This window comes from Zea mays, chromosome 7 (assembly GCF_902167145.1).
Source record: "Zea mays cultivar B73 chromosome 7, Zm-B73-REFERENCE-NAM-5.0, whole genome shotgun sequence".
NCBI classification, from domain to species: Eukaryota; Viridiplantae; Streptophyta; class Magnoliopsida; order Poales; family Poaceae; genus Zea; species Zea mays.
Genome location: NC_050102.1, coordinates 74,634,760 through 74,706,848, shown reverse-complemented (window position 1 = coordinate 74,706,848; position 72,089 = coordinate 74,634,760). Strand labels below are relative to the sequence as shown.

The following is a 72,089-nucleotide window of genomic DNA, read 5'->3' as shown; positions in this document are numbered from 1 at the left end:
TTTCTTAGTGGGAATAAAGAATGTTTGTGCATAAAAACATATAACATTTTGATTATGAATCACACTTTATCAGCAAAGATAATCTTATAATTATTTACCTAATGTTTTCATTTACGAAAGGATGGTCTACAATTCTTTTTAATTTCATATTTAGAAATCTATGTATAAAATGATTATAGCAGCATAAATCAATTAATTTACTAAATTATGTGAACTGTTTAAAAATACTATTTAAAATTATTTAACACATAATTATGAAACTAACAAAACCATTCCTATTTCATTTTATATACAATTATTCAGTTAAAGAAAATATAAACGTCGCATGGATCTAAACGATGATAACTATAAAAATCGAAGGGTAGCTAACAAAAAATAGATCTCGTCTTCTACCTTCAGCACGTGGCCACGATACATGGAGCGGATCGACGGTTTTAGCGGTGCGGACGAGCTAGGCGCAGGGACGGATCTTTCTCGTGATGATGACGGTGTTAGGTATGGCGATGGCGCGACGGCAGCAGCAGGCGCGGAGAAGAACGTGTAGGAATGCGACGAGGCTCTTCGGTGGGGAGCACCGGCGACGTCAAGCGATGCAGCAGCAATGACGGCGACGACAGCGAGCAGCGGCAGGCGAGTAGAACAGAGGCGAGGAGATGCTGGGTAAGCTGTTGCTGGCAGCGAGGGAGGCTCGACGGCGTCGAATTGGCCCAGCAACGATGGTTGGCAAGCGACGGTGCATGGATTATGCTAGCAGCAGGAATGGGGCATGGGGAAAGCGAAGAAGGAGGTCGAGCACGGACTCAGGGGTCATGGGCACATTATTTATAGCCTAGAAAGGGGGAAGGGACGTCCGGTGAAGTAGAATCGCGACGGCAGCCATTAATGGCGGAGAAAATACAGATGGGTTAATGGTGAGGAGAAACTGACGGATTAAGGGAGAGAGGAGAGAAACGGACAGGCGTTGGAGACTAGTCCACTCGCGGGGAGATGAACCAGCAGAAGACGAGCCGATGAGGCGACCACGGACCCAGAAGAAACGGCGACAGCTATTAATGGAGGGAGCTATTAATGGAGGGAGAGAGAGGAAACCGTCACATTGCTTGAGTGGGGAAGAAGGAGAAGAGTCGTCGGGAAGGTGGCGTTCCACTGCATAGTGCGAGGCCACGAGAAGGCAGATGATCTAGCATGACGCGAAATGGCAGGCATGGGTGTGGCTCCACGTAGCGCCCGAGCGAACGGTACGGCGAGCGGTGCCAGAACTGAGTACATTCTAAAGATTGAAGAAATACTGTCAAGAGGGCCCCATGCGTAAGTGAGTAAAGAGAGGAGAAGGCAAGGTGCGATTGGGCCAAGGAGATTGGCCGACGGTTCTAATTTCTTGTGTTTTTTTTCTTTTCCAAATTCATTTCTTATCATTTCAGAATATACACTAATATAGTATTTTTATTCCAAAACAAATAGAATAATTCTTCAAACATTATTAACTCAAATAAATATTTATTTGGCCGAAATATTATTTTAAGGAAAAGTCAATTATTTAAATAAAGGATCTTCACATAAGGAAATAAAATCAATTAAAATAGATTTTTTCCAAATACTTGCAAAGTAAAATTGTTAACATATCGACATACATATTATCTAAAAAAAATGATCATTCACAAAAAGAAAATAAAGTTAATAAAAATGGAGTTTTTGCAAGCACTATCATTTGAAAAGTTATTAACATAATAAAATACATATTTTAATAATTCCTTAGTATTTTATAAAATGAGATTTACTTCACAAGATTAAATAAAAAAATTGTATTTGCAAATCAATTCAACCAAAATTTATGCTCCAGCATGAATGCTTCAAACACTAATTAAATTTTATCTATTCAAGAAATTCTTCAAATCAATGCTTCCTTATTTGAAAACATAAATATTTTCCTTTCTACTGAAATTTAATAATTCAAATAGGGTTGTTTGCATTTGCTAGATTTAGGGTGTTACAGTTAGGGAAGAAGAAAGGCTCGCCGCATGACTGGGTGGATCGCTGGAGCTAGTGCGCGACGTAGAACGACGGCGACCGGCGTGGGAGCGGGCACGAGGTGGGGCGAGGGCTCGCTGGCTGGGCTGCGCACAGGGCGTGGTGGCGAAGCAGCGTGTAGAGAAGGAAGCGAAGAGCTACAGGCGTGGCCATGGCTGCGCGCTGGCTGCGGCAAGGCGCTCTAGGGGCCTCTCGGCGCCTCGTCCACGGGGTAGCAGGGCGGGCGCTATGTGGTAGCAGCGGCCATGGCGGCTCACACGGCTGGCGAGGCATGCAGGATGCGAAGCAAGTGAAGTGCGCAGGGGAAACGGCTCCCTAGCCGCGTCCGCCATGGGGCTGCACGAGGAAGAAGATCGCCGAGCGGAGGGGGGGAAAGAAGTGACATGAGGAGGGGAGGAGGACTCACCTGCACACGAAGGATTCCTGGTGACCGCGGGCTCTGGCTGCTGCGTGGGGAGGGACAGAGGAGGGCGCCGACACTTATGCGCATGCACACATGGACGTTAGTTCCATTTTATGCGCACGCACGACACAAAGGTGCGGGCGGGGTCAAGAAGAGAGGCGGTTTTGGAATGGATGATTATGACGTGTGGGGCCGATAGATCAGTGAAACGGTTGAGCAAGGGGGTATGCTTGTGCTGCTGACGGGCTGGACTCAAGTCAGGAACAGTTTCAGGTGATTTGGTGCGCGCGACATGGCACACAACTGAGCTGAACCGGGCGTGAGGAGTTGTCGCGCGAGGATGAAAAGAGAGGTGGTTCGCGATGATAAGGTGTGTGTATATATAGAAAGAAGAGGGCGCGAAAGTCAGTTGCACGATTTCGCCACGGCTCGTGATGGGAGGCAAGACGAGGAGAGGCTGTTGAGGCTTTGTCCAAGTCAGACGCGTGCACGCGAAATAGACAACTTTTAGAGAAGATAAAGCTGACACTTGGGGCCTCAGATGACCGCGAGAAGAACGAGTGAGGGGGAAGGCGGTTGCGTGCACATCGCGTGAGACGTTGCACGACAAGGTGAGAAAAGGTGAAGTTTACGAGTATAGACAAAGGTAGACACATGGGGAGACAGGGGTAGACGGAGGGTAGACAGGGATAGCAGATGTGAGCGACATGTTGTTCGCGAGGAGAAGCAGTTCGGTGATCTCGCGAAAAAGCACACGAGATCTGGAATAGGCTCGACGAGAGGAAGAAATATATATATATATATATATATATATATATATATATATATATATATATATATTATCGCATTTCCAAGATTTTGTAGTTTTCGCAAATACTAAATTTTAGGTGTTTAATTAATATTAGAGAGACTGAAATTCATATTTAATACTTGAATGAACATTTCGAAGGTTCCCGAAAAAATTCCGGAAACATGATCAAGATAATTCGATATAGTTTGAAAACCTTTGCACACATAAACACTATGCAACGACATGAATGCAACAATCAAAGCTTCTTCAGGATTTTATTTTTACTACGCTAAAAACTTATATATATATATAATAAAATTAATGTCCATTATCTAAAAAAACAGAAGAAAAGCAAGTAAAGAAGTGGGTAACACCTGAATTTGGTGAATATTAGAAAAGAAATTTCATACCCTCAAATTCAGGGTATTACAAATCTAACCCCCTTAACAGGAATCTCGCCCTCGAGATTCAAGAAGAAGCTAGCAAGAAAATGAGATTGGTTCATCGGCTTTTCATAGCTTCTTCCGACTCAACTTTGACTCTGGAAACTTTTACTTGCGGGTTGTTGCTTTGACCTTCAGATACTCGAGACCAATTGATGCAATTCTTGAGGATCTCTTGGACCTGTGGGTTAGGACCCATACACGCTTCCGTTGCGCCACTCATATCTTTTGGCTGATGTTGATCGCATTGCCTTCATTGGGGTTAGCGGCTAACCCCCTTAACAGGAGCATTGATACACACTTAGTGAAGATGCAACTGACTTTGATCTTGACTGATTTAGAGATGTTGTAGGATGCCAACCGGACAGGTACAAGAGGAAAGGGTATAGATAGAAAAGGTAAGCATAGATGGATTAAAGAGAGAAAAGGGAGAGCACCCAGCTACCTAACTCTATGGCACTTAGCTAGTGAACTGATGTCATTGCGGACTAAGGGCCACAACACATCAACACTCATCACAAAGAAGCAAATCAGTCATCACACAAAGACAAACAACACAAACACACAACAACAAGCATCTCGTTGCTACATGATTCTTTTAATTTAAATGGTGGGCTTTCTTGAAAAGGGAATAACTACTCTCTAAGGTTGTTGAAGGACAAGGAGAAGAACAAAACGTGTAGGATAGGGACACGAGCACAATAAGGGATGGAGTTGAAGCAAGGACTGTAATTTACAAGGAAGAAAATGCAACCAAGGGTAGGGTAGGTAAACACCATTCTCAAATCGAACTGGGAAAGATGATAAGTCAAAAGGTAGGCATAAGATAAGCATCATGGAAAGATCTAGTGATTACAAAGGTACAGGAGGTAACAGGCAAAAGCACACCAAAAGATCGAGTTAAGACAAGACTTGCAACGTGACGGAGGAATAGTGAACGAACAAGAGCGGGGAGGGGTAAGACAACACTCCTACACTAAAATTAGAGAGGAGGCTTTATAATGCAGATACAGGATAAGCATCAAGGTAAAGATCAAGGGATGACAAGGGTTAAGATGATGACGGACAAACACACAACAAATGATGTATTTTAGACAAAACTTGCAAGGCGTCAAAGAAGGGGAAGCAATCAATGGTGAAGAAGGTGAGGCCTTACTCTCGAACGGGGATGGAAAAGAGGAGGCTTTAAAGGGTAGGTTCAAAGTAAGCATGAAGGTAAGGGTATAGATATTATAAGGGTTGGTGATAACGGACAAGAATGTAAGAGAGGAGGTAAATGAGCATAAGAACAAAGGATATAAGTACCACAGAGGATGGAGTTAAGACAGAACATGCAAGTGGAAATAAGAGGGTACGTCCAAGGGCCAGATAGGTAAACTGTCACTATCAAATTGAGGTGGAAGAGAGGGGATTTTTAAAGAGCTGGAATAGAGATAAATGTCAAGGTAAGATCGATAGATGACAAGGGAATGGTGATAGCAAATAAAAACACATCAAATGATGGAATTAGGACAAAGCATGTAAGGCGACAAGGAGTGAAAATAAATCAAGGGAGACATAGGTAACTCACAGCTCTCAAACTGGGTCGAAAGAAAGGAGAGGCTTTTAAAAGATAAGTTCAAGGTAAACATTTAGGTAGAATGCCTCAATATCGCAAGGGTCAAAGGCGACAACAGACAAGAGTATGAGAGAAAAGATGAAGGCATTGGAGTGCTAGTGGTATGAGTACAACAAAGAATGGAGTTACATCCAAGCTTACATGCGGTAAAGAAGAGGATATAGCCAAGGGTGAGGTAAGTAAAACACCACTCTCAAATTGAGATAGGAGACTGGAGATTTTAGATAACAGACACAATGTAATCACAAGGCAGGATAGAGTGATGACAAGGGTAAAAGAAATAACAAACAAAAAACACAACAAAGGATAGAGTTAAAAACTCGTAGGTGACAAAGAAGAGGATACACCCAAGGGAAAAGTAGGTAAAGTACGATGCTCAGATTGAGATGGAAAAGAGGATATTTTAAAGGCTGGTATAAGATAAACATCAAGGTAAGATATAGGGGTGATAAGGATAAAGGTGATAATGATGAAAAGCATAATCCAAGGACAGAGTTAAGGCAAGACTCGCAAAGTGACGAAATGGAGAAAACAATCAAGGACAAGATAAGTAAGGTTCCATCAGGACGATCGAAGTAAAGAATTTCATTACCGAGGGATGTTATAAGGAACAACGAGATTAGCAGGAATGTGTGAAATAAATTGACCGCTCACGGTTCATCGAGAAACAAGGGTGGTCAAGGGCATGTTAACTGAAATGTCTCAAACAGATATTGGGATATAAAGGTAAGAATATATAAAAATAAGAGTATGCAAGATTCCAATGGTACGAGCATACCAAGACCAAGAGAGTACAAATTGCCATAAAGATAGCGACTTAACAATAGAATAGGAAAGGGTCTCAAAAGACAGTAAGATCATGGACATATCAATATAAATGGTTAAATAGGCAGCAGAGTTTTTATTAGAGGTAGGTATTGAAACAAGAGTATTAAAGAATCCAGGGATACAAGCATGTCAATACTAGGGGAATAAACATTGCCAAATGGTAGCAATTTAATGACGAAAGAGGAAAGGATCCCAAATGACAAGAAGGTTATGGTCAGGCGGCATCTACAAAGATGTCGCGAGCACAATAGTGAGATCAGATCTAATAGATTGAGAGAAGTATAGACCATACTAGAATGAAATACTTTTGTCAAGGAGGCATATAGGAGCACAACATAGAATTAGTCGAGGTGACTAATGTTTTGAAGCAGAATCAAGAATGGGTGATGTAATAGTCAATAAGTCCTTAAAACGACCAATGCTACTCTAGGCTAACGGTCCTACAGTCAGCACGGCTTTGATACCACTTATGTCACACCCGGTTTTGAAGGTTAACTGAATGCGAACCATGTACGTGCCAGGATCAGTAATTCACGTACACAGAGATTACATAAATGACTCATCATAGCACAATGCTTCGAATTACAATAAAGAGTAAGTAATAATATTACAGACTAGAGCCATTTACATAATATAAATCAAAGTATATAGAATCGAAACATAGCCAACGTAAACAACCCACCACAGGCAGCTGACTGGGGGAGGTCGCTAGCCTAATCCTCAAACTCGTCGAAGTCCTAGAACTCCTGGAGATCCACCTCGACACCTTCTTCTCTTTCTTTACCTGAGCATAGATTGCATCAAAGGCAACCTAGTTTTTTGTGAAAGCAAGGGTGAGTACACATCAACGTACTCAGAAAATGTCCCGTTTGGCTGAAGTGGACTAGCTTTATGTGGGGTTAAGGTCAAGCAGTTGCTTTTAGTTGGTCAGGTAATTATTAATAGTAGAGGGCCATGTTTTAACATTAACCCAAGTTGTTAACCCAAAAGTACTCTTTCCAAATGGAAAGAATACCAGAAACCATAAGCATAATAATAATCATAAAAATCATCATTATCCTCATCATCATCTGTAACCAAACATCTCTGATCAATGTGTCTCTAATCAATGGAGCTCCCTTGGCCGCTCATAACCGCGAGCACGGCTGATATATCAGTTTCATAACACTCTGCAGAGGTTGCGCACTTTACCCACAAGTCGTGATTCCCTCTCTAGCCCGGGCTTGCAAGACCCTTATTCACTCCCAAGGTGAATGGCCAGGGAATCACTATGAAGCTTTTACAAAGATTCCCTGAGGCTGTAGCTGCCTGTTAGGTTTCCTAAATGCACCGCACTCCTCCCCAAGGGGCGAACCAACCTTGGCAGAGCGAGCCGCATACACCGAGCCCCATTAACGGCACGACGGTGAAGCGAACTACACCCCAGTTCCTCTAATTATTCAACTAAGGGTGTCCCATTCCACCCTCATGGTTGCACTGTTTTCCCGGGCGGTCATCCAATGAACCAGTCCTTACGGAGAGGCACTCGAGAAACAGCTCGAGTCCCCTTAAATGCCACAAGTATATCATCATATCCAGAATAAAACCATAGTATCATTATTGTATCTCATCATGTTCATTGATTAAAGTAAAGCGCTAGCATGAAGCTAACCATAGTAACCCAAAAGGTAATCAAGGACAAGGTAAATAGAAAGCTAGTCAATCCTTATGTTGTTCATAGTATGCGGGACAGTGAATTATAAAGTAAATGGGACATAATGGGTCAGAGGACACTTGCCTTCACCAAACAGATGCTCAGGGTCTTCGATCTCCTAGAACTTGAAGAGTTTGATCTCGGGACCAATGGTTCACCAAATCTTGATCGTCGATTCCTCGAAGCTCAGGAACAGATCTCAATCTATTCGCGACGCGTAACGAATACAAACAGGCACAAGAAAACATATATTTACATAAGAACATTACACCATACAAGATAAAACATTATAAAAACAAGCAAAGCGGAATAAAGATCGCGGCTACGGTTGCGCGAGAAAAAGAAGTACTGAAATCGAAACTACGGTTGGAAAGATATAACTTTCGGAAGATTTGTATGATTAGCACGTAAAAATATATTTCTAAGTTGATTTTAATTAATATAAATCATTTGCGGAAAAATATTTATGATAAATTGTATTGTAAATTAGTCGACGACTAAGCGAGAATTAATTCAACATTAGTGATTATAGCGAAGCGATTTAATAATGCGCGCAGACAACATGCACGACACGCGCGAAACAGCGCGTGCGACGCACATGAAAAACGGCGCATGCGACACACGAGAACGTCATGTGACGACGCGCGAACAACGCGCACAACACGCACGAATGATGTGCGAACAACGTCATGCGCGAATAACATGTACGACACGCAAGAATCGCTAAATAAATGTCGTGCTTATTATAAATGAGTATTAGCTTAGAACATGCGAGTTGACATTAACCTCATTACTCTGCATTTATAAAAATGCAAATAAAACTATAAATTAGTTTTATTAAAATTGATATTCTAGATATTGGATGAATAAATAATTAACCAGTTAATTAAAACTTACGTCGTGACAAAATAATGTTACTAATATGTAGATATCGTAACTGGAATGGGCATAAAAGATATAGGGGTTTAACAAACTAGGCGATGTGGCTAAGTTTTATTGGCCAGAGACTAGCCACACCCAAGGGCCAAGACCACACGAATCACAGCCGCAGAGAATCATGGGATCCAGATCGTAAGCCACTAGGAGTACGACACGTGGCCAGAATGGGCCCACTCTCCTGAGAGCACCTAGTGGGGGGGGTGAATAGGTGATCCTGTAAAACTTAAACTTATAGCCACCAAAGACTTAGTTAATCGTTAGCACAATAATTGCCAAGTGGCTAGAGAGGAGTCAAAACACAATAACCACAAGAATTCAGTCACAGAGATGACACGGTGGTTATCCCGTGGTTCGGCCAAGTACAAAACTTGCCTACTCCACGTTGTGGCATCCCAACGGACGAGAGTTGCACTCAACTCCTCTCAAGTGATCCAATGATCAACTTGAATACCATGGTGGTTTTCTTTACTTTGATCTTTTCCCGTTTGCGAGGAATCTCCACAACTTGGAGTCTCTCGCCCTTACAATTGAGTTTCACAAAGAAGCACGGAGTAAGGGAGGGAAGCAACACACACAAATCCACAGCAAAATGCGCACACACACGGCCAAGAATCGAGCTCAAAAGCCTATCTCAAAGTTCACACTAGAACGGAGCTCGAATCACTTGAGAATGACAAACGAATGCGCAAAGACTGAGTGTGGATGATCAAGAATGCTCTAAGGTTGCTTGTGTCTCTCCTCCATGCGCCTAGGGGTCCCTTTTATAGCCCCAAGGCAGCTAGGAGCCGTTGAGAGCAAATCTGGAAGGCCATCTTTGCCTTCTATCGTCGGGTGCACCGGACAGTCCGGTGCACACCGGACACTGTCCGGTGCCCGATTTCTTTCCTTAAACAGCGCTGCCGACCGTTGCAGATCTGGGAGCCGTTGGCGCACCGGACATGTCCGGTGCACACCGGACAGTCCGGTGCCCCCTTCCGGCCGTTGGCTCGGCCACGTGTCTCGCGCAGATCGCGCGGCCGACCGTTGGCCCGGCCGACCGTTGGCTCACCGGACAGTCCGGTGCACACCGGACAGTCCGGTGAATTATAGCCGTACGCCGTCGGTGAATTCCCGAGAGCGGCCTCTTCACGCCGAGTCAGCCTAGCGCACCAGACACTGTCCGGTGCACCACCGGACAGTCCGGTGTGCCAGACCGAGCTGAGTCTTGGCTGTACACAGCCAAGTCTTTTGCACCTCTTTTCTTTTCTGTTTCTAACACTTTAGACAAGTATATTAGTACACAAAACCAATGTACTAAGGCTTAGAAACATACCTTTACTTGTGATTTGCACTTTGTTCATCCATGGGCATAGATTCACATTTAAGCACTTGTGTTTGCACTCAATCACCAAAATACTTAGAAATGGCCCAAGGGCACATTTCCCTTTCAATCTCCCCCTTTTTGGTGATTTATGCCAACACAACATAAAGCAACTAGAACAAGTGCAAAATCACTTCAAATAAATTTGAGTTTTATTCAATTTTGGCATATATGGATCATCCTTTGCCACCACTTGGTTTGTTTTTGCAAATCAAACTCAAATCTCTATCTCTAAGTCAAACACACATGTTGAAGCATAAAGAGAGTCATTCCAAAAGAGATTGATCAAAGATTTCAAAAAAAACTCCCCCTTTTTCCCATAATCAACATTTCTCCCCACAAGAAACCATCTTTTGACACGAGAGACAAACAAAAAGCTCTATTCTACTATTTTCAAAATCTCTCAAGTGGTAGCTGATCCATTTATTGCTTTGGCCTTTATTTTCTCCCCCTTTGGCATCAAACACCAAAACGGGATCAATCTTGGCCCTATAACCCCATTGCCTCACCAAAATCTTCAATTAAGAGCAAGTGGCAATAAGAGTTCATGAGATGAACTTGGAATAAGTTACCCTCTCATCGGAGTGCAGTGGAAGTCTTTCATGGTCCAAGTCCACCTTTTCCCTTTCAATTCTCCTTCGAGACTAAAATCAAGCAAACTCAAGCATATGGTTAGTCTCAAAGGGTCGAGTTGTAACACATCTCCCCCTAAACATGTGCATCACTTTGCAACGGACTTGTGAGGTCCAGGGAGTGTTTGTACAACTTGAGCACCATAATGAGCAACAAAATGCAGAATGAACATGATCAAAGGCATAAACACATGTATGCTACAATTCAATCCAAGTTCCGCGAATCTAAGACATTTATCTCACTACGCAACCTGCAAAAGGTCTTCTCATCTAGAGGCTTGGTAAAGATATCGGCTAGCTGGTTCTCGGTGCTAACATGAAACACTTCGATATCTCCCTTTTGCTGGTGGTCTCTCAAAAAGTGATGCCGGATGTCTATGTGCTTTGTGCGGCTGTGTTCAACAGGATTTTCCGCCATGCAGATAGCACTCTCATTATCACATAGGAGTGGGACTTTGCTCAGATTGTAGCCAAAGTCCCGGAGGGTTTGCCTCATCCAAAGTAGTTGCGCGCAACACTGTCCTGCGGCAACATACTCGGCCTCAGCGGTGGATAGGGCAACGGAAGTTTGTTTCTTAGAGTTCCACGACACCAGGGACCTTCCTAAGAATTGGCACGTCCCCGATGTACTCTTCCTATCGACCTTACATCCAGCATAGTCGGAATCTGAGTATCCAACCAAGTCAAAGGTAGACCCCTTTGGATACCAGAGCCCGAAGCAAGGCGTAGCAACCAAATATCTAAGAATTCGCTTCACCGCCACTAAGTGACACTCCTTAGGATCAGATTGAAATCTCACACACATGCATACGCTAAGCATAATATCCGGTCTACTAGCACATAAATAAAGTAAAGACCCTATCATTGACCGGTATGCTTTTTGATCAACGGACTTACCTCCTTTGTTGAGGTCGGTGTGTCCGTCGGTCCCCATCGGAGTCTTTGCGGGCTTGGCGTCCTTCATCCCAAACCGCTTCAGCAAGTCTTGCGTGTACTTTGTTTGGGAGATAAAGGTGCCGTCCTTGAGTTGCTTCACTTGGAACCCAAGAAAGTAGTTCAACTCACCCATCATCGACATCTCGAATTTCTGCGTCATTACCCTGCTGAACTCTTCACAAGACGTTTGGTTAGTAGAACCAAATATTATGTCATCGACATAAATTTGGCACACAAACAAATCACCATCACATGTCTTTGTAAAAAGAGTTGGATCGGCTTTCCCAACCTTGAAAGCATTAACAATTAGAAAGTCTCTAAGGCATTCATACCATGCTCTTGGGGCTTGCTTAAGTCCATAGAGCGCCTTAGAGAGCTTACACACGTGGTCGGGGTACCGTTCATCCTCAAAACCAGGGGGTTGCTCCACGTACACCTCCTCCTTGATCGGCCCATTGAGGAAAGCGCTCTTCACATCCATTTGGTACAACCTGAAAGAATGGTGAGCGGCATATGCTAGCAAGATACGAATTGATTCTAGCCTAGCCACAGGAGCAAAAGTCTCCTCAAAGTCCAAACCTGCGACTTGAGCATAACCTTTTGCCACAAGTCGAGCCTTGTTCCTTGTCACCACTCCGTGCTCGTCTTGTTTGTTGCGGAACACCCACTTGGTTCCCACAACATTTTGCTTGGGACGAGGCACCAGTGTCCAAACTTCATTGCGCTTGAAGTTGTTGAGCTCCTCCTGCATGGCCAATACCCAATCCGGATCTAGCAAGGCCTCCTCTACCCTGAAAGGCTCAATAGAAGAGACAAAAGAGTAATGCTCACAAAAATTAACTAATCGAGATCGAGTAGTTACTCCCTTGCTAATGTCACCCAGAATTTGGTCGACGGGATGATCCCTTTGAATCATCGCTCGAACTTGGGTTGGAGGTGCCGGTTCCGCTTCTTCCTCCATCACATGATCATCTTGTGCTCCCCCTTGAACACACGCCTCCTGTTGATGAACCTATTTATCGTCTTGAGTTGGGGGATGCACCGTAGTTGAGGAAGAAGGTTGATCTCGTTCATCATGTTCCTGTGGCCGAACTTCTCCAATCGCCATGGTTCGTATAGAGGCCGTCGGAACATCTTCTTCATCTACATCATCACAATCGACAACTTGCTCTCTTGGAGAGCCATTAGTCTCATCAAATACAACGTCGCTAGAGACTTCAACCAAACCCGATGATTTGTTGAAGACTCTATACGCCTTTGTATTTGAGTCATAACCTAGCAAAAACCCTTCTACAGCTTTGGGAGCAAACTTAGAATTTCTACCCTTCTTCACTAGAATGTAGCACTTGCTCCCAAATACACGAAAATAAGATACATTGGGTTTGTTACCGGTTAGTAGCTCATACGACGTTTTCTTGAGGAGGCGATGAAGGTAGACCCTGTTGATGGCGTGGCAAGCCGTGTTCACGGCTTCCGTCCAAAAGCACTCGGGGGTCTTGAACTCTCCTAGCATCGTCCTCGCCATATCGATGAGCATCCTGTTCTTCCTCTCTACCACACCATTTTGCTGTGGTGTGTAGGGAGCGGAGAACTCGTGCTTGATCCCTTCCTCTTCAAGGAACTCCTCTACTTGAAGGTTCTTGAATTCGGTCCCGTTGTCGCTCCTTATCTTCTTCACTTTGAGCTCAAACTCATTTTGAGCTCTCCTGAGGAAGCGCTTGAGGGTCCCTTGGGTTTCAGATTTATCCAGCAAAAAGAATACCCAAGTGAAGCGGGAAAAGTCATCAACAATAACTAGACCATACTTACTTCCTCCTATGCTTAGATAGGCGACGGGTCCGAAGAGGTCCATATGCAGCAGCTCCAGAGGTCTTGAAGTGGTCATCACATTCTTGCTGTGATGTGCTCCTCCCACTTGTTTACCTGCTTGACAAGCTGCACAAGGTCTATCTTTTTCGAATTGAACGTTAGTCAAACCTATCACGTGTTCTCCCTTTAGAAGCTTGTGAAGGTTCTTCATCCCCACATGTGCTAAGCGGCGATGCCACAGCCAGCCCATGCTAGTCTTAGCTATTAAGCATGCATCTAGACCGGCCTCTTCTTTTGCAAAATCAACTAAATAAAGTTTGCCGTCTAATACACCCTTAAAAGCTAGTGAACCATCACTTCTTCTAAAGACAGACACATCTACATTTGTAAATAGACAGTTATATCCCATATTGCATAATTGACTAACTGATAGCAAATTATATCCAAGAGACTCTACTAAAAACACATTAGAGATAGAGTGCTCATTAGAAATTGCAATTTTACCTAACCCTTTTACCTTGCCTTGATTCCCATCACCGAATATAATTGAATCTTGGGAATCCTTATTCTTGACGTAAGAGGTGAACATCTTCTTCTCCCCCGTCATATGGTTTGTGCATCCGCTGTCGATAATCCAGCTTGAACCCCCGGATGCATAAACCTGCAAGGCAAATTTAGGCTTGGGTCTTAGGTACCCAACTCATGTTGGGTCCTACAAGGTTAGTCACAATTTCCTTAGGGACCCAAATGCAAGTTTTATCACCCTTGCATTTTGCCCCTAACTTCCTAGCAATTACCTTTCTATCCTTTCTACAAATTGCAAAGGAAGCATTCAAAGCATGATATATTGTATAAGGCTCATTAACTTTCCTAGGAATATTAACAACATTTCTCCTAGGCATATTATGAACAACATCCCTTCTACCAACATTTCTATCATGCACATATGAAGAACTAGAAGCAAACATAGCATGAGAAAAATCATCGTGCGCATTATAACTCCTATAAGCATTTCTAGTTTGTCTCCTATCATGATACAAAAAGGCATGGTTCTTTTTAGCACTAGTAGCCATAGGGGCCTTCCCTTTCTCCTTAGCGGGAATGGGAGCCTTATGGCTTGTTAAGTTCTTGGCTTCCCTCTTGAAGCCAAGTCCATCCTTAATTGAGGGGTGTCTACCGATCGTGTAGGCATCCCTTGCAAATTTTAGTTTATCGAATTCATTCTTGCTAGTCTTAAGTTGGGCATTAAGACTAGCCAACTCCTCAGTTAATTTAGAAACTGAAACTAAATGATCATTACAAGCATCAACATCAAAATCTTTACACCTAGTGCAAATCTCAACATGTTCTACACAAGAATTAGATTTACTAGCTACTTCTAGTTTAGCATTTAAGTCATCATTAACACTCTTTAAAGTAGCAATGGTTTCATGACAAGAAGATAGTTCACTGGAAAGCACTTCATTTCTTTTAACTTCTAAAGCATAAGATTTTTGTGCCTCTACAAATTTGTCATGCTCTTCATACAAAAGGTCCTCTTGTTTTTCTAAGAGTCTATCTTTTTCATTCAAGGCATCAATCAATTCATTAATTTTATCTACTTTAGTTCTATCCAATCCCTTGAACAAACTAGAGTAATCTATTTCATCATCACTAGACTCATCATTACTGGAAGAATCATAAGTGACATTGTTTTGATTACATACCTTCTTCTCCCTTGCCATAAGGCATGTGTGACGCTCGTTGGGGAAGAGGGATGACTTGTTGAAGGCAGTGGCGGCGAGTCCTTCATTGTCGGAGTCGGAGGAGGAGCAATCCGAATCCCACTCCTTTCCGATATGTGCCTCGCCCTTGGCCTTCTTGTAATGCTTCTTCTTTTCCCTCTTGCTCCCGTGTTCCTGGTCACTATCATTGTCGGGACAGTTAGCAATAAAATGACCAAGCTTACCGCATTTGAAGCATGATCGCTTTCCCTTGGTCTTAGTCTTGCTTGGCTGTCCCTTGCGACCCTTTAGTGCCGTCTTGAATCTTTTGATGATGAGGGCCATCTCTTCATCATTAAGACTGGCCGCCTCAATTTGCGCCACCTTGCTGGGTAGCGCCTCCTTGCTCCTCGTTGCCTTGAGAGCAATGGATTGAGGCTCATGAATAGGACCATTCAACGCGTCGTCCACGTATCTTGCCTCCTTGATCATCATTCGTCCGCTTACGAATTTCCCAAGAACTTCTTCGGGCGACATTTTGGTGTACCTGGGATTCTCACGAATATTATTCACCAAATGAGGATCAAGAATGGTAAAGGACCTTAGTAATAGTCGGACGACATCATGGTCCGTCCATCGCGTGCTTCCATAGCTCCTTATTTTGTTGATAAGGGTCTTGAGCCGGTTGTATGTTTGGGTTGGCTCCTCACCCCTTATCATCGCAAATCTTCCAAGCTCGCCCTCTACCAACTCCATTTTAGTGAGCATGGTGATGTCGTTCCCCTCGTGAGCAATCTTGAGGGTTCCCATATCTGCTTGGCATTGTCCAAGCCGCTCACCTTATTGTACTCGTCCCTGCACAAAGAGGCTAGCAACACAGTAGTAGCTTGTGCATTTTTATGAATCTGTTCATTAATAAACATAGGGCTATCCGAGCTATCAAATTTCATTCCATTCTCTACAATCTCCCATATGCTTGGATGGAGAGAGAATAAATGACTACGCATTTTGTGACTCCAAAATCCGTAGTCCTCCCCATCAAAGTGTGGAGGTTTGCCAAGAGGAATGGAAAGCAAATGCGAGTTCGAACTATGTGGAATACGAGAATAATCAAATGAAAAGTTCGAATTGACCGTCTTCCTATAGTCGTTGTCGTCGTCCTTTTGGGAAGAAGTAGACTCATCGCTGTCGTCGTAGTAGACGATCTCCTTGATGCGCCTTGTCTTCTTCTTCTTCCCTTCCTTTCGTCTATGACCCGAGCCGGAGTCGGTAGGCTTGTCATCTTTGGGCTCGTTGACGAAAGACTCCTTCTCCTTGTTGTTGATCATGATTCCCTTCCCCTTAGGATCCATCTCTTCGGGCGGTTAGTCCCTTTCTTGAAGAGAATGGCTCTGATACCAATTGAGAGCACCTAGAGGGGGGGTGAATAGGTGATCCTGTAAAACTTAAACTTATAGCCACCAAAGACTTAGTTAATCGTTAGCACAATAATTGCCAAGTGGCTAGAGAGGAGTCAAAACACAATAACCACAAGAATTCAGTCACAGAGATGACACGGTGGTTATCCCGTGGTTCGGCCAAGTACAAAACTTGCCTACTCCACGTTGTGGCGTCCCAACGGACGAGAGTTGCACTCAACTCCTCTCAAGTGATCCAATGATCAACTTGAATACCATGGTGGTTTTCTTTACTTTGATCTTTTCCCGTTTGCGAGGAATCTCCACAACTTGGAGTCTCTCGCCCTTACAATTGAGTTTCACAAAGAAGCACGGAGTAAGGGAGGGAAGCAACACACACAAATCCACAGCAAAATGCGCACACACACGGCCAAGAATCGAGCTCAAAAGCCTATCTCAAAGTTCACACTAGAACGGAGCTCGAATCACTTGAGAATGACAAACGAATGCGCAAAGACTGAGTGTGGATGATCAAGAATGCTCTAAGGTTGCTTGTGTCTCTCCTCCATGCGCCTAGGGGTCCCTTTTATAGCCCCAAGGCAGCTAGGAGCCGTTGAGAGCAAATCTGGAAGGCCATCTTTGCCTTCTGTCGTCGGGTGCACCGGACAGTCCGGTGCACACCGGACACTGTCCGGTGCCCGATTTCTTTCCTTAAACAGCGCTGCCGACCGTTGCAGATCTGGGAGCCGTTGGCGCACCGGACATGTCCTGTGCACACCGGACAGTCCGGTGCCCCCTTCCGACCGTTGGCTCGGCCACGTGTCTCACGCAGATCGCGCGGCCGACCGTTGGCCCGGCCGACCGTTGGCTCACCGGACAGTCCGGTGCACACCGGACAGTCCGGTGAATTATAGCCGTACGCCGTCGGTGAATTCCCGAGAGCGGCCTCTTCACGCCGAGTCAGCCTGGCGCACCGGACACTGTCCGGTGTGCCAGACCGAGCTGAGTCTTGGCTGTACACAGCCAAGTCTTTTGCACCTCTTTTCTTTTCTGTTTCTAACACTTTAGACAAGTATATTAGTACACAAAACCAATGTACTAAGGCTTAGAAACATACCTTTACTTGTGATTTGCACTTTGTTCATCCATGGGCATAGATTCACATTTAAGCACTTGTGTTTGCACTCAATCACCAAAATACTTAGAAATGGCCCAAGGGCACATTTCCCTTTCATCTCCTTTCCCTGGTTCACATGCACGCAGGGATGAAAGATGTGCTCTAGTGGTACTCGCTTGGTCATGCATGCCTCTATGAGATTTGTGCGTGGGATGAGAAGACCATTTTCTATTTCTCTAGTCTGCTGGGTTGGTGACATGCGTGCATGTGCATGTGAGCTGGGCCCACATGCGGTTTCTTCAATCACACAGATCGTGGGGAAACGACATGCAGATGGGGGCCAGGCAGTTTCCTTTCTGCAGTTTTTGACGGAAGCACAGTCGCATGCGCAGGGAGCAGACTGTGGGCTTCGTCGGCGGGGCTGTTGGCTAAGGACTCGCCACGCCGGAGCATCACCGAAGGTTGGGGACGGGCCACGCTGGCCATGCTCAAGGGACTTGGCCGGTTGGTCGCTGGGGCGCTGGCCAGGGTAGAGCGGTTAGGGAAGAAGAAAGGCTCGCCGCATGACTGGGTGGATCGCCGGAGCTAGTGCGCGACGTAGAACAACGGCGGTCGGCGTGGGAGCGAGCACGAGGTGGGGCGAGGCTCGCTGGCTGGGCTGCGCACAGGGCGTGGTGGTGAAGCAGCGTGCAGAGAAGGAAGCGAAGAGCTACAGGCGTGGCCATGGTTGCGCGCTGGCTGCGGCAAGGCGCTCTAGGGCCCTCTCGGCGCCTCGTCCATGGGGTAGCAGGGCGGGCGCTATGTGGTAGCAGCGGCCATGGCGGCTCACACGGCTGGCGAGGCATGCGGGATGCGAAGCAAGTGAAGTGCGCAGGGGAAACGGCTCCCTAGCCGCGTCCGCCATGGGGCTGCACGAGGAATAAGATCGCCGAGGGGAGGGGAGGAAAGAAGTGACATGAGGAGGGGAGGAGGGCTCACCTGCACACGAAGGATTCCAAGTGACGGCGGGCTCTGGCTGCTGCGTGGGGAGGGACAGAGGAGGGCGCCGGCACTTATGCGCATGCACACATGGACATTAGTTCCATTTTATGCGCACGCACGACACAAAGGTGCGGGCAGGGTCAAGAGGAGAGGCGGTTTTGGAAAGGATGATTATGACGTGTGGGGCCGATAGATCAATGAAACGGTTGAGCAAGGGGGTATGCTTGTGCTGCTGACGGGCGGGACTCAAGTCAGGAACAGTTTCAGGTGATTTCGTGCGCGCGACATGGCACACAACCGAGCTGAACCGGGAGTGAGGAGTTGTCGCGCGAGGATGAAAAGAGAGGTGGTTCACGATGATAAGGTGTGTGTATATATATAGAAAGAAGAGGGCGCGAAAGTCAGTTGCACGATTTCACCACGGCTCGCGATGGGAGGCAAGACGAGGAGAGGCTGTTGAGGCTTTGTCCAAGTCAGACGCGTGCACGCGAAATAGACAACTTTTAGAGTAGATAAAGCTGACACTTGGGTCCTCAGATGACCGCGAGAAAAACGAGTGAGGGGGAAGGCGGTTGCGTGCACATCGCGTGAGACTTTGCACGACAAGGTGAGAAAAGGTGAAGTTGACGAGTATAGACAAAGGTAGACACATGGGGAGATAGGGGTAGACGAATGGTAGACAAGGATAGCAGATGTGAGCGACATGTTGTTCGCGAGGAGAAGCAGTTCGGTGATCTCGCGAAAAAGGACACAAGATCTGGAATAGGCTCGACGAGAGGAAGAAATATATATATATATATTATCGCGTTTCCAAGATTTTGTAGTTTTTGCAAATACTAAATTTTAGGTGTTTAATTAATATTAGAGAGACTGAAATTCATATTTAATACTTGAATGAACGTTTCGAAGGTTCCCGAAAAGATTCCCTGAGGCTGTAGCTGCCTGTTAGGTTTCCTAAATGCACCGCACTCCTCCCCAAGGGGCGAACCAACCTTGGCAGAGCGAGCCACATACACCGAGCCCCATTAACGACACGACGGTGAAGCGAACTACACCCCAGTTCCTCTAATTATTCAACTAAGGGTGTCCCATTCCACCCTCATGGTTGCACTGTTTTCCCGGGCGGTCATCCAATGAACCAGTCCTTACGGAGAGGCATTCGAGAAACGGCTCAAGTCCCCTTAAATGCCACAAGTATATCATCATATCCAGAATAAAACCATAGTATCATTATTGTATCTCATCATGTTCATTGACTAAAGTAAAGCGCTAGCATGAAGCTAACCATAGTAACCCAAAAGGTAATCAAGGACAAGATAAATAGAAAGCTAGTCAATCCTTATGTTGTTCATAGTATGCGGGACAGTGAATTATAAAGTAAATGGGACATAATGGGTCAGAGGACACTTGCCTTCACCAAACAGATGCTCAGGGTCTTCGATCTCCTAGAACTTGAAGAGTTTGATCTCGGGACCAATGGTTCACCAAATCTTGATCGTCGATTCCTCGAAGCTCAGGAACAGATCGCAATCTATTCGCGACGCGCAACGAATACAAACAGGCACAAGAAAACATATATTTACATAAGAACATTACACCATACAAGATAAAACATTATAAAAACAAGCAAAGCGGAATAAAGATCGCGGCTACGGTTGCGCGAGAAAAAGAAGTACTGAAATCGAAACTACGGTTGGAAAGATATAACTTTCGGAAGATTTGTATGATTAGCACGTAAAAATATATTTCTAAGTTGATTTTAATTAATATAAATCATTTGCGGAAAAATATTTATGATAAATTGTATTGTAAATTAGTCGACGACTAAGCGAGAATTAATTCAACATTAGTGATTATAGCGAAGCGATTTAATAATGCGCGCAGACAACATGCACGACACGCGTGAAACAGCGCGTGCGACGCACATGAAAAACGGCGCATGCGACACACGAGAACGTCATGTGACGACGCGCGAACAACGCGCACAACACGCACGAATGAAGTGCGAACAACGTCATGCGCGAATAACATGTACGACACGCAAGAATCGCTAAATAAATGTCGTGCTTATTATAAATGAGTATTAGCTTAGAACATGCGAGTTGACATTAACCTCATTACTCTGCATTTATAAAAACGCAAATAAAACTATAAATTAGTTTTATTTAAATTGATATTCTAGATATTGGATGAATAAATAATTAACCAGTTAATTAAAACTTACGTCGTGACAAAATAATGTTACTAATATGTAGATATCGTAACTGGAATGGGCATAAAAGATATAGGGGTTTAACAAACTAGGCGATGTGGCTAAGTTTTATTGGCCAGAGACTAGCCACACCCAAGGGCCAAGACCACACGAATCACAGCCGCAGAGAATCATGGGATCCAGATCGTAAGCCACTAGGAGTACGACACGTGGCCAGAATGGGCCCACTCTCCTTTCCCTGGTTCACATGCACGCAGGGATGAAAGATGTGCTCTAGTGGTACTCGCTTGGTCATGCATGCCTCTATGAGATTTGTGCGTGGGATGAGAAGACCATTTTCTATTTCTCTAGTCTGCTGGGTTGGTGACATGCGTGCATGTGCATGTGTGCTGGGCCCACATGCGGTTTCTTCAATCACACGGATCGTGGGGAAACGACATGCAGATGGGGGCCAGGCAGTTTCCTTTCTGCAGTTTTTGACGGAAGCACAGTCGCATGCGCAGGGAGCAGACTGTGGGCTTCGTCGGCGGGGCTGTTGGCTAAGGACTCGCCACGCCGGAGCATCACCAAAGGTTGGGGACGGGCCACGCTGGCCATGCTCAAGGGACTTGGCCGGTTGGTCGCTGGGGCGCTGGCCAGGGTAGAGCGGTTAGGGAAGAAGAAAGGCTCGCCGCATGACTGGGTGGATCGCCGGAGCTAGTGCGCGACGTAGAACGACGGCGGTCGGCGTGGGAGCGGGCACGAGGTGGGGCGAGGGCTCGCTGGCTGGGCTGCGCACAGGGCGTGGTGGTGAAGCAGTGTGCAGAGAAGGAAGCGAAGAGCTACAGGCGTGGCCATGGCTGCGCGCTGGCTGCGGCAAGGCGCTCTAGGGCCCTCTCGGTGCCTCGTCCATGGGGTAGCAGGGCGGGCGCTATGTGGTAGCAGCGGCCATGGCGGCTCACACGGCTGGCGAGGCATGTGGGATGCGAAGCAAGTGAAGTGCGCAGGGGAAACGGCTCCCTAGCCGCGTCCGCCATGGGGCTGCACGAGGAAGAAGATCGCCGAGGGGAGGGGAGGAAAGAAGTGACATGACGAGGGGAGGAGGGCTCACCTGCACACGAAGGATTCCTGGTGACGGCGGGCTCTGGCTGCTGCGTGGGGAGGGACAGAGGAGGGCGCCGGCACTTATGCGCATGCACACATGGACATTAGTTCCATTTTATGCGCACGCATGACACAAAGGTGCGGGCAGGGTCAAGAGGAGAGGCAGTTTTGGAAAGGATGATTATGACGTGTGGGGCCGATAGATCAATGAAACGGTTGAGCAAGGGGGTATGCTTGTGCTGCTGACGGGCGGGACTCAAGTCAGGAACAGTTTCAGGTGATTTCGTGCGCGCGACATGGCACACAACCGAGCTGAACCGGGCGTGAGGAGTTGTCGCGCGAGGATGAAAAGAGAGGTGGTTCACGATGATAAGGTGTGTGTATATATATAGAAAGAAGAGGGCGCGAAAGTCAGTTGCACGATTTCGCCACGGCTCGTGATGGGAGGCAAGACGAGGAGAGGCTGTTGAGGCTTTGTCCAAGTCAGACGCGTGCACGCGAAATAGACAACTTTTAGAGTAGATAAAGCTGACACTTGGGGCCTTAGATGACCGCGAGAAGAACGAGTGAGGGGGAAGGCGGTTGCGTGCACATCGCGTGAGACTTTGCACGACAAGGTGAGAAAAGGTGAAGTTGACGAGTATAGACAAAGGTAGACACATGGGGAGATAGGGGTAGACGAAGGGTAGACAGGGATAGCAGATGTGAGCGACATGTTGTTCGCGAGGAGAAGCAGTTCGGTGATCTCGCGAAAAAGGACACGAGATCTGGAATAGGCTCGACGAGAGGAAGAAATATATATATATATATATATATATATATATATATATATATATATATATATATATATATATATATATATATATATATATATATATATATATATATATATATATTATCGCGTTTCCAAGATTTTGTAGTTTTCGCAAATACTAAATTTTAGGTGTTTAATTAATATTAGAGAGACTGAAATTCATATTTAATACTTGAATGAACGTTTCGAAGGTTCCCAAAAAGATTCCCTGAGGCTGTAGCTGCCTGTTAGGTTTCCTAAATGCACCGCACTCCTCCCCAAGGGGCGAACCAACCTTGGCAGAGCGATCCACATACACCGAGCCCCATTAACGACACGACGGTGAAGCGAACTACACCCCAGTTCCTCTAATTATTCAACTAAGGGTGTCCCATTCCACCCTCATGGTTGCACTGTTTTCCCGGGCGGTCATCCAATGAACCAGTCCTTACGGAGAGGCACTCGAGAAACGGCTCAAGTCCCCTTAAATGCCACAAGTATATCATCATATCTAGAATAAAACCATATTATCATTATTGTAACTCATCATGTTCATTGACTAAAGTAAAGCGCTAGCATGAAGCTAACCATAGTAACCCAAAAGTTAATCAAGGACAAGGTAAATAGAAAGCTAGTCAATCCTTATGTTGTTCATAGTATGCGGGACAGTGAATTATAAAGTAAATGGGACATAATGGGTCAGAGGACACTTGCCTTCACCAAACAGATGCTCAGGGTCTTCGATCTCCTAGAACTTGAAGAGTTTGATCTCGGGACCAATGGTTCACCAAATCTTGATCGTCGATTCCTCGAAGCTCAGGAACAGATCGCAATCTATTCGCGACGCGCAACGAATACAAACAGGCACAAGAAAACATATATTTACATAAGAACATTACACCATACAAGATAAAACATTATAAAAACAAGCAAAGCGGAATAAAGATCGCGGCTACAGTTGCGCGAGAAAAAGAAGTACTGAAATCGAAACTACGGTTGGAAAGATATAACTTTCGGAAGATTTGTATGATTAGCACGTAAAAATATATTTCTAAGTTGATTTTAATTAATATAAATCATTTGCGGAAAAATATTTATGATAAATTGTATTGTAAATTAGTCGACGACTAAGCGAGAATTAATTCAACATTAGTGATTATAGCGAAGCGATTTAATAATGCGCGCAGACAACATGCACGACACGCGCGAAACAGCGCGTGCGACGCACATGAAAAACAGCGCATGCGACACACGAGAACGTCGTGTGACGACGCGCGAACAACGCGCACAACACGCACGAATGACGCGCGAACAACGTCGTGCGCGAATAACATGTACGACACGCAAGAATCGCTAAATAAATGTCGTGCTTATTATAAATGAGTATTAGCTTAGAACATGCGAGTTGACATTAACCTCATTACTCTGCATTTATAAAAACGCAAATAAAACTATAAATTAGTTTTATTTAAATTGATATTCTAGATATTGGATGAATAAATAATTAACTAGTTAATTAAAAATTACGTCGTGACAAAATAATGTTACTAATATGTAGATATCGTAACTGGAATGGGCATAAAAGATATAGGGGTTTAACAAACTAGGCGATGTGGCTAAGTTTTATTGGCCAGAGACTAGCCACACCCAAGGGCCAAGACCACACGAATCACAGCCGCAGAGAATCATGGGATCCAGATCATAAGCCACTAGGAGTACGACACGTGGCCAGAATGGGCCCACTCTCCTTTCCCTGGTTCACATGCACGCAGGGATGAAAGATGTGCTCTAGTGGTGCTGGCTTGGTCATGCATGCCTCTATGAGATTTGTGCGTGGGATGAGAAGACCATTTCTATTTCTCTAGTCTGCTGGGTTGGTGACATGCGTGCATGTGCATGTGAGCTGGGCCCACATGCGGTTTCTTCAATCACACGGATCGTGGGGAAACGGCATGCAGATGGGGGCCAGGCAGTTTCCTTTCTGCAGTTTTTGACGGAAGCACAGTCGCATGCGCAGGGAGCAGACTGTGGGCTTCGTCGGCGGGGCTGTTGGCTAAGGACTCGCCACGCCGGAGCATCACCGAAGGTTGGGGACGGGTCGCGCTGGCCATGCTCAATGGACTTGGCCGGTTGGTCGCTGGGGCGCTGGCCAGGGTAGAGCGGTTAGGGAAGAAGAAAGGCTCGCCGCATGACTGGGTGGATCGTCGGAGCTAGTGCGCGACGTAGAACGACGGCGGCCGGCGTGGGAGCGGGCACGAGGTGGGGTGAGGGCTCGCTGGCTGGGCTGCGCACAGGGCGTGGTGGTGAAGCAACGTGCAGAGAAGGAAGCGAAGAGCTACAGGCGTCGCCATGGCTACGCGTTGGCTGTGGCAAGGCGCTCTAGGGGCCTCTCGGCGCCTCGTCCATGGGGTAGCAGGGCGGGCGCTATGTGGTAGCAGCGGCCATGCCGGCTCACACGGCTGGCGAGGCATGCGGGATGCGAAGCAAGTGAAGTGCGTAGGGGAAACGGCTCCCTAGCCGCGTTCGCCATGGGGCTGCACGAGGAAGAAGATCGTCGAGGGGAGGGGAGGAAAGAAGTGACATGAGGAGGGGAGGAGGGCTCACCTGCACACGAAGGATTCCTGGTGACGGCGGGCTCTGGCTGCTGCGTGGGGAGGGACAGAGGAGGGCGCCGGCACTTATGCGCATGCACACATGGACGTTAGTTCCATTTTATGCGCACGCACGACACAAAGGTGCGGGCGGGGTCAAGAGGAGAGGCGGTTTTGGGAAGGATGATTATGACGTGTGGGGCCGATAGATCAGTGAAACGGTTGAGCAAGGGGGTATGCTTGTGCTGCTGACGGGCGGGACTCAAGTCAGGAACAGTTTCAGGTGATTTCGTGCGCGCGACATGGCACACAACCGAGCTGAACCGGGCGTGAGGAGTTGTCGCGCGAGGATGAAAAGAGAGGTGGTTCGCGATGATAAGGTGTGTGTATATATATAGAAAGAAGAGGGCGCGAAAGTCAGTTGCACGATTTCGCCACGGCTCGTGATGGGAGGCAAGACGAGGAGAGGTTGTTGAGGCTTTGTCCAAGTAAGACGCGTGCACGCGAAATAGACAACTTTTAGAGTAGATAAAGCTGACACTTGGGGCCTCAAATGACCGCGAGAAGAACGAGTGAGGGGGAAGGCGGTTGCGTGCACATCGCGTGAGACGTTGCACGACAAGGTGAGAAAAGGTGAAGTTGACGAGTATAGACAAAGGTAGACACATGGGGAGATAGGGGTAGACGAAGGGTAGACAGGGATAGCAGATGTGAGCGACATGTTGTTCGCGAGGAGAAGCAGTTCGGTGATCTCGCGAAAAAGGACACGAGATCTGGAATAGGCTCGACGAGAGGAAGATATATATATATATATATATATATTATCGCGTTTCCAAGATTTTGTAGTTTTCGCAAATACTAAATTTTAGGTGTTTAATTAATATTAGAGAGACTGAAATTCATATTTAATACTTGAATGAACGTTTCGAAGGTTCCCGAAAAAATTCCAGAAACATGATCAAGATAATTCGATATAGTTTGAAAACCTTTGCACACATAAACACTATGCAATGACATGAATGCAACAATCAAAGCTTCTTCAGGATTTTATTTTTACTACGCTAAAAACTTATATATAATAAAATTAATGTCCATTATCTAAAAAACAGAAGAAAAGTAAGTAAAGAAGAGGGTAACACCTGAATTTGGTGAATATTAGAAAAGAAATTTCATACCCTCAAATTCAGGGTGTTACAGGATGCCTGACTGATGCAAAATGAATCTTCGTGCCAATTTGATCACAGAATTTCTTGAAAGTTTCGGCATCAAACTGTGTTCCATTGTCCATAGTTATAGCCTTCGGCACGCCGAAGCGACAAACAATGTTTTGCTAGAAGAATTTCTGGACTGTGACCGAAGTTATTGTGGCCAAAGGCTTCGCTTCAATCCACTTAGAAAAATATTCTACAGCCACCACAACATATCTTAAATTGCCTTGTGCTGGTGGAAGTGGGCCTAGCAAATCGAGGCCCCATCTTTGCAACGGCCAGGTGGGCTGTATTAGCTGAGTGAGAGATGAAGGTTGTTTCTGGTCTCTTGCACATTTTTGACAATTTTCACATTTTTGGACTAGCTCTGTTGCATCCGAAGCTGCCTTCGGCCAGTAAAATCCTTGTCGAAACACTTTTCCCAGCAAGGGCCTAGACCCAATGTGAGATCCACACAGACCTGCGTGTATCTCTTTCATCAATTCAATACCTTCAGCTCTTGATAAACACTTGAGAAGTGGAGAACAGACTCCATGTTTATACAATTCCCTTTCTATTATCACATATGGTCTTGTCCTTGCCTTCATTCTCTTATTATAAGCTTCGTCATCTGAAAGACAATTACCTTGGAGGAAAGATATAATTTCAGTCCTCCAATCTTCACTATGTACTGGAGAAATAGTAAGCACTGCTCTCTCCATGAGTTCAACCAAAGGTGCCTTTATTGTTTCAAAAAATACTTACGAAGGTAGAGGGAGCCCCTGAGCCGCCGATTTGGCTAGCAAATCTGCATGCTCATTTTCACCTCTTGGAATATTCTTGACAGAAAAACCTTCGAAAGAAGCCTCCAACCTTCGAACTGTATCCAGATATTTTTCAAGCTTCGGATCTCTTGCCTTGCTACTTTTGTCTACGTGGCCAGAAATGACTTGAGAATCAGTTTTCAGGATGGCCCTTCTTATTCCCATTGCCCTTAACTTCTGAAGCCCCAACAGAAGTGCTTCGTACTCAGCAATATTATTTGTGCAACTGAAGTCAAGCTTGGTTGCATAACATGTTCTAACTTTTGAAGGTGCCACTAGGACAGCAGCCGCTCCTGCACCGAAGGTTCCCCAGGATCCATCACAGAACACCGTCCAAGCTTCGGCGTCTTTGTTTATTTCTTCTTCCTGAGCCCCTGGCGTCCAATCAGCGATGAAGTCTGCCAACGCCTAGGACTGAATTGAGGATCTATGCACATAGTCAATGGTGAATTCATTAAGTTCTGCAGCCCATTTCCCAATCCTTCTTGTAGCTTCTCTATTCCTCATAATGTCCTTCAGAGGCTGTGATGAAGGAACAATTATGCGATATGCTTGAAAGTAATGCCGAAGCTTTCTGGAAGCCATTAACACAGCATATAGCACCTTCTCCAATTCTGTATAATTTTTCTTTGACAGACTTAAAACTTCGAAGACAAAGTACACTGGAGCTTGCTTTTTGACTTGGCCATCTAGCTTCTCTTGTACTAGTGCCGCACTCAATGCAGAATGCGAAGCTGCAACATATAAGAGCAATGGAGCCCCTGGCGAAGGTGGAGTTAATGTTGTTAAATCAATCAAATACTGCTTCAACTCTTCGAAGGCCTTTTGCTGAGCTGGGCCCCATTGAAAGACTTCGGCTGACTTTATTATTTCAAAGAATGTGAGATTTCTTTCTACTGATCTGGATATGAATCTGTTTAATGATGCTAATCTACCTGTCAGCCGTTGAGCTCCTTTCTTTGTGCTTGGCGGTTCCATCCGAAGGATAGCTTCAATCTTGCTTGGGTTGGCTTTAATTCCCTTCGTTGATACTAGACAGCCAAGGAACTTACCCTTCTTTACCCCAAAAACACATTTTTCTGGATTTAACTTCAAACCAGCTTGCCAGAAGTTGGCAAATGTCTCTTGCAAATCAGTAATGTGATTTTCTTGCTTTGTGCTTTTAACTATAATATCATCAACATAGGTCAGCACATTCCTGCCTATTTGAGAATGAAGGACTCTGGCTGTCATTCAGCTGAAGCTTCCTTGAGCATTTTTAAGCCCCTCAGGCATCCGAAGATAGTAATATGTGCCACTGGGGGTTATGAATCTAGTCTTCGACTCATCTTTCTTCTTCATCCAGATTTGGTGGTAGCCTGAGTAACAATCTAGTAGACTCATGAGCTCTGATGAAGCTACTACATCTACTAGAGAAACTATTCTTGGCAATGGGAACTCGTCCTTTGGACAAGTCTTGTTAAGATCTGTAAAATCAATGCACATTCTCCATTTACCGTTGGCCTTCTTCACCATAACAGTGTTGGCTAGCCACTCTAGGTATTTCACCTCTCTGATAACCCAGCACTAAGAAGCCTCTTCGCTTCGTTCCGAGCACGTTCAGCCTTGTCATCAGACATTTTCTGAAGCCTTTGTTTTCTTGGCCTGAAAGATGGATCCACATTGAGTGAATGCTCAATGACATCTCTGTTGACACCGCAAAGATCATATGCTGACCAAGCAAAGACATCTTTATTGTTGAATAGAAATCTTAGCAAATTCTTTTCCTGCTCTTCAGATAACTGAGACCCCAGCAGTACCTTTTGTTCTGCTATATCTTCACATAGAAGCATAGGCTTCGGCTGATCCACCGAAGCAGCCTTCTCTCTTTTGTATCGATACTGCTCACAGGCTTCGGCTCCATCTATGTTCTGGATTGCCTTTGAATCTGTCCAGTTTCCTTCGGCCTTTCTGGCAGCTTCTTGACTCCCATGAACAGCAATTGGCCCTTGTTCCGAAGGTATCTTCATGCATAGATATGCTGGATGAAGTATCGCTTCAAAAGCATTAAGTGTCCCACGACCAATGATTGCATTATAGGGATACTCCATGTCAAAAATGTCAAAGACTACCTGTTCAGTCCTTGTGTTATGAACAAAGCCGAAGGTCACTGGCATTGTGATTTTGCCGAGTGCTACAATCTGCCTTCCTCCGAAGCCACATAGAGGATGTGTAGCATCATGGATCTTATCCTCTGGTTCTTGCATCTGTTTGAAGGCCTTAGCATATATGATATCCGCTGCACTGCCTGTATCAACCATAACATTATGGACCAGAAATCCCTTAATGACACAAGATATGACCATAGCATCATTATGAGGGTAGTCTTTGAGCTGAAGGTCCTCCTAGGAGAAGGTGATTGGGATGTGGGACCATTTTGACTTGATGAAGGGTCCCTGCACCCCAACATGCTTCACCCTTCTCTATGCTTCCTTCTTCTGCTTTTTGTTAGCCGGCTCTAAACCTGAGCCGCCTGTTATCGGAAACACCAGCTTCGTAGTCGAAGATGCTTCGGCTTGGTTGCTGAACGAAGCCATGAGCTCAAAAGTGGAAGTGAGTTCACCGGAGGTGGGCGCAAATGTTGGGGATTTATTCTCAAATGCTATGAATTAAGAACAAGGCAACATAAAATGTTAAAGGTTAATGCCCTTCGTCCTTTGAAGCATTATTTCCCTTAGGATATAATGATCTTCAGACGAAGGTCATGAAGGACGTACCTTCATCATCGCAGTATACGTTAACGAAAGAAGAAGCATGTGAAATATAAGAGACAACGTGAATAACATTATTAATTCAACTTTATTATATTATCATGGATAAACAGAAATTATATAGAGTTACATTTGTACCTTCTGCTTGACAGAAGGAGAAAGTACAAGCGTGACGCACGAGTGAGCACAAGTCAGCGTGAACAGTATGGGGATACTGTTCATCTATTTATAGGCATAGGGCACAGCCTGTGTGAAATTACATTTATACCCTTTACAATCGATTACAATCATGACACAAATTATCATGGGTCAATCTGTCTTTTCATCTTTAAGTCGGTGCAACCCTTCGTCTCAAGGCATGTTGTCATGCCGATGTTCCCTGGAAGGTAGCTTCGTTGTTATTTCTATGTTGATCTTCCGAAGGTGTTTTTTCTTACAGGACCTTTGGCTACGAAGCAGACCCCCAACACTAGCTTATATGAATGTAATATCTCTATAAACTTTGGTGTTGTTTGAATCGTGTTTAGTTAGTTAACTAATTTTTACTTAGTTAAACAATATTTTACCATAAGAAAATAAACAACTTAAGGGAGTAGGGTCCATTAATTTTGCCAAGTGAATATTTTGGCTTTGCATAAAGTCTAGAGATTGCTAACCTCTAAGTAATTTATGTGGACTTTAAAATGATGTTAGGATTCTTTTAATTCCCATACTCTGGGTGGGTCTTGTTGACTTACAACTTCAACGTGAAGGAAGTTGTATCCAAGGATTGGTTTTGTTCTCTTCTGTTCGAGTTTGCATATCATATCATTACATAAGCATTCATGTATTGGTAATTGACTCGTAGAACACCTAGAAGAAGTAGTGTTTGAAGAAGAAGCCTGCTCCAAGTACTGTTGATCCAGTGGTGGAGTCCCATCTAACTGTAGAAAAGTTTTGTATCTTCTCTGCAACAAGGCAAGCCCCGGTGCATTTGCCACCTTCCTTGTATTTACAAAATTTTATCACTTATATGTTGCATTAGGTGATAGGAGTGATTGATTAAACACTTGATGCATTACCATTCCTTGAAAGAATTGATTACCATACCTTGTCACCTATTTTATAAAAGCTAGAGATGCTTAATCATGCAGATAGATTAAAAAAGTTTTTGATCTATGATTCATAATTTCCAAAAGAAAATCGACTTGGGATAATGAAGGCATCATCTACAGTGAGAAATTCATTATCCAAGCATGGCCCCTCTGTCACGTGCCAAATGTTTTGAGAAATAGCATAAGTAAACTTGAGGCTGGGCGGTTGACTTGCACCAGAACGGAGTCTGGTTGTAGTGTCTCTGTCTGTGTCGATTAAGGATCGTACCGATTGTAGGCCTGTTAATCTAGTACCTTTTAGCTGGCCACATACCTCGTCATGGGTAAGCCTGAACCCGGCTATCCCATACGTGAAAAGACAACTGCGCACTGGGTGTGGGAGATGGTGGGAGTAGCAGTTATCCTCCTGGCAAGAGGCTGGATGGTAGGGTAATGTGCTCCCGGGTAGCGCGGACTAGTTCATGTAGTGGAGAGTCTGAGGGAAGGGTTGACATATGCAAGGGTTAAGTGCTACATATGTCGTGTGGTTGGAGATCCCCAGCTAGGTATTAATCGATTCGGATCGCCGTTACTTCTCGGTTATGAAGACTAGATCACTGCTCTGCATCGTAGTTAACAAGTATAACAAAGATTTATTTAAAAACGATCTAGTGTAGGCCAAGTGTATGATCTAGATTAGGCAAATCTAGATTCAGGTTAGTAGATTCAAGTAACAACCTAACCTGTGAAATAAAACTTGGCTTAAGGATCTACTTAGTAAGCTTGTTTTTCTGTAAAAAGGAGTCTTTGATAATTGAATAGCTTTTCCCTTGACTCCCAAAAGCTAGCATGCCCTTGAGAGTCTTTTTCTTAGTCGGGTAAGTCTTGCTGATTAATTGCCTACTCAGGGTTTTATTCCCTTTGTTGTTGCAGGAAAGGTTTTGATGTCTTTGGTTTCATTAGTTGCTTCATGTGGAGGTCTTCAAGGTTAGTTGCTTTTATGTATTCCTTATGGAAAGGCTTCACCTTTCCAAGTATTGTAATTAAGTTATGCACTTTAAAGACTATCAGGACTTGTAAATATTATAACTCTTTCTAGCATATAAAACTTGAGTTTTGGAAATGTAAAGAATGTTTTGTAAGTCTTCCGCTCTATCTCCGAAGTGTGTGTATATCAAATGTGATTACTGTAATATACATGTTTTGTGGGAGATCCTTGGGATGATGAGTTCAAGTTAATGAACTCGATAGCCTTGTTAAGTTACCCGATACATATGCATAGCAATTTGAGGCCATTATGGCAAGCATTGGTGCATGTGGGCCTGATAACTTGGGAGGCTGTCACAACAGGTATCTGCACGTTAATCCTTATTCCAATTTTATCTCGTAGACAACGCATCCCCATGGATGCGTGTCCACATACCATCATCATTCTGTATCAAAAATGGATACAACCAATTCCTAACCTCGCACGAGTGCTAGAAAAATCACTCGACTTCTACCGAGATCCTGATTTAGCATAGCAGCTACTCGACCTGGCATACTAGTATCCATCTCAAAAGGAATCCTGAGTTCATGCAACTAGGGTTTCAGGCAACTCCTACACTTAAGTGCATGGTACAAGCCTACAAACATTAAGTGTAGTAAAATAGCATATATAACGGTTATGCATAAAACCGGGGCTTGCCTCGAATTCAACACTAGATATTGTTTGCTGGGGGATACTCGCTTGGCGAGCATCTCCTATCCTAGCCTTTGTTCTGTTTGTCCATATTCAAGGCGTCTGCCAACATCGTCTTGGAGCCATCTGTTGGGACTTGCTTTTCTGGGCAAGTAGATCCAACAGAGAAGTGGAGAGTGTGTTTGCAAAGTTCAACGGGGAATGGCAATAGCTCTATTAATCTGGCCTCTCAAGGGCACTGTACGGGGGTATTTATAGGCACCCGAGTGACCATCGTCCTTTGGCAAGGACATTTATGCCCTCAGGTACCCGGACTATCCCCAGAATATTCCCACAAGAGGAGGTTACAGACCGTCATTAAAGAAAAGGCTATTACAGACGCGGCCCATAACATGCTTATCCGCGCGGGGCCCGTTACTGTGGGTCGAATCCCACTTGGGCCTCCCGATGTGATGAGGACGTGGGACTAGCAGACTTTGACGGAGCCTTGCCTTCGTCTTGCAACGGAGAGGACGAAGGGCGACCGTGCTGGTCCTCATCCGACCAGCGCCCTCGGCTCGCTCGGGCGTGGTCTTCGTTGGTGTAGCGAGGCGACGAAGACTTCGAGCGAAGGGTAGCGTCTTCGCCTTCGCCCCAACATTTGCCCTCCGAGGGACCAGTTGGACTAAGTCATCTGGTGCCGAAGACGTCGCTAGATGGTGGAGACGCTGCCCTTGCTTGAAGTGGTCCCGCGGGGGTTTTTGAGGTGACTGTTGATGGACGTGGCATTGTTGGACTACGTGTTTCCCGAAGCGCCGGGTCCTATCTATAAAAAGGCGGGTGCGGCCAGGGCTGTTTCTTACCCTTGCGTGTGCCAGAAAACCCTAACTTTTTCAAACCGCTCACCCACTCGCCTGCCCTCCATGTTCTTCTGCTTCAGAGATCTGGCCCGCGTCAAGCAGACCACGCGCCGCCGCCGATGGTACGTAGCAATGTCTTCTTCCTCATCTGCTGTGAGTGCGTCATCGACCGATCCGTCGTCCGAGGATACCCTGAGTGATTTGGTGGTGACAGAGTTGTAGCCGGGCCACACGGTGGAGTTCGGCACCTCGAGGATTTCCTCGGTTCGCGTGCATGAGATGCAGCAGCTTGGGTACTTTGGTGACGGTGTTGGGCGCGTTCCGGGCGCTGAGGAGATTCCTGAGCCTGAGGGCGAATTGGTTGTGTTCAAGGCATTCTTCATTGCCAGCCTTTGCCTACCGGCGCATCGTTTCGTGGCGGAGGTCCTGCAAAGGTTCGACATCCAGGTCCACCAGTTGACACCTAATGTTGTGGTTGCCTTGGCGAAGTATGTCTGGGCGGTGACTTCGTACGACGGTCAGCTGTCCGTGGAGGTCTTCGCCAAGAACTATTATCTGCACTGGCAAAAGAGGAAAATTGGAAATAAGATTGCACAATTTGGATCGTGCACCTTCACGCCGAGGACCGGGAAGACTTCGCCGGAAGTCGTGGAAATAGTCCCCTGCGCTCGGAACAAGTGGGGCAACTGGTGGGACTTTTGGTTTTATGTCTCAGGTGGGGAAGTCGAAGATCTCACTGGACTCCCTACGGCCGTTATGTGCTCCCACTGTTACGTGGTGTTCCCACCGTTTGAGGTGGCGGAGGATGATGAGGACGAAGGGACCCTCCGGTATGCTGCTCGCATGAGTAGCGGGCGTGATCTAGTTGAGGAGTTCATTGGACATGGAGTATGGCCCTTGGCGCACGGCTGGGTACTTGGCGAAGTGTGCCCTCGCCAGATGCCGACCTTGGGCGAGCAGTTGGTGCGAAGTCCTGCCTTCGCCTTGGATTTGCGCAGCCAGAACCCAGCCACGTTTGTGCGTGAAGTAGAGGATGGAGCAGTGAGAATTGTGGGGCGATACGTGCCGAGGATGGAGACTTTGCAGAGTTGGGATATTCGCGGTTCCAATGTTCATTTGGACCGCGTTTTCGAGTTGAACCGTCTACCATATGGCGGTTACCCGGGAGACGATGCTGCTACTACTGTCGATCGCCGGGGAAAAAGGGCGGTGGCTGCGGTTGAGGAAAGCCCTTCGCGGGGAGCTGAGAGCACCTAGAGGGGGGTGAATAGGTGATCCTGTAAAAACTTGAAACTTAAAGCCACAAACTTGATTAAGTATTAGCACAATGAAATCAAGTGACTAAGGAGAGCTCTTGTGAACCACAATTGACACAGTAAGAACAAGCACAAGAGACACAAGGATTTATCTCGTGGTTCGGCCAAGTACAATACTTGCCTAGTCCACGTTGTGGCGTCCCAATGGACGAGAGTTGCACTCAACTCCTTTCAAGTGATCCAATGATCAACTTGAATACCGACAGTCCAGTGCACCCAGACTGAGCAGAGTCTTGGCTGCTCGAGCCAAGTCTTTTCCATTTGTTTTTTCTATGATTTTAGCACTTAGACAAATATGTTAGTACACAAAAACCAAAGTACTAAGTCTAGAATCATACCTTTGTATTGATTTGCACTTTGTCCACCATTTGTCATAGTTTAACACATAACCATTTTTGTTGGACACTTAATCACCAAAATACTTAGAAATGGCCCAAGGGCACATTTCCCTTTCAGGAGCCATGCCGACTGCGACCACTAAAAAGAGAAAACTAGGTACTATAATTGAGGGGTTGGGAGTCTCCGATCATTTTGCTGTGGATTTAATGGGAACTTGTGCTGCCCCCGGGGGAAGGATATCTTCGCCCGAGCTCAAGGAATCTTCGGCGCGAATGCTGGAGATTACCGGGGGTCGCTGGCCTAGGAATGTTACGATCCCCCGTGCGGCCGGCGAGGACATGTTTACGTCTCGCTTAGCCCATGAGATGAAGATTTTTCCTTATGGACGGAATATTGCTGTTGTTGTATCGGCAGTGATGGATAAGGATCGCCAACATGCGATGCGGAAGCGCCGGGCGTTTACTAGGGTCGGGGACCCTAGTCGCGAGGTCAAGAAGGCACGTGGAATCGCGAAGTCTGCCGCCCCGGCAGCAGCAAGCCACCGCTGGCTGCGAAGCCTGCCGTCCACAGCCCTAGCAAACCTTCATCAGGTGCGAAGGTCGTCGCGCCCGGCTCGAGCAAGCCACCTTTTGCTGAGCCCACGCAGGAGCGAGGGCCACTGTCTCCGCTGCGCACTGCTGAGGCGGTGGCGGGTGGGGCCGAACTCTCCATGGACATCTGGGTGGACGACTACCGTGTGGGTGGTGTCATGATGTTCGATGCCCGCACGGGGCGTGGACTTGTCGGTGAGTTTTTATTATTATATATATATATTTTCACGGGGTCTAGGTCTTGGACAAGATTGTGATGTAGGGTCGGATGCTGGGCAACTGCCTGTTGTCCCGGCTCCGGTGGCGGCCGCATCGGCCGTGACGACGGCCGAGGCAAAGGGTGCTTCGCAGGACCCATGGTCCAAGTTTTGCGCTAGCGACGAGATTACTTCGGCCGCCGCCTCTAAAGACGTGGCGGGCTCAGTTGCGCAGCAGCTGAAGCATGTAAGTCCTCTTGGACTTCATCAGTTTGTTGTGTTTATGTGATTGCGAATTTGATGGACTTTTCATGGCAGGCGGATGCCTTCGCCCATCATGTTGCGTCGGGCGCTCTGACCTTGGAGTTCGCTGCCGAGAGGCAACGACACGAGGGGAGGATTCAGTGCCTCCGGACGCAGCATACGGAAGCTGTGCGGGACAAGTCAGCTGCGGAAAACAAGAGCCGCAGGCTGATGGAGAAGTTGGCGGCTGCGGAGGCCAAGAAGGACCTCAGTCATCGGCTGGTGGAGGAAAAGAAGGATGTAGACAGGGCCTGTGCTGAGGCGCAGGCCGCCCGTGCCGAGGCCAAGCTTGCGCGTGCTGAGGCCAATCTCGCTCGCCAACACACTGAGGAGGCGGAAGCGAGCCACAGCAGCCTGCGTGGCTGTCTGGACAAAGAGGAGGCCTCCACTCTCGCAGAGGTCGACCAGACGCATGCACAGCTCGCGGACGCGTACCGGCATCTTGGTGCGCGGATCGCTCCCTTTCATGCATCCGGTAAGGAGGTGGGCCTCTGCTTCCTTGGATGGCTGCAAGAGGAGTTGGAGGTGCTCCCAACGATTGTGACGGGCCTCATGTCCTTCGCCTCTCTCATCACCTGCGAAGGGGCCGTGAATGCCTTGTCCCGCGAGGGATGCAGGCACTTCGAAGTCTTTGACCGATCAGACGAAGACTTCAAACGCGGAATCTTCCAGGTTGAGGACCCGGTGCTGAAGCAATCTGCTGGGGCACTTTATGATAGGATGTGGGGCCCTCACGGTTATGATACTGTTCGGGAGAGGTCCGACCGGGTGATGGAGCAGGTGTGGACTTGTTTTGTGATCGTATATATGGGTATATATATTGATATGTGGTTTTTGTTGAATGAGTATGCTATTTCTGTAGATGGCGCAAGATGAGGAGGTCGAAGACCTCGAGGACCTGGAGAGCACGCTGCCCGAGTCGTCGGGTGCGAAGGAACGGATTGGAGGGCAGTTGGCGCCGCCGTCCGATACTAGCGAAGGCCCCGTGATGACCCCCGCGTCGACCAATGTCGGCGAGGACCCTGTGCTGGCTGCTGCGCCAACTGGTGAGGACACTTCGGTGGTGGCGGGCGAACCAACTGCCGAAGACCCTGTAGCGTCGGTCGACCCTTTGCAGGTGGCGGGGTAGGGGTTAGGTCTATCGGATGTAGGACTTTGTTTCTGAGATACTGAAACTCGGTTGCTGCCTAGGTTCTGACGTGTGGGCCTGCGCAAGCAACCGCTGCTGACGATACTAATTTTATGGTGGCCGCAACCGCAGTGCCTCCTAATGACAATTTATCTGGTTCTGAATCTGGTTCTTTTTCGTCTGATGGTGAGTTTGGGAGTCCGTTTTCCTAGACCGAAGAGTCTTCATATGAAGACTTGGATTATTTTGATGCATTAGATGTGGCCACGGCGGAGTCCTTGCTGCGCGTGGAGGTTAGCGAGGTGTCTGATCCTCCTAGTGCGAGGACCAAGTGCCGGCGACGAAGGGTGGTGTCGAAGCATAGCGTTGGTGAGGTTTCGCGAAGTGGTAGGCACCGTCGGATGGGGATGGAGTGGGACCGTCTTCGAGTAGATCGGTTTGGTAAACGAGAGTTGATGTCTTCGCCGATTGGGACGAGCATTGGTGAGGGGGATCTACGGAATCTTTTTGAGGGTGAGGAATTGAAAATAATGTTGTTCAATTATAGGGAGGCAGGCATCATCCCGAAGGTTGAGCCGATGTAGTATGTGGTGCCCTCGCGTTGTCCGGCGGTAATGGAGGGCGTAGTTGTCTTTATTTGTGCGGTGGGTCTAGTGACCATTCGCTGAGTGTATGTAACTGCAACTTGTATTATAATGTGGCCTGATGGCCTTCTTTGAGTGAGATACTTCGTATCACACACTTGTTGTGCTAATTCGGCTGCACCCTTAGGCGACTTTTGCACGAGGTGTCCTTTTAGTAAAAAACTTCGTATCGCGCACTTGTTGTGCTAATCCGGCTGCACCCTTAGGCGACTTTTGCACGGAGTGTCCTTTTAGTAAAAGACTTCAATTGACGCACTTGTTGTGCTTATACGGCTGCACCCTTGGGCGACTTTTGCACGGAGTGAGACTTCGTATCGCGCACTTGTTGTGCTAATCCGGCTGCACCCTTAGGCGACTTTTGCATGGAGTGTCCTTTTAGTGAAAGACTTCGTTTGACGCACTTGTTGTGCTAATCTGGCTGCACCCTTAGGCGATTTTTGCGCGGAGAGTGTCGCACGCGACGGTAGTCTATGCTACCTATCGCGGTGACTTCAATTGGTCGAATGCCGAAGACCATCGAAGCGGTCTTTTTCGACATGTTGCACTTGAGTTTTTGTTTTTGCGGGGGCTTTTACTTGTATATTACATGGCTCTGCCTCGTTTAAAACCTCACCCATAGAAGGAAAAGAGTGTGGGCCGGAACAACATTGTTTGCTGAATTACAAGGGTGCGTGGGCCCTAAGGGTTAAACAAAAAAAATTTGAAGATTGTCAATGTTCTAGGAGTGCTCTAAATCTTCACCAGAAGGTGTTACCAACCTGTATGCGCTGGGGGATGCCTTCGTCTTGACAATGAATGGACCTTCCCATTTCGGCTCCAGCTTGCCCCGTGACTCTGTCCGGGTGGTCCGGACGAGTACGAGGTCTTCTTTGTTGAATTCCTTTGGGACGACTGTGTTGTCGCGCCAGGCCTTGGTTTGGGCCTGATATCTGTCGAGAGTCTGCAGGGCAAGGACGCAGTCTCCGTCGATGAGAACTTTGGAAGTTGGTTCGTCGACATTGGGGACTGTTGATGTGTTTGTCCTGGGTGATCCATGCTTTATCTCCAGCGGCGTCATGGCTTTGGATCCATACAATAGACGAAAAGGTGTGAACCCGGTTGCCCGGCATTCTGTAGTGTTTAGGGCCCATACCACTTCAAGTAGTTGGTCGGCCCATTTGCCCTTTTTATCGTCGAGAAGTCTTTTCTTGATAGCAGTAAAATTTTTGCCATTGGCACGCTCGACGACGCCGTTGGACTGTGGGTGGTATACCGAGGCGAAGACGGGCTTGGTGTCGATGGAAAAACAGAAATCCCTGAAGTCTTGGCTGTCGAATTGTTTGCCATTGTCGACTGTGAGTTCGGATGGGACTCCGAAGCGGCAGACAATGTTTTGCCAGAAGAATTTCTGTCCGGTCTTAGACGTTATGGTGGATACTGCCCTAGCCTCGATCCACTTTGTGAAATATTCGACGGCGACGAAGGCAAACTTGAGGTTCCCTTGAGCTGTAGGCAGTGGTCTGATGATGTCCAGCCCCTAGTGCTGAAGTGGCCATGTGTGGGCGATAAGTTTGGTGAATTGCGAGGGGCTGTCGAGCGAGGGGAGAATTTTTAGCATGCTTCGCATGACCTTGTGACTCGATTGGCAGTGCAAATTATTGCGGGCTAGTAGAATCCATGTCGAATCACCTTGGCAGCGAGGGCCCTTGGTCCTGAGTGGGAGCCACAAGTTCCGCTATGGACTTCGCAGAGGATTTCCATGCCTTCAATTTCAGTTATGCACTTTAGCATAGGCTGGCTGATCCCCTTTTTGTATAGTTGTCCCTCGACCAGTGCGAAGTCCTGGCTTCTGTGTTTCAGTCGTTTGGCCTCGTTGTGGTCATTGGGGTGATAGTGACCTTGCAGGTACAGGGTTATTGGGGCCCACCAGTCTTCGGCCATGATGAGATTGACGATGCAGTGGCCTTCTGTGTCCTGCATTATTTGTAGGCCTTCAGGGTTGCGGACAGCTGGTGTGCCGATGACGTGGTAAAACACATCAGAGGGTAGGGCATCGCCCTTGGCTGCTGTTTTGGCCAACGTGTCGGCCTCTTCGTTCTTGGCACGGTCGACGTGCTACAGGGTAAAACCCTTGAATTGCTTCTCGAGGCTACTGACGGCTATGAGGTATTGCATGAGCGCAGGTCTTTGGCTGAATATTCTTTCTCGGCCTGGCCCGCGACTACTTTGGAGTCTGTTCTAATTATGCAGGTGGTGACACCGAGTGCTCGTAATTTGCGGAGTCCCAAGATGACGGCTTCATACTCTGCTATGTTGTTGGTACATCTGTCGGACTCCAAAGCGAAGCTTAAGCGGGCGGCGTATCGGTATTTGACGCCTGTGGGCGAAGTGATGATTGCTGCAGTACCTGCCCCCGCGTGGCACCACGCGCCGTCGCAGTGAGTGGTCCATATTTTCTCTGGGGACTCTTCTTGTTGTTGTGTTGGTCTCGTCCAGTCAACGATGAAGTCTACCAGGACCAGTGACTTGATCGCTGTTCTGGGTTCAAAGGTGATGTGGTACCCAGAAAGTTCTGCTGCCCACTTAGCGATTTGGGCGAATGCCTCCGGGTCCCAGAATAGTTCTCCTAGGCCTCTGTCAGAGGTGACCCATACTTTGAATGCTTCGAAGTAGTGGCGCAGCTTGCGAGATGCCATGACAACTGCGTATGTAATTTTTCCAGCTCGGTCATGTTGCACTTGGAAGCCGTGAGGACTTCGGAGACATAGTACACTAGGCACTGTCGGGTCGTGCCCTCCTTGTCCTGCTCTTGGACCAACGCTGCGCTGACTGCACATGGTGAGGCCGCTATGTATAGCAGTAAGGGTAGTGAAGGGTCGGGACTAGCGAGGGTTGCCAGATCGGACAAGTGTTGCTTGAGTGACTCGAAGGTTGCCGCCTGCTCTGGTCCCCAAGCGAAGTCTTTTGCGCCGTGCAATGTCTTGAGGAAAGGTAGACTGTGTTCTGTGGATTTTGAAATGAACCTGTTCAAGGCGGTCAATCTGCTTGTCAGTCGCTGGACGTCCCTGACGGACTACGGAGGTGTCATGTTGATGATTGCTTGGATTTTTGTTGGGTTGGCCTCGATCCCTCTGTGTGACACCAGGTAGCCGAGTATCTTCCCCCGGCGGACTCCGAAGACACACTTTTCAGGGTTGAGCCGAAGTCGTGCCTCCCGCATATTGGCGAAGGTTTTGGCGAGGTCGACCAGGTGATCCTCTTTGTTTTTGCTCGCGATGACAATGTCGTCCACGTAGGTGAAAATGTTGCTGCCTACTTGACTTTCGAAGACCTTTTTTGTGAGGTGGGAGAAGGTTGACCCGGCGTTTTTGAGTCCTTCCGGCATTCTGATGATGCAGTATGTGCCGAAGGGTGTGATGAAGCTTGTGCTGGCCTTGTCTTCCTCTTTCATGTAGATTTGGTGGTAACCGGAGAAGCAATCGAGGAGAGACATGACTTCGCATCCTGCTGCACTATCGACTATTTTGTCGATCCGTGGCAGGGGGAAATTGTCCTTGGGACTGGCCTTATTGAGACTAGTGAAGTCGATACACATGCGCCACTTACCGCTTTTCTTTTGCACCATGACCATGTTGGAAAGCCATGTAGGGTAAGCAATTGGCTCGATGAAGTTGGCTTCCAACAGGCGGTGCACCTCGGCTTTGGCGGCTTCAATCTTCTCGTCGGACATTTTGCGCAGTCGTTGCTTTCTTGGGCGCACCGAGGGGTCAATGCCCAGGCCGTGCTCTATGATGGTGCGACTGACTCCGACCAGGTCGTGGGCGGACCAAGCAAAGACGTCCTTGTTGCGAGAGAGGCAGGAGATGAGTTTTTCCTCGTCTTGCGAGGCTAGGTCTTTGCTAATTATGGTCGTTTGCTTAGGGGTGGCCGGGTCGAGGGGTACCGCCTTCGTTCCGTCGTTGCTTTGCACGGGTATACCATGTCGACGATGCACGGGACCAAGCGAAGACGTCCTTCGGCCCATTATGGCGTTGTACGGGTATACCATGTCGACGATGTCGAAGGTGACCTGCTCACTTCGTGCATTGGATGCTACACCGAAGCACAGGGGTAGCTCGATCTTGCCGATGGGAAAAGTGCCCTTCCCACCGAAGCCATAAAGGGGGTTGTCTGAAGGTTTGAGCAAACTGTGGCTGATGCCCATGCGATCGAAGGCGTGCAGGAAGATGATGTCGGCTTGGCTGCCGTTGTCGACCAGGACTTTATGGAGGTCCCAGCCTGCTACGCTGTAGTTGATCACCATGGCGTCGACGTGAGGGGCACTACATAGATCAACATCCCTGGCGTCGAAGGTGAGTGGCACATGAGACCATCTTGTTTGTACGACTGGACCGGTGAGGGCGACGTGGTTAACACTTCGGTAGTGGTCCCTCTTTTGCCGCTTCGTTTCAAAGTCCACGCTAGACCCTCCGGTGATCATATGGATGACTCCGCGATATGGCTGTTCGGCGAAGTCTTCTTGCTTTGGTGGTTGAGGGTGATTATGGTGGTGTGGATTTGGGTGATGCGGAGATGGAGGCGGGGGTGACAGGACTTGCACTTCCTAGCGGTGTTGGTATGCGTGGTTGGGTGGGTGTTGGACGTGGTCGTTGTTGTAAGGTTGTTGTTGTTGGTGGTGGTATGTGTGCGCGACAACTCTTTGATTGTCGGCTGGTTGTGCCCTGGACATCCTGTCCCTGGTGGCCTTCGTTTCAGGACAATCTCTTATGGGGTGCGCACAGTCCTCGCCATGGAATAGGAAGTAGAATCTGCGTGGCTGCTGCGTCCGTCCCCGGCCTCTTCCTCTGGTGCCATTGCCGCGTCCTTGGGGGGTATTCTTGGTGGCGGACAGTTTCTCCGACTGGGTGCTAATTGGCTATGTTGTGCACCTGTTGTTGGCTTGACCGGAGTCTGGCTGCGAAGGCTTGTTCCAAGTTCTGCTGGACTGCGGAGGGTCATTTGGCTTCCTCTGAGATTCGACCTTTCGCTGATGTAGCTCTTCGGATCTAGCGTACTTCTCGAATAGCTGATATAGATCTTGGAGGTTTTTGGGTGGGTCCCTGATGCAGTGATTGTACAGGACGCCAGCCCGAAGGCCACTGATGGTGTAATGGATCGTAATGTGGTCGTCAACCGATGGCAATTGTGACTTGAGAGTCAGGAACTTTCTGTTGTACTCCCAAAGGGTTTCCTTCTCTTGCTGCTTGCAGAGTGATAGCTCGGCTAAGGCGTCAGTATCGGGTCGGTACCCTTGAAAGTTGAGCAGGAACTTATCCCGGAGTCCTTTCCAGGAGTCAATGGATAGTGGCGGCAACCTAGTGTACCAGGCCAAGGCCGGACCCTCGAGCGCAATGATGAAAGATTTGCCATTGTGGTGTCATCCCCTCCGGACGATGTGACGGTGACTTGGTAGCTCATGATGTATTGTGTTGGGTCAGTGCTGCCATTGTACTTGGGGTAGGTGCCTGCTCTGAAGTTGGCAGGCCAAGGTGATGCTTGGAGTTGCGGAACCAGGGGGCTTCGCTCATCAAGGTAGTTGATCCCTTGGAAAGCTGTGACATGCGGAATATAGGGCCCACGCTGGGGTATGAATAGATCTCCGGCTGAGACGTGCTGTTGGAGGGGAGGTCCGTGCTGCAGATCATGCTGGCCTTCGCTCTGCATGAGCGTCATTTCTTGCTCGAGCTCCCGCGCTCTCTGCTCCTTGTCTCGTATCATCTGGCGCACCTTAGCCTGCACGGTGACGCGTTGGCGCTTGTCCTCGAGGATTTCTTTCTGCTTTTGGAGATTGTGGTTCTTGAGGCGCAAGGCTCGCAGATGTAGCTGTTCCTTGACTGAGATGCCGATGACTTCGTCATCCTCTATTGCGTCTTCGGCCTCTGGTGGAGCGAAGCCTGGATGTGGTGCTTGTGGTAGTCCTCCGGAGCTGCAGGTGCGTAGGGTGCCTTCGGAGGTGGGGTGCTCTTGGCGCTGTCTTTTGCTGATAGCTTCGTCTTCGAAGGCTTTTTGGGGGTGTTGTCCACGAGGGCCCTGCCTTTTTTCTCAACCAGCAATGCTGCCTTCGCTGCTTCGTCGATGGATGGGGCTGCCTTCGAACTAGCTCGCTTGGGTGCCATCGCGGGTTGTTTGTTCGTAGCACGAACGGTGGGCGCCAAATGTTGGGACTTGCTTTTCTGGGCAAGTAGATCCAATGGGGAAGTGGAGAGAGTGTTTGCAAAGTTCAACAGGGAATGGCAATAGCTCTATTAATCTGGCCTCTCAAGGTCACTGTGCGAGGGTATTTATAGGCACCCGAGTAACCACCGTCCTTTGGCAAGGACGTTTATGCCCTCAGGTACCTGGACTATCCCTAGAATATTCCCACAAAAGGAGGTTACAGACCGTCATTATAGAAAAGGCTATTACAGACGCGGCCCGTAACATGCTTATCCGCGCGGGGCCCGTTACAATGGGCTGAATCCCACTTGGGCCTCCCAACAAGATAAGGACGTGGGACTAGCAGACTTCGATGGAGCCTTGCCTTCGTCTTGCAACGGAGAGGACGAAGGGCAGCCGCGCCGGTCCTCATCCGGCCGGCGCCCTCGGCTCGCTCGGGCGTGGTCTTCGTTGGTGTAGCGAGGCGACGAAGACTTCGAGCGAAGGGTAGCGTCTTCGCCTTCGCCCCAACACCATCTCCACTCCACGTCCTTTATCTCGCACGATCATCATCTCTCGGTCCTAAATGAGATGCAAGATGCATATGTATGAATATAATGAAAAATATCACAAGATATACAAAGGCACACGGTAGCGAGCTAGATATAAGGCACAAGACACGGTACCGCCAACGATTTACGATCATACGTAGGTGCTAATTAGCCATACGTTATCGACCTATGAATTTAACACTACTAAGAAACCGACAAACACTATCATATACATATCCACCACAAACACGGCATCACGAGTACAAGCATTTATTTAATTGGATACGACTTTTCATTAGTTCTTCTATTGATCGCACAAAAGCATCCCACACAACGCAAGTTCAATAGAGGACATAGACATTAATGTCTATGGAACTCTTATATCACCATCAACTAGAGAAAGCAACATATAAAACATGACACACATGCAGTCTTAAGCTTAGCCATGGTAAGTCTACATTAATTAAGTGCTAACCAAACATTTTTAGCTAAAAAGGGTGAACTAAACAATTAAATGAGCACTTGCAGATTTTTGGACAACAGCACAGCAGTTGCTTGTTTCAGTCATAACTCACAAGATATTTATCCAAAAATAGTGATCAAATACTTTTTGGAAAGCATAAGAAACGCTCTACAACTTTGGTATTGTCATCTCAAGGTGATTAGACACTTAAAAAGGTTAAATAGTGATAAACGACAGCTCTGTTCAGATTTGGACAGATTCAGACTTGCGACTTCAAAAATTCATAACTAGAGACTCAGGCATCCAAATAAAATGATCCTATACTTTCTGGAAAGATAATGAAATTGTATACAAATCATTTATGAACATCTCAGGTTGATTTAATATGTATCAAGGGTAAAATACACTACGAAGGCTTTGCTGCCAGAACTGGGCAGATTCAGTCTTCACACTTTAAACATCCATAACTTAATCTTCAGATCACCAAAAAGAGTGATCCAAGACTTTTTGGAAAGCTTAGAAAAATTACTACACTACTTTTGTAATCACCAAGAAGCGATTCTATGTTTAATCAAATCAAAAAATATAGTTTTCGAAATCTGTTCTGACAGTGGACAGAACACAACAACCATTTTGTAAAATTCATAACTCTTAAACTATTAGGCCTATGTTTATGAAATTTTAACACAAGCAATATAAGAAAAGCATATACAACTTTCTTATAACGACCATGAACTGATTGTAACATTAACTTAAGCAAATAATGCAATCTCTGAAATCTGTACAGAAATTGGACAGATTCAGTTACTGAACTTGTGAAAAGCATAACTTATAAACGATCAGACTTATGGCTGTCAAATTTTAACACAGGCAAGATAATAAAGTTATCTACAACTTTTCTATATGACGTTTCTACAGAAAACATAATTTAGTTCATTAAACAAATAGCACGGCCAAAACAGTGTGTGTAGCCCAAAACAGCAACTAATAAATTTCAGCTCCTATTTATTTCCAGAATTGTCATGCTCTAGAGACTGAAATTACTCTAACACTTTACCATTTGTTAGAGTTAAAATAATCAATGAGGGCCAACAAGTCGACTTACAAATTTTATCCAAGTCATTCCGTGCACTAGAATTACCACACACATTTAACAAACGCATCCACCACAATAATCAGACCCGGTATATATGTATATCAATGCGCTCTTCACTCAATAATTTGCATTTTAACTTAGACATCACATGAGCACTACTACTTTTCATCCGCGACCATAACTATTCGCATTTAGACCACATCAAGCAAATCATCGTGATTACGAGCTTAACCAAAGCCATCTAACAAGTCGGCTAACCTATTATTATTGCGATCCGAGACACAACATATATATAACAATCACTTAACGCAATTGACTCCTATTTAACAGGAGTTGGCTAACACAGTATAAAACTTAGCAAACCATTTTAGACATTGCGACTCAAAACATGAGTGGGAGCAGATTAATTAGCTTTTCTTAACCATCCTCAACTTAAATTGGATAACACACAAGTCACATAAAACAGCATATTTTAGGAGATCTAACATGTCGAGCATCAATTCTACAACATTTCTATAAACATACATATTCACACGTATATTCGCACATCGACCAATTCATACGAATCGTAAACCACTAATCTCCAACTCACAACCATTATGTACTTACTTCCCAATTCGTGAACACATACATGTTTATCATATGAACAGAGCAATTCAATAATTATCCTAAAACAAACTAACTCCATTACACAACTTGAATTACGAGCTTACTTGACCACTCGATGTGTCTACTCGAAATCGTGAGCACAACCATACACTAAATGCGAAGCATAATTTAACGAACACATAATGCGCATTGACTCAACTTATAATCATAGAGGAAGTGATGACTAATTATGACATGTCATCACCTCACCACACAAGCCAAAGCAATCCCTAGCCACATCGACCGAACTTCTAGTCGAGTAAAACCTACACCTCCTTGTCACGAATACAACCATATTGCGGCATGTATTCGGAACACTGCCATCCACCTAACGCAACACTTGATGTAACATACTCCAGCACACATGTTCAATGGCACACTCTTCGTGCATACTTACGCCAGCAAATTTATATATATATACAATACAAAATAATGTAGACTACTTATTGGTCGCTGCTTGGAACACTAAGCATACCCTACGCATTAAAAGTTGTGACAATCAACACACTATTATATAACAAGGCGTTTAACCACGATTTAATATTACCACGACGCATTTGTGCAACACATAAAGAATCATTGTAATTACCAAAATATATTTTATCCGTTAATCGAACACTACCCGAAACAACAAATCGGCTTACCATAAACAAACCCGGTCGGTGCCGCTGCACACATGGCGTGGAGATGAACGCGCCAACGTGTACCGGAGAGCGGAGCAAAGCCGGAGGAGCATGACGGGCACCACGATGCAACAAGGTGGAGCACGCGCCATGGAGGAGCTACTGCGGCTGCTGTTTTGTGTGGCAACAACAGGATGGCGTCGACGGGCAGGAATGGAGCAGGGCACCAAAAAGCGACGACACTACACATTGGGGATGTTGCTGCTGGGCATTTTGTCGAACAGCACGCAAGTGCTACAAGGGTAAGACATAGGGGCAGTGTGCTGCTGCAGCTAGTGCAGCACAGCGAGGCATGGGACAGCGATGGGCACGGTAGGGACGAGCTGGGAGACGGCATCGACGTGCTGGAGTTGCATGGGCGGCGGGGCTGCATGAGAAAATGACGAGCACAGCAAGATCGATGATGCTCTCCACGACTCGCTGCCCTACTTAGCATTTCGTCGAACACCCCATTTACATGGCAACAACAGTCCGAAATGGGGATCGATGGTGAGCTGCCGGGGAGGGCGTGCTACGGAGGAGAGGCGAAGAAGCGACACGACGACGGAGGAACTTCAAGGCGATGGACAACAACAACTATGGACAAGGAGCAGTGAGGCTCGCGGCTAGCGTCACTTCCAGTGAGGATTCCGGCCATGGATTTGGAGCCTGGGCAGAGGCGTGCAGCGACTTGGGAGTCCCGACGGCGAGCTCGAGAGAACACTTGGGCATGGCGGAGGCTTGCTATTTTGGTGGGGAAGAGAGGAGGAGCAGGGGCCTAGTGCCATGGCAAAAAGAGGGGCTCGACCCAATGCTCAAAGCCGACCAGGGAAGGGCGTCGGTCAAGCCTTGCCGCACACCTGCGCGGTGCTGGGCGCCTCCAGCGCCCATGGGGAGTTCATGCAGGGCAAGGACGCCAGGGAAGCTCGGATTTGAGGGGAACATGGGGAGAGCGGCCCTGGCGCGGCTGAGCGCGCGTCCTGCTAGAGGCGTCGGCTGGCATGGAGGAATGGAGCTCGGGCGCCGAGCGCCCACCATGGCAGGGACGTCGAACTCGGCTCTGTGGAGAGGAGCAGGGCCGGCATGAAGTGGGAGGAAGGAGATGTCCAGCGCATAAACCAGGGGAGGACATCGGCCTACCCTGCTGCTATGGTGGCGTCCATGGTGAGATGGAGAAGGGGGGCTGGATGAGCAGGAGCTTGGAGCTCGCATCCATGGCAGAGGGAAGAAGCAGGGAGGAGGAAGAACTATGCTGGCTGCTGCTGCAGTGCTGCCGTGAGGGAAAAGGAGACAGGGAGAGGGAAGGTCGCGGCTAGGGGGAATCGAAAATTTCCAATTTGCAAGGGGAGGTAGTTCTATTTATAGACAAGTGAGGGCTAGGGTTTTAGTGGGATTGCTTAGGGTAGAAGCAAACCAAAAATTACTACTAGATTTTGGCGGCGATTAATCTACGCGAGACTAAAACTGATGCGACAAATGAGGAAAGCCGGCGTCAAGATGACAGACGATTGAGCACTTAATTTGGACCGAGAATTTGATTTTGGCGTCACTTTGAAATTCTCTCGCGCACTATTTTAGAAACAAATTTTTATCTCAAGATTTCGGTCGGCTTTGGATTTTTAGTTGGAGAAGGCGAATCGTGACATTTTAAAAATCACTGTCGATGCAGGTTTTGAGTTTGGTTCGGACATAGAGATATTAGGCCAAGTCGGATAATAATTAATTAGATACCAACACAACAGAGCATTTCGTTTGAGAGTACTGATCCGGATAGAATAGTCGGACATAGATCAAAGGTCATGGAATCAGACTCGGACACGGCTCGACTAGCAACTGTCGAGCGTTTGATTAAATGAGCTTTAGACGAGATTTATAAATCGAGATTGATTATCGAGTTTGCATTCGTTCCGAGAAGTAAAAGTTTTAACAGGCTCCAAATTCGGCTTTTCTCGAGATCGAAGAAATTCAAAAATTGGTGAAACCTTCAAAAGTAACTTGATAAAAGGAGATAGATGTGATCGAGAAATAGAAATTTTTACTGAGCATCCGAGATTAGGATAAATCTCCCGACATAACACGAAACTAACACCTGGGGTGTCACAAACGAGGCAGGAAGCGAAGGAGAGGAGGATCCCGAGGAATTAGAGCCATCTTCCGGTCCAAATGCGACTCCCTCCAGAGTGCCCCCTTCACCTGCATCCAGCGTTACCTCTACCACTCAGGGTTGATGGGTTAGTTTGACATATTAGGAGGATAGGAACCCACATGAGCTTAGTTTTGGTATCAGATTTTGGACTAGGCTTATGGGTGAATCCCCCTAAATTGTCGTAACCCGAAAAAACTTTGGTGATCAATGAAATGAATGCAGTCATATTATCCTCGTTTGGTTCAATATTATGTTATGTCATTTTCTCCATATGATATAAAGAATATTGCTCGGAATCGTGAATCGAGGTAACAATGGCGAAAATTTCTGTTTTAAGATGGTAGCTAGGCAGCGTCGCGGGCAGAACGAGCAGGTTCCCCCGCCACCTCCTCCAGCTCCCACGATGCAGGAGCTAATGGCTCAGCAGAACGAGATTCTGCGACAGCTGGTGCAGCGCCAGCCCCACCCTCAGTAGTATGGTGGAGGCCAGCATCAACGTCCTTCAGCCGCGACAACGTACCAGGAGTTCTTGAGCATGCAACCGCCTTTGTTCACCAAGGCAGAGGACTCGCTAGACGCCGATGTGTGGCTCAGAGTTGTGGAGTCCAAGTTTCCACTCCTCACGGGAGATTGCCCTAATGACGCAAAGACCCGCTTCGCCGCACAACAGCTTCGTGGACCTGCTAGGGCATGGTGGGACCATTTCTGCGCCATGTTGACCGTTGACCATGTGGTGACATGGGAGGAGTTCAAGACTGCTTTCAGAGGACACCATATTCCAGTAGGGATTCTAGATCGCAAGCTTAATGAGTTCTTGGCCTTGACTCAGGGAACCCGCACTGTGTTGCAGTATGCCCAAGCCTTTTGTTGGGGCGAAGGCGAAGACGCCACCCTTCGCTCGATGCCTTCGCCGTAGTCGTTGGTCCAACGGAGACAAGACAACGGGCAGGGACACCCTTCGCCCCATACGACATCGGACGAAGACCTGTGACGAGGTCGTCCCACCTTACGACCTCGTCCAGCATGGAGGCCCACGTGTGATCTGGTCCATTGTAACAGGCCCTGCGTGGCCGCTGCGCGTCACGGGCCTAATTTGTAAAGGCATCCCTGTAATTACAGTCTGTAACCCCGCTTTATGGGAATATTCCGGGGATAACCTAGGTGTCTGAGGGCACATGCGTCCTTAACACAGGACGCTGGGCACTCAGATACCTATAAATACCCCCGCACAGTGCCCTTGAGAGGCTAGATTAATAGAGCTTTTGCCATCTCGTGCGAGAACCCTGTTTACGTCAACTCTCACCCCCGTTGGATCCCCTTGCACCTGGTAGCAAGTTCCAACATTTGGCGCCCACCGTTCGTGCTACGAAAAAACCACACGTGATGGCACCCAAGAAAGCTAACTCGAAGGCTGACGAGGCTGCGAAGGCAGCACTGCTTGCCGCAAAAAAGGGCAAGGCCCTCGCCCTCACCCACTCCACCCACCAAGAGGCTACTCAAGACGACGTTCTCCACACCTGCGAAGACGACGCTCTCCGCACCTGCGGCCTTGAAGGACAATTGCAGCCTCCCCCAGGCTTCGCCCCACCGGAGGGCGCGGACCTCACCGAGGACGGTGAAGTCCTTGGCGTCTCAGCGGAAGAGCAGCTACAGCTGCTCGCCCTGCGCCTCAAGAACCGCAATCTCCAGAGGAAAAAAGAGATACTGGAGGCCAAGCGCCAGCGCGTGTCCGCACTAGCCAAGGTGCGACAAATGATACACGACGAAGAGCATAAGGCCCAGGACCTCGAGCGGGAGATCACGCTGATGCAGTGCGAAGGCCACCTCGGCCTGCAGCACGGGCCACCCCTGCAACAGCGCGCACAACTGGAAGACATGCGCGAAGGCCACCTCGGCCTGCAGCACAGGCCACCCCTGCAACAGCGCGCGCAAATGGAAGACCCACACTTCCCCCAGCGCGACCACGCCTTCCCACACGCCGCGCCATTCCAAGGGGTCAACTACCTCGACGAGCGAAGTCCCCTGGCACCGCACCTGCAAGTGACACCCTGGCCTGCCAACTTCAGGGCAGGGACCTATCCCAAGTACAACGGCAGCACGGACCCATCACAGTACATCATGAGCTACCAGGTCGCCGTTGCATCTTCCGGAGGGGACGACGCCACGATGGCCAAGTCTTTCATCATCGCCCTCGAAGGCCCAGCTCTCACCTGGTTCACCAGGTTGCCCCCGCTGTCCATTGACTCCTGGAGAAGCCTCCGGGACAAATTCCTGCTCAACTTCCAAGGGTACCGCCCAGACACCGATGCCTTGGCCGAACTCTCACTCTGCAAGCAGCTGGAAAAAGAGACTCTGTGGGAGTATTACCGCAAGTTTCTAACACTCAAGTCACAACTGCCCTCAGTTGATGACCAGATCGCCATCCACTACGCCATCAGTGGCCTTCGCGCCAGCGTCCTTTACAGCCACTGTATCAGGGACCCGCCCAGGAACCTCCAGGAATTATATCAGCTCTTTGAAAAATATGCCAAATCCGAAGAGCTCCACCAGCGCAAGGTTGAGTCTCAGAGGAAACCCAAAGATGCTCCACAGTCCAGCCGCACGTGGACGCGGACTCCGCAGCCAGACTCCGGTCGAGACGGCCGCAATCAGCAGCAAGTGCACAACATCGCCAACCAGCACCCCGCTGCTGACGCCCCTCGCCGCCAGGAGTATCCCCCCAGGGCCGCGGAAACGGAACTCGCGGTAGGGGTCGGGGGCGTGCGCAGCCGCCGCGCCGGTTCTACTGTCTTTTTCACGGCGAAGACTGCGCCCACCAAACCAAAGACTGCCCAGAAACGAAGGCCACCAAAGACAGGATGGCACGGGCGCAGCCAGCCGACAACCCCAGAGTTGTCGCGCACACTTACCAGCAACCCCCTCCACCATACATCCACGCCCCCGCCCCGCATCCACCACACCACGCATACCAACACCACCAGGAAGTACAAATCGTACCTCCCCCACCCCCACCTCCACACCAGCAACATCAGAACATTCCCCACCCCCACGCCCCAAAACAAGAAGACTTCGCCGATCAGCCGTATCGCGGAGTCATTCATATGATCACTGGGGGGGTCCAGCACCGACTTCGACACAAAGCGGCAGAAGCGGGACCACTACCGCAGCATCAACCACGCCGCCATCACCGGCCCAGTCGTGCAGACAAAGTGGTCCCACGTACCGCTAACCTTCGACGCACGAGACGTCGACTTGCGCAGCGCCCCCCACATCGACGCCATGGTTATCAACTGCAGCGTGGTAGGCTGGGACCTGCACAAAGTCCTAGTCGACAATGGCAGTCAAGCAGACATCATCTTCCTCCATGCCTTCGACCGCATGGGCATAAGCCACAGCCTGCTCAAGCCTTCGGACAACCCATTGTATGGTTTCGGCGGCAAGGGCACTTTTCCAGTCGGCAAAATAGAGCTGCCTCTCTCCTTCGGTGTAGCACCCAATGCCCGAAGTGAGCAAATAACCTTTGATATCGTCGATATGGTGTATCCGTACAACGCCATCATGGGTCGGGGCTCCATCAACAAGTTTGAGGCAGCCATTCACGGACTGTACCTGTGCATGAAGATACCAGGTCCGTTAGGCGCCATTGCGGTCTACGGCAATCAACAGACTGCGCGCAACATAGAGTGGGACTTCGTCCCCGGACAAAGAAACGTGCACTGCCTCACAGCCCAGCGCGAGGTCCCTGCGTCCGTCAGCCCAACCGACAAAGAGCACGACAAGGCACAGCTGCAGAGCAACAACGGGACCAAGACTGTTCCCCTCGACCAGGCCACGCCCAAGCAGACAGTCACTATCAGCGAAGACCTCACTTCGCATGAAGAGGAGAAACTCCTCTGCTTCTTGTCCAAGAACAAAGATGTCTTCGCCTGGTCAGCCCTCAACCTGGTTGGGGTCAGCCGATCCATAATTGAGCACAACTTGGGAATCGACCCTTCGGTGAGACCGAAAAAACAGCGGCTTCGCAAAATGTCCGACAAGGAGACAGAGGCCGCCAAGGCAGAGGTACATCGCCTCCTGGAAGCCAAATTCATCGAGCTGGTGGCTTACCCCACGTGGCTCTCCAACGTTGTGATGGTGCAGAAAAAGAGCGGCAAGTGGCGAATGTGCATCGACTTCACCAGTCTCAACAAGGCCTGCCCAAAGGACAACTTCTCGTTGCCGCGGATCGACAAAATAGTCGATAGCGCGGCCGAATGCGAAGTCATGTCACTCCTCGACTGCTTCTCCGGTTACCACCAGATATACATGAAGGAGGAAGACAAGGCTAGCACCAGCTTTATAACACCCTTCGGCACATATTGCTTCATCAGAATGCCGGAGGGACTCAAGAACGCCGGGTCCACCTTCTCCCGGCTTACCAAAATAGTGCTCGAAGGGCAAGTTGGCAGAAATATATTCACATATGTGGACGACATCGTCATCACCAGCAAGAGCAAGGAGGACCATCTCGCTGACCTCACTGAGACATTCACGAACATGCGAGACGCACAACTTCGCCTGAACCTGGAAAAGTGCGTCTTCGGCGTTCGCCAAGGGAAAATATTGGGCTACCTGGTATCACACCGCGGCATCGAGGCCAACCCAACCAAAATTCAGGCCATCATCAACATGACGCCTCCGCAGTCCACCAGAGACGTCCAGCGCCTAACGGGCAGGTTGGCCGCCCTCAACAGATTCATCTCCAAATCCGCTGAGCGAAGTCTCCCTTTCCTCAAAACTCTTCGTGGCGCAAAAGACTTCGCTTGGGGACCAGAGCAGGCAGCGGCCTTCGCCTCATTAAAACAGTACCTGTCGGAGTTGGCAGTCCTTACAAGCCCCGACCCCGACTCTTCGCTACCCCTGTTGCTCTATGTTGCGGCTTCGCCGCATGCGGTCAGCGCGGCACTGGTGCAGGAGCAGACAGTTGAGGGCGTGATCAGGCAGTGCCCAGTTTATTACGTCTCCGAAGTTCTAACACCGTCCAAATGTAACATGACAGAACTGGAGAAGATTGCCTACGCAGTTGTTATGTCTTCGCGCAAATTGCGCCATTATTTTGAAGCATTCAAGGTCCGAGTCACCTCAGACAGGGGACTCGGTGAATTGTTCAGAAACCCGGAGGCATCGGTGAGGATTGCCAAGTGGGCGGCCGAACTCTCCGGCTACCACATCCATTTCGAGCCCAGGACAACCATCAAGTCACAAGTCCTGGCAGACTTCATCGTCGACTGTACTGGGCCAATAACACAGCCGGACCCGTCCGCAGAGAAGGTTTGGACAATCCACTGCGACGGCGCATGGTGCCATGCGGGGGCAGGCGCCGCTGCAGTCATCACCTCACCAGCCGGGGTCAAGCATAGATACGCAGCACGCCTCAGCTTCGCTCTGGAATCTGACAGATGCATAAATAACATAGCAGAATACGAAGCAGTCATCCTCGGCCTCCGCAAGCTGAGGGCCCTTGGGGTCACCACCTGCATTATCAGAACAGACTCCAAGGTAGTTGCCGGCCAAGTCGAGATAGACTATGCAGCAAAGGACCCTGCACTTATGCAATACCTCGCGGCCATCCGAAGTCTCGAGAGACAATTCAAGGGATTCACCTTGCAGCATGTGGACTGGACCAAGAATGAAGAGGCCGACACACTGGCCAAGGCTGCCGCCAGAGGCGAGTCCCTGCCATGTCATCGACATGCCAGCCATCCGCAGCCCCGAAGGGCTCCAAATAACCAATGACAGCGAGGGCCACCGCATAGTCAACCTTATCAGGACCGAAGACTGGCGGGCACCAATAACCCTGTTCCTACAAGGGTACTACCACCCAACCGACATCAACGAGGCCAAGCGCCTCAAACATCGAAGCCGAGACTTCACACTGATTGAGGGCCAACTCTACAAGAAAGGGGTCAGTCAGCCAATGCTTAAATGTGTCACCGAGACCGAAGGCGTCCAAATCCTGCGCGACGTCCACAGTGGTACTTGCGGCTCTCACGCAGGGCCAAGGGCCCTAGCCGCAAAGGTGATCTGCCAAGGTTTCTACTGGCCCGCAATGATCTGCGCCGCAAATCGGGTTGCAAGGTCCTGCGAAGCCTGCCAGAAGTTTTCTCCTCGATCACGCAGCCCCTCGCAATTCACAAAACTGATCGCCCACACATGGCCTCTCCAGCGCTGGGGCCTGGACATCGTCGGGCCCCTGCCCACGGCTCAGGGGAACCTTAAGTTCGCCTTCGTCGCTGTCGAATACTTTACCAAATGGATCGAGGCGAGGGCTGTTTCCACAATAACATCAAAGACTGCACAGAAATTCTTTTGGCAAAACATTGTTTGCCGCTTCGGAGTACCGTCCGAACTAACAGTCGACAACGGCAAGCAGTTCGGCAGCCAAGACTTCAAGGATTTTTGCTTCTCCATTGGCACCAAGCTTGCCTTCGCCTCAGTATATCACCCGCAGTCCAACGGAGTTGTGGAACGCGCCAATGGAAAAATTTTCACAGCTGTCAAAAAGATGCTCCTCGACGAAAAAGGGCAAGTGGGCCGATTTGCTACCTGAGGCGGTCTGGGCGCTAAACACGACTGAGTGCAGGGCGACTGGGTTCACCCCTTTCCGCCTTCTATATGGATCGGAGGCTATATCCCCACAAGAAATAAAACATGGGTCCCCGCGAACAGTTCCGTCAGCCGTCCCCGACGTGGACGAGCCTACTTCGAAGGATCTCATCGACGAAGACCGATTCTTCGCCCTACAGGCTCTAAATAAATACTAAGCCCAGACAAAAGCATGGCGCAACCATGCAGTCATCCCGAGGGAATTCAGCGAAGGGGACCTCGTACTCGTCCGAACAGCCCGGACAGAGTCCAGGGGCAAGCTAGAGCCAAAGTGGGAGGGCCCTTTCATTGTCAAGACGAAGGCTTCCCCCAGTGCTTACAGGCTCACAACGCCAAACGGCGAAGACCTGGAGCACTCCTGGAACATCGACAATCTCCGCAAATTTTTTGTGTGACTCATCAGGGCCGATTCGCCCTTGTAATTCGTGAAAACAATTTTATTCTAGCCCGCACTCTTTTCCTCCCGGGGGGTGAGGTTTTTAATGAGGCGGAGTCATGTAATATACAAGTGAAAAATCCCCCGCAAAAACCTGCATCGAAAAAAGACCGCGCCGACGGTCTTCGACATTCGACCAATACAAAGTCATCGCGAGGCTCAGCGCTAGCCACCCTCGCATGCGACAACTCCGCGCAAAAGTCGCCTAAGGGTGCAGCCGGACTAGCACAAGAAGTGCGAAAAATCGAAGTCTTCTTCAAAAAAGACTATCCATGCAGAAGTCGCCTAAGGGTGCAGCCGGACTAGCACAACAAGTGCAAAAAATCAAAGTCGTCCACGAAGACTATCCGTGCAGAAGTCGCCTAAGGGTGCAGCCGGACCAGCACAACAAGTGCGAAAAATCATAGTCTTCCGCGAAGACTATCCATGCAGAAGTCGCCTAAGGGTGCAGTCGGGCTAGCACAACGAGTGCGAACAATCGTAGTCTTACGCGAAGACTATCCGTGCAGAAGTCGCCTAAGGGTGCAGCCGGACTAGCACAACAAGTGCGAAAAATCGTAGTCTTCCGTGAAGACTATCCGTGCAGAAGACGCCTAAGGGTGCAGCTGGGCTAGCGCAACAAGTGCGACGAATCGAAGTCTTCCGCGAAGACTATCCATGCAACAATTGCCTAAGGGTGCAGCCGGACAAAGCTTAACAAGTGCGAAAACGACTACACCAAACTGTCCGCACAAAGACCGACTACATGCGCACCAGACCAACATAACAAATACACCAGACCAAGTACGTAACGCCTTCGCGAACATAGCCGAGTGTGCGAAGGCACACAACCTCATCATACAAGCCATTGCACATGTACAAGCGAGGGCATCACACTCTACATCGGCTCAACCTTCGGAATAATTCCCATCTCTCTATAGTTAAATAACATTATCCTAAGCTCCTCACCCACAAAAAGACTTCACAACTCCCCCTCACCTGCACTCACAGCGGCCGGCAAGGACAACAGTTCCTGCCTACCAGCCCTACTCACACGAAGCCGACCGCCGTCCGCCCCACTCACTCTACGCTTCGCAACCGCCCTTCGCCGCCTACGCCCAGTACTCAGACCAGGCACAACTTCAGCATCCGCAGCTTGCGGCGAAGCCTCCACCGCTGCCACATCTAAGGCCGCAAAGTAGTCCGAGTCCTCATCCGACGACTCCTCAGTCCACTCAACCGAGCTCCCAGAGTCACCAAAATCAGAGAACTTAGATGCAGACCCATCCGATTTATTACCATCATCCACGGTCGAAGCCGCCAAAAAATTAGTAGTAGCGGTTGCGTGCGCAGGCCCAAAATCTTGAACCTGCGCAGCAACCAAGATTCAGCAACATATCCAAAATTCCCTAACTACCCACACCCACTAAGCCACCTGCGAAGACCCGGCCGTCGCGGGATCCTCCGCTGTCGGCTCCACCGCCACCTTCACAGGATCCTCAGCCCTCGGCACGGTAGTTGGCGACGGGCCTCCACCGGCCGCAGTGGCTGCGGGGGCATCAGGAATGCCTTCGGCGGTTTCCGAGGGCGGCTCCAGGGCGGCCTCGGACACAGCCGCTGTCGGGTTCGGCTCCGGGTCAGGCAGCTCGCTGTTCAAAGCCCCGAAGTCATCCACCCTCTCGCCACACGCCGCCTGAGACACAGCACACAGATTCAGCAAACCCACATATAGCCCACATTCAACAAACACCAAACAAAAGCCAAACATTACCTGACCCCTCGCCGTCTCGCCCCACTCCCTGACCACCTCCCGACCGTGGGGGCCCCACATCCGGTCGTAGAGGGCTCCCGTGGATTCCTTCACCACAGGGTCCTCAACCTTGTAGATATCGCGCTCGAAATCCTCATCAGCTTGGTCGAAGACCTCATAGTGCCGGCACCCTTCGCGAGAGAGCGCGTTCATCGCCCCCTCGCAGGTGACCAGGGAGGCATAGGACATAAACCCCTCCACGATGGCGGGAAGCGCCAGCAACTCCTCCTGTATCCACTCGAGGCAGCGAAGTCCGGGCTCTCGGTCCGGCACTTCGAAGTCAGCGGTCCGCGCGCCCAGCTCATGGTATGAATCCATAAGCTGTTTCCGTGTCCGCTCAGCCTCCGAGCGCGTCGAGGCCTCGGCCCTCTCCACACGGCTCTGCAGGGCACTGAGCCGCTCCTCCAACTACTCGGCGCGCTGCCTGGCAAGACTGCCCTCCGCCCGTGCCAGATTGGCCTCCGCCTGCGCAGCCTGCGCCTTGGCGAGGGCCTCATTAGCCTCCTTCCTTTCCTCCGCCAGTTGGCGCCGGAGGTCAGTTTTCTCACCCTCCAGCGCGGCCACCTTATCCGCCAGCTTGCGGCACTTACTGTCGACGACCGACTTTTCCCGAACGGCATCAGCATGTTGCGTCCGAAGTCTCTCGACTTCGGCAGACACAACCGCCGTCAGGGCCCCCGACGCCGCGCGGTCTGCGAAGTCAGACGCCTACAAGACACACATAAGACCACAGCCCCAACGAAGCCGGTAAAAAACCAAAGTCTAGCTCAACGCACCTGACTTAGTGCCTCCTGCATCTCCTTCAGCCGGCGGGACACAGCACCCGCCTCGTCCCTGACGGCAGCGAGTGCCGGCATCTCGCCGCCGGCACTAAGAGCACTGCCCTTCGCCCTGGGCACGAGGGCAGCCGCCGCGGTCGCCACGGCAGGCGGAGCAACAACAAGTTGGCCTTCGTCCGACCCTGCGACGTATCAACATATTAACACAAAAAAAACTCGAGCCAACGACTTACCAACAAGATAATCTTCCACACTAATGTCGGTGGCGAAGTCGGCGACGCGCTTGCCCGGCGGCAACTCTCGGGCCGCCTTCGGAGCCTCCGGCACCCTGCTGGATGCAGGGACGGCTGACTTCGCCGCCAGCAACGGCTGGCCTCCGTCGGGGGCAGCAGCCTTCGCAGCCCCCCGTTGCCTCTTCGGCCGGGCCTCATGAAGCCTGACGACCGCCTGGCGCTTCTGCGCAGCTCCCTGACGATCCTTGTCCATCACTGCCGACCCAACAGCAGCGATATTCCGCCCGTAAGGAAACACTTTCCAATCATGAACCATGCGAGATGTAAAAAAGTCTTCGCTGACCGCGCGGGGGATAGGAACATTCTTAGGCCACCAACCCCCGGTAACCCTCAGCATCCGCGCCGAAGACTCCCGGAGATCGGGCGAAGACATCCTTCCCCCCGGGGCCGCGCATGTCCTCATCAACTCCCTAGCAAAACCATCAGAAACCACCAGACCTCCCATAGAAATACCTAGTTTCCTCTTCTTAGACGACGGGGCGGCCGCCGACGCGGGGTCGTCTCCAGTCTCTACCACCGGTTTCTTCCCGCGACGATCCACATCGTCTTGGCCGGGACAACCGCCATACGGCAGACGGTTCAACTCGAAAACCCTGTTCAAGTGGTCATTGGACCCGCGAATATCCCAGCTACGCTGGCCCTCTGTCTTCGGCACGTACCGACCGACGACCCGCACCGCCCCATCCTCCGCCTCACGCACAAAGGCGGCCGGATCGCGGCTATGCAGATCCAGCGCGAAGGCGGGACTTCACACCAGCTTCCCACCATGGGAAGGCATCTGGCGAGGGCATACTTCGCCCAACGCCCAGCCATGCGCCAAGGGCCATACCCCGTACGCCACAAACTCCTCAACCAAATTGCGCCCGCTGCTCAGGCCGGCGGCGCACCGAAGGGCCCCTTCGTCTGCATCCTCCTCCGCCACTTCAAACGGCGGGTATGCTGAGTAATAATGCGAGCACATCTCGGACACGGGGAGCCCCAGATGGTCTTCGACCGTGCCCTCCGCGATGTAGAACCAAAACTCATGCCAGTTGCCCCACTTGTTGTGGGCGCAAGGAACCAACTCAACTACCTCCATCGAGGTCTTACCGGTCTTCGGCGTAAATGTACAGGACCCAAACTGGGCAACTTCATTTCCGATCATCCTCTTCTGCCAGTGCAGGCAATAGTACTTCGCGAAGACTTTGACTGATGGCCGTCCGCCATACGAAGTCGTCGCCCAGACATACTTCGACAGCCACCATGGCATTCAGAGTCAGCTGATGGATCTGAACGTTAAATCTGCGTAGGACTTCTCCCACAAACCGATGCGCAGGCAGGCGAAGACCAGCGGCAAAGAACGCCTCGAACACAACCAACTCGCCTTCCGGCTCGGGGACTTCCTCCGTCCCCGGGACACGAGCGACTCCGCCGCCAAAGTAACCAAGCCGCTGCATATCTTGAACGCGGACCGACGACATCCGCGACACACCGAAATCCACCATATCGCCGGCGCGCAACTCCTCCACCGCCACAGTACTCAGCGTTTCCTCAGACGACGCGTCGGCCGGCGACGTAGCGGCAGCAGAAGAAGAAGAGGTCGGCATCGCTACGTACCGTCGGCGGCGGCGGGCGGTCTGCTTCACTCGGGCCAGATCTCCGGCGAACAAGAGCAAGGAGGGCAGACGAGCAGCAAGATGGTGGAAAAGGCGGCTAGGGTTTTCACGGAGCGCGGAAAGATAAAGTTCAAAACGCGTCGCCCCCCGCCCCCTTTTATACACAGGGCGCGACGCTTCGGGAAACTCGCAGTCCAACAGTACGGCGTCAATTAACGGTCATGTAAAAAACCCCCGCGGAACCACTTCGAGCGAGGGCAGCGTCTCCACCATCTAGCGACGTCTTCGGCACCAGATGACTTAGTCGAACTGGTCCCTCGGAGGGCAAATGTTGGGGCGAAGGCGAAGACGCCACCCTTCGCTCGATGCCTTCGCCGTAGTCGTTGGTCCAATGGAGACAAGACAACGGGCAGGGACACCCTTCGCCCCATACGACATCGGACGAAGACCTGTGACGAGGTCGTCCCACCTTACGACCTCGTCCAGCATGGAGGCCCACGTGTGATCCGACCCATTGTAACAGGCCCTGCGTGGCAGCTGCGCGTCACGGGCCTAATTTGTAAAGGCATCCCTGTAATTACAGTCTGTAACCCCGCTTTATGGGAATATTCCGGGGATAACCTAGGTGTCTGAGGGTACATGCGTCCTTAACGCAGGACGCTGGGCACTCAGATACCTATAAATACCCCCGACAGTGCCCTTGAGAGGCTAGATTAACAGAGCTTTTGCCATCTCGTGCGAGAACCCTGTTTACGTCAACTCTCACCCCCGTTGGATCCCCTTGCACCTGGTAGCAAGTTCCAACACCTTCAACGACCTATGACAATATGCAGGCTATCATGCAGATTCAGATTAGAAGAAGAGAGATCGTTTCCGCAGAGGACTCAACACTAAGCTTCGTGAGCGCCTCAACACTGTTTGTGCTGACAGCTTCAATGAACTAATCAACCTTGCCATATCACAGGAAGACTGTATTGTAGCTCACCAGGCAGAGAAGAAGAGGAAGGCACCAATGTCAGGATCTTCCGCTCCACCCCAAAGGTTCCGGATTGTCTCCAACAGTTAGAGGAGGGGATTCCAGCATCAAGCAGGAAGATGGGTCATCAGGCCGCCGCAGCAGCAGCAAGCACCCAACCGTTTCCTTGCTCCCGCTCTAAGGAACAATCAGCCTCAGCAGCAGCAGTTACACCAAGGGAATGGAAACAAATGCTTCACGTGTGGCAATGCATGCCACTATGCCAAGAATTGCTCGCGGAATCAGCCAAGGTAGATGCCAACACCCAACCAAGACAAAGGGAGGAAGCAGAAAGTGCAAGTCAGGCAAGGGAAGCTCAACTTCACTACTTTGGACGAGTTACCTGAAGGAGCGCCCGTCATGACTGGTACTTTTTCCGTTTTTCATCAACCTGCTTTGATTCTGTTTGACTCTGGTGCATCGCATAGCTTTATTAGCCAGAAGTTCAGTGTCAAATGTCAATTGCCCTTCTGTCATACCCGAGGGTCCTACATGATTGCAAAGCCAGGAGGCAAGGTTGCAACAAATCAATTAAATCAAAGTGTACCTATCCAGCTGGGGAGCAAAATCTTCAAATCTACACTTCTGATTTTGGGGTTAGAGAACGTAGATATCATGTTGGGAGCTAACTGGATGACTCAACACCGGGTGGTGTTAGATGTAGCTGCCAGAACTCTAGAAATCCGTTCTCCTACCTTCGGAGACCTTATGTTGTATCTGCCCAGCCGGGATACCACTCAGTCATGTGCCTTCTCCATGATAGAACTACCCTTGAAGAAAATTTTAGTGGTATGTGATTATGCAGATGTTTTTCCTGATGAGTTGCTAGGAATGCTACCAGATCGGGATATCGAGTTTGTCATCGAATTGCAACTGTGAACGGCACCTATTTCCAAGAGGCCCTACCGGATGCCACCTGCCGAGGTGGCAGAATTGAAGAAACAACTGCAAGAATTGTTGGACAAGGGTTTAATCTGCCCAATTACTTCACCTTGGGGATGTCCAGCCTTGTTCGTGAAGAAGAATGATGAAAGCTTGAGATTGTGATAGATTGCCGCCCACTCAATGCGGTGACTATCAAAAATAAGTATCCTTTGCCTCGTATTGATGTTATTTTCGACCAATTGGTTGGAGCTAAGGTGTTTTCCAAAATAGACCTTCGCTCCGGCTATCATCATATCAAGATACGAGCCAATGATATTCCAAAGACTGCCTTCTCAACCAGATATGGGTTGTATGAGTATCTGGCGATGTATTTTGGGCTAACAAATGCACCCGCATACTTCATGTATCTGATGAATTCAGTCTTCATGCCTGAACTGCACAAATTTGTGGTGGTCTTCATCAATGATATCTTGGTGTACTCAAGAAACGAAGAAGAGCATGTTGGTCATTTGTATGTAGTGCTCCAACGTCTGAGAGAACATCGCCTTTATGCCAAACTATCAAAGTGTGATTTCTGGCTAAAGGAGATTAAATTCTTGGGACACACTATCTCTCAAAAGGGAATAGCAGTGGATCCAGATAAGGTGCAAGAAGTAATGAACTGGAAGCCACCCACAACTGTTCGCCAGATTCGGAGTTTTCTGGGATTGGCTGGGTATTATCAACGATTCATTTTACACTTCTCCCGAATTGCAAAGCCCATGACAGAATTGTTAAAGAAGGGAGCAAAATTTGAATGGGGTCAGAAGTGTGAATATGCCTTTCACACTTTGAGGCAACATCTGACCATAGCACCTATGTTAGCGCAGCCTGACAACAACAAGTCATTTGATGTGTATTATGATGCCTCTGGCACTGGACTGAGATGTGTTTTGATGCAAGACAACCAAGTCATTGCCTAGGCATTCAGGACACTCAGACCTCATGAGCAAAATTATCCTACTCATGACTTAGAGTTGGCAGCTGTGGTTCATGCATTGAAAATGTGGAGGCACTACTTGATGGGAACCCACTTCAACATCTATACAGATCACAAGAGCCTCAAGTACATCTTTACTCAAGCTGATCTCAACATGAGGTAGAGAAGATGGCTAGAATTGATCAAGGACTATGACTTGGAAGTACATTACCACATGGGGAAAGCCAATGTGGTAGCTGATGCCCTAAGTGAAAAGTCTCAATGCAATTGTATGGTGATGGATTCTCGCATCAACACCCTGTGTGATGTGTTGAGTAATATGAGGATTGAAGTAATTCCTTCTGGTACCTTGTCTCACATCTCCATCGAGCCAACCTTGTTAGACCAAATTATTATGGCCCAACTTGGTGACAAGGGAGTGCAAATCATCAAAGAGAATCTTAATCAGAAAGTGGGGAAGTATAAGTGCTTTCGCTAACACAGCAAGGGGATACTATGGTTTGAAGACAGATTGGTGGTTCCTAAAAATAGGGACCTCAAGAAGAAAATCTTGGATGAGGCTCATCTCTCCAAATTCTCCATGCACCCGGGAAGCACCAAGATGTACCATGATCTGAAGCCCCTGTATTGGTGGACCAGGATGAAAAGGGAGATAGCCCAATATGTAGCGGAATGTGACACGTGTCAGAGGATAAAGGCAAGGCACTTAAAATCAGCTGGTGCCTTGCAACCCCTATCAATACCTTCATGGAAATGGGATGACATCAGCATGGATTTCATTGTGGGTCTGCCCAACACCTCTCGACATCGTGATTCAAACTGGGTCATAGTGAACCGATTGAAGAAAGTGGCACATTTTCTTCTAGTGCACACCACCGATAATGTAACACCTCAGGTGTTACTGTTACTAAAACTTGAGCATAACATTATGAGCATTTGCATATCATGTGTTTGTTAAACCTAGAATGCATTCACTAGGTAAAAATTTCAAACAAGTTGTACTGATGTGACTTGATATGTGATTAACCCTAGGACAGAGTGCTTAGCCCTAACTTAGGGCTCATGGGTGAAAGTGAAGCCCAAATATGTAGAAACCTCAAAAGACATGAGAAATGACCATAAGATATCATCTTTGATGTACTTTAGTGACACCAAAACCCTGAAGTGCTAAAAACTCTAAAAAGACTCCTCGAAAACCCTAAATTGGAACCCTAGGGGGCTAAGTGTAAATCTTGTGCACTTTTGGACCCAAGTGCAAATACCAAAGTAATAGAACACCACAACTCATGTGTTTCTCACATTTGAGGATTTGCAAGTCAAATTGTGGGATTTGGACTTATTTGCAAAAGGGTACCCCATGAATTCAATAAGACTAAGTCTGAAATTCAGTGCATAGGGTCAACTTTGGAACCCTATATCTCTCAATTCATAAATAATTTGCCCTAGGTCAACACATCAAGATTATAGAGCTACTATAGGAGCATAGCTTTGTTTAAGTGATTAAACCTTGGTGTCATACAAAAATTGGAGATAAATAGACCTAAAGTCTGGCTGTCAGTTAACTCAGAGTCTGAATTTTTACTGAAAGTGACTTGGGATGAACTTTGAGGGCTATTTTGAGCATGATCCAGTAAGTATTTAAGGGTGATTGATATAGCAAGATTGTAGCCGGATCATAGGGCAACAACTTTGTTACAGACGGATTAACAAGTTGTCATATAAAAATCATAGATCTGGGCCCTACAAATTGGTCTGTGAGGCGCCCTGAATAGGATCCCAATGGTACAGTACCTGACAAAGATCACAAATTCAGCCCCCCTCGCTGCCAGTGACCCTCGCGCCATGATCCGCGCTGTCGCCATGATTTGTGCTCTCTGGCGAGGAGATTATCATGGCTGGGTAAAAATCTTGACACCGGATAGGCTCAGACCCGATCGGCGGTGAGCTCGCTGTACCCACTTGGGCTGCGGTTGGGCAAAGTGGTCCTCGCTGAAGTTGGCCGCCTATCGACCATGTGCCACATGCTTAGGTGCTCTACCACGTCGCAGTAACTCGTCTTAAGCGTGTCCGTTGTCGCCGGTGGCCTTGCCACGATGAATGCCATGAATCCTTTGCGCCAGTGCTCTCCCCCCTCTCCGGCCGCCAGCGCGCCATGACAAATTCAAGAGCCACCGCCCTTGGGACCTATAAATTGAGCGTGCCATCGGCTCCACTAGGTAGTCAAGCATCCAGCGCACCCACTCGTGTGTCAGATTGTCCACCAGAGAGCTATAATTTGGGATTTCCCCCCAAATCTGTTAAGAACACCGCGTGTGTGAGCTCGCCGTGGCCAGCTCTCCATAGGTCTGATCTTGCCCTCCTCACTGCCGTTTTAGCATTCCTGTGTGCTCTTGATGCTTCTCGATCCGACCAATTGAGCTAGAACACATAGGATCAGCGGGAACACCTCGGTTTGTCCGTGATCGCGTTGTCACCGTGGGAAGAGAAATTAAGAGCTAGAACCTTGCAATTCATTAAGGGGAAAGGGTCGTAGGGGTAGAATTGGGTGTCAGCCACACCGGAACCCTAGTCATTGCGTTTTCCGGCCAGTCTTAGCTCGCGGGAGCCGCTGCTCCACCGTCCACGGTCAGGGATCTCGGGTTGTGAAGAAATAGAAAGGGGAGGGACCTTTGTGTAGATGTCAGTGAGACAGAGAAATAGTGGAGTTGATTCTTTACGGGTTTTTCAAACGACCAGGGATCTCTGTGCAAAATGGACACCGTGGGCGCGCGCGCGGGCGCGTTTCCGCCTGTCTTCGGCCGGCTCGGGCTAAATTGAGCCCGATACTATATATGCTTTTCCTTTTTCTTTTTCTACCAGACTTAGGAAATCCATAGAAAATTATAGAAAAATGATAAAAAGATAAGAATAATTTTGTTGGACTCCTAGATTTCTCTAGAATTTAATAAAAATAGTTCTAGGATTTTTAGTCCAAACAAGGAATTAATCAGTATTTAAAAGAGCTTAAACCTATACCTGTAGAATTTTAGGAATTATTTAATGACTCCAAAAATCACCAAACTTTTTGGATAAGCTTAATATAATATTTAGATCGTATGAGTGAAGTTTGACTTGCTTTGGACATTGTTTGATTCTTAAACCCAAAACCCTAGCTCCTTAGGGTAAAAATGTCTAACCACTAAGGTACTGACCTAGAAAAACCATTGTTACCCTAGTGCACCGTGAAGGAAAGTTGTATTCAAGATACAGGTTGATACATCTTTTCTATTATTGCATTTTCATAAGCATTACATGAGCATTCATGGTTATATATGGTTATATATAGAAAACGAAGAAGAAGTGACTGTTGAAGAGGAAGAGACTGCTCCATCGACAGAAAATCCACCTACCGGGAACTGTTTCTATTTTGATATTTGTGGAACAGAGCCCGACTCTCCTACAACACAAGGCAAGCCCCGATGCATTTGCCACCTCCTTGCTGTTTTAAACTCTTTATCACTTGAATGATGCATTAGGTCATAGGAGTTGGGTGTTAAACCAATTGCTGCATTTCCTTCCTTGGAATTGTTTACCATTTCTTGATTACCCATTTTATTAAAAGGTTTTCAGATGCTTAGTTCTGCTTTAGAAAAAAGAAAATGTTTTGTTTTAAAACAAAAGGTGATGCTTCACAGTGGATGGGATGTTTTCAAAAATAAAACTTGATGATGGATCCATCATGGCCATGATGGGTTCAACATCGGAAAAGATGTACCTCTGACAGGTACCAAACTTTGGGTTTTAAATGATAAAGTTGAGACCGGGCTGGTGACTTGCACGAGAAGAGAGTATTGGTGTAGTGTCTCCGTCTGAGTCGATTAAGGACCTCTTATCGATGTAGGCCTGATGACCGAGGACCATTTAACTGGTCACATGCCTCATCATGGGTAAGCTTTGCCTCGGGCAGACTAATACCAGAAAGGCCAACACACAATGGGAGTGGAGAGATGGTGAGAGTAGCATGTACCCTCCGTGGCAAGAGGTCGGACGGTGGTATACCTGTACTCTCGGTTGGCATGAACCCAGTCTGGTCTTAAGAACCCCGGTGGTGAGTTGACATATGCTAGGGTTAAGTGCTACATATGTCGTGTGATTGGAGATCCTCAACTGAGTATTAATCGATTCAGATCGTCGTTACTTCTCGGACATGAAGACTTGGTCACTGACTTACACGTAGCAATCCAGTGAACAAGAAGGGTTGATAAAAGGATGGTTAGTATAGGCCAAGTGCTTGAACTAGGGGAGAAAGAACTCTAGTGACAGGTAATGACTTAACTTGCTAATAAAACTAGATTTTTAAGGATCCACTTTTAGTAAGCATTTTTGCAAACAGAGTCTTGATTCTTGATCAAGCCTTACCTTGACTCCCTCAAGCCAGCATATCCTTGAGAGTCTTTTATTTTGATGGGTAAGACTTGCGAAAGTACACTCTGTACTCAGGGTTTTTGAACCCATGTTGTTGTAGGTGAGGAAACAGCTGAATTTTGCTGTTTTTGCACTAAGGTGGTGCCCAAGGATGTGGTGCCCAAGGACGAACCTCAACAGTGAAGTGGTTGCGGGAGGATGTTGGCCTCCCTTTTGAAAAACAATATACTTTTATGCGGGATGGGTTTTTGCCTCCTAGGTTTGTAATAATAATACTTATGCACTCTTATGACCTGGTGATGTAATAATAATACTCTTTCTATATTTTAATGAATGTAAATTAAGTTATTGTAATTTGCTTCCGCTTATTTGTTCCTCCGATGTGTTGTAATATCTGTGTGACAGGTGAAACGCTTTTGGGCGAGGAAAAGGATACAGATACCGAACTTATCGAGTGATTATGTGCATCTACAGGGTTGTCTAAGGTCCGTTGGACAAGGACAACTGTAGGTGGGCCTAATAACTTGGGAGGTTCCTGAAAGGGAAATGTGCCCTTGGGCCATTTCTAAAGTATTTTGGTGATTAAGTGTCGAACACAATTGCCTCAAGTATTAATAAGTGCAAAATGGTGGATGAAGTGCAAATCAACACAAAGGTATGGTTCTAGACTTAGTACATTGGCTTTTGTGTACTAACATATTTGTCTAAGTGCTAGAATCAGAGAAAATACAAAAGGAAAAAGACTCGGCTGGAGCAGCCAAGACTCTGCGCAGTCTGGGTGCACCGGACAGTGTCCGGTGCGCCAGTCTGGCGTCTGGTCAACTGGCCGCTCTCGGGAATTTGTCGGCGGCGTATGGCTAAAATTCACTGGACTGTCCGGTGGTGCACCAGATTGTCCGGTGAGCCAACAGTCGGTCGCGCCAACGGTCGGCCGTGCAATCCGCGCGTGATGCGTGGCCGAGCCAACGGTCTGATGGGGGCACCGGACTATCCGGTGCGCCAACGGCTACAACTCTGCAACGGTCGGTTGTGACATTTTAGGAAGGAGATCCACACCGGACAAGGAACAGTGAATGTCCGGTGGTGCACCGGACTGTCCAGTGCGCCTCCCGACAGAAGGCAAGAATTGCCTTCCTGGAATGCCTCCAACGGCTCCTAGCTGCCTTGGGGCTATAAAAGGGACCCCTAGGCGCATGGAGGAGATAGACAAGCATTCTTTGATCATCTCTAAGCACCAAGACTTCATTCTCGCGCATTTGATTCCTTGTGATAGTGACTTGAGCTCTATTTGAGTAGAGAACTCCTCGCATTGTGTTGTGAACTCAAGTTGTGGCTAGTGTGCGTGTTTTTGCTCTTGCTTTGAGTCTTGTGTGTGTTGCTCTTCCCTTCCTTACATCCGTGCTTCTTTGTGATCATCAATTATAAGGGCGAGAGGCTCCAAGTTGTGGAGATTCCTCGCAAACGGGATATAGTGAAAGAAAGAAAAACATCATGGTATTCAAGTTGATCATTGGATCACTTGAAAGGGGTTGAGTGCAACCCTCGTCCATTGGGGCGCCACAACGTGGAGGTAGACAAGTGTTGTACTTGTCGAACCACGGGATAACTCGCGTGTCTCTTGTGATTGCTCTTTGCATAATTGTTGTGATTCACAAGTGCTCGCTTTATAGCCACTTGGTATTATCTCTCTAACACTTAACCAAGTTTTGTGGCTATAAGTTTTAAGTTATTGCAGGATCACCTATTCACCCCCCTCTAGGTGCTTTCAATTGGTATCAGAGTCGTTCTCTTCACGAAAGGGACTAATCGCCCGAAGAGATGGATCCTAAGGGAAAGGGGATGGTGGTCAACGATAAGGAGAGGAATCCGTCTTCAACGAGCCAAGAGACGATAAGCCCACTAACTCTAGCTCGAGTCATAAGAAGAAGGATGGGAAGAAGAAGAGGCGCATCAAGAAGATAGTCTATTACGACAGCGACGAATCTTCCTCTTCCCAAAGAGAGGACGACGACGAGAAAAAGAAAGCGGTTAACTCAAACTTTTCTTTTGATTATTCTTGTATTCCGACTAACTCCAATGCTCATTTACTTTCAATTCCACTTGGGAAACCTCCGCACTTTGATGGAGAGGACTACGGATTTTGGAGTCACAAAATGCGTAGCCATTTGTTTTCTCTTCATCCAAGTATTTGGGAGATAGTAGAAAATGGAATGTAATTTGATAGTACGGATAATCCCATGTTTATCAATGAACAAATTCACAAAAATGCACAAGCTACCACTGTTCTATTAGCATCCTTGTGCAGGGAAGAATACCATAAGGTGGGCGGCTTGGATAATGCCAAGCAGATTTGGGACACCCTCAAGATCTCGCATGAGGGGAACGACACCACCATGATCACCAAGATGAAGTTGGTGGAAGGAGAACTGGGAAGGTTCGCGATGATCAGGGGAGAGGAGCCAACCCAAACATACAACAGGCTCAAGACCCTGGTCAACAAGATCAGGAGCTATGGAAGCACGAGATGGACGGACCACGACGTCGTCCGACTTATGCTCAGGTCCTTCACCGTCCTTGATCCTCATCTTGTGAACTCTATTTGTGAAAATCCTAGGTACACCAAGATGACGCCCGAGGAAATACTTGGAAAGTTTGTGAGCGGGCGAATGATGATCAAGGAAGCAAGATACGTGGATGAGGCATTGAATGGACCAATGCCCATCTATGAGCCTCAAACCGTTGCTCTCAAAGCAGCAAGTAGCAGGGAGGCGCTACCAAACAAGGTGGCGCAAGTTGAGGCGGTCAGGCTAAATGAGGATGAAATGGCCCTCATTATCAAGCACTTCAAGACCGCATTGAAGGGATGCAAGGAGTACTCAAACAAGAACAAGGCAAAGCGAAAGCGTTCCTGCTTCAAGTGCGGTAAGACAGGTCATTTTATTGCTCAATGTCCCGATAATGAAAATGACCAGGGAGACGAAAGACATGGGAAGAGAGAGAACAAGAAGGTTTACAAGAAGGCTAAGGGCGAGGCACACCTTGGCAAAGAGTGGGACTCGGATTGTTCGTCATCCGACTCCGACGATGAAGGACTTGCCGCCTCGGCCTTCAACAAGTCATCGCTCTTGCCCAACGAGCATCATACTTGCCTAATGGCAAAGGAAAAGAAGGTAAACACTAGAGAAACTCCTAAGTACTCTACTTCTAGTGATGAGGACTCTAGTGATGATGAGGTTGATTACACTAGCTTGTTCAAAGGTTTAGATAGAGCAAAGGTAGAAAAGATCAATGAATTGATTGATGCTCTAAATGAAAAGAATAG

The 72,089-nt window shown here is 48.3% G+C and overlaps 1 protein-coding gene and 1 pseudogene across 2 annotated transcripts; one reads left to right on the top strand and one right to left on the bottom strand.

Moving 5' to 3' along the window:
- Nucleotides 1–44,456: 44,456 nt before the first annotated feature.
- LOC111274021 (uncharacterized) lies at nucleotides 44,457–49,135 on the bottom strand (annotated as a pseudogene). Its single transcript, NR_151645.1, has 2 exons — nucleotides 47,784–49,135; nucleotides 44,457–44,963 (listed from the first exon to the last, which is right to left on the bottom strand). The product of NR_151645.1 is annotated as an uncharacterized protein (transcript).
- Nucleotides 46,514–49,129, top strand: LOC118472934 (uncharacterized). Its single transcript, XM_035960948.1, has one exon. It carries the CDS (start codon nucleotides 48,385–48,387, stop codon nucleotides 48,886–48,888), a length of 504 nt encoding a protein of 167 aa, XP_035816841.1. The 5' UTR covers nucleotides 46,514–48,384; the 3' UTR covers nucleotides 48,889–49,129.
- Nucleotides 49,136–72,089: the final 22,954 nt, after the last annotated feature.

Bases quoted from the DNA above. Each gene is read 5' to 3' on its own strand.
- LOC118472934 (XM_035960948.1), top strand. From the start codon at position 48,385: ATGGACAACAACAACTATGGACAAGGAGCAGTGAGGCTCGCGGCTAGC.